The sequence below is a fragment of the Nipponia nippon genome, unplaced genomic scaffold (genome assembly GCF_047370975.1).
Source record: "Nipponia nippon isolate SJK-2023a ecotype South Korea unplaced genomic scaffold, ASM4737097v1 scaffold_27, whole genome shotgun sequence".
NCBI lineage: Eukaryota > Metazoa > Chordata > Aves > Pelecaniformes > Threskiornithidae > Nipponia > Nipponia nippon.
Genome location: NW_028262344.1, coordinates 5960878 through 6020645, shown reverse-complemented (window position 1 = coordinate 6020645; position 59768 = coordinate 5960878). Strand labels below are relative to the sequence as shown.

At 42.3% G+C, this 59768-nt stretch overlaps 1 protein-coding gene and 1 pseudogene across 1 annotated transcript; one reads left to right on the top strand and one right to left on the bottom strand.

Annotated features, from left to right (window-relative positions):
* Positions 1 to 2469: 2469 nt before the first annotated feature.
* LOC148055099 (uncharacterized) lies at positions 2470 to 12249 on the bottom strand (annotated as a pseudogene).
* A 9254-nt stretch (positions 12250 to 21503) lies between these two features.
* LOC104022815 (AP-3 complex subunit sigma-1) lies at positions 21504 to 36373 on the top strand. Its single transcript, XM_087762991.1, has 4 exons — positions 21504 to 21584; positions 22130 to 22201; positions 32946 to 33053; positions 36210 to 36373. The coding sequence occupies exons 2-4, from the start codon at positions 22136 to 22138 to the stop codon at positions 36336 to 36338; spliced, it is 303 nt and encodes a 100-aa protein (XP_087619117.1). The 5' UTR covers positions 21504 to 21584; positions 22130 to 22135; the 3' UTR covers positions 36339 to 36373.
* Positions 36374 to 59768: the final 23395 nt, after the last annotated feature.

Here is a 59768-nt window from a genome sequence, read left to right as displayed (position 1 = left end):
CATAGTAGTAAATCTTCTCACAGCAGCCCGTAAGCGATCTAAAAACTCCGTGGGCGTTTCAGTCTGCCCCTGCTTGATAGCATACAGAGCAGACCAGTTAACTGCCTTTGGGATCGCATGTTCTATTCCCAATTTGATCCGGGTTCGGTATCGTTGCAACAAACGGTACTGAGCTGGATCATTAGGGTCCCAACCCGGGTCCCTGGAGGGCACATGATCTTCGGCTGTGCCCTGTAAAACTCGTCCCTCAATCTGTGTTTCTACATGAGTTCGGGCTGCCTTTAATACAAGCTGCTTCTCAGTTTCAGTCATAGCATTTAGCATAAGATCCACATCTTTCCAATCCGGGTCCAAATTCTTAGTAATCCACTCAAACCTTTTCGCAACCCCACTTGGGTCCTCCCTGTACCCTTTGACTGCATCCTTCCACTTATCCATATCATCCATCTGGAAAGGCACCCTTATTACCGTGGGTCCCCCAGGGCCCATTGCCTGCCTTAAAGGCGCCTCTATAATAGGTCTCATTTTACTGCGGGTCCTAGTCGTAACTGGGGTATGTCTCGGGGAAGTAGAGGGTCCCGCGTCTCCTTCCGAAACCTCCTCCTCACTGTCTGGGACCATTGGAGAGGTTGAAGTTGAAGCTGGTCCCGGACCCGGGGGTGCCACATAGTCCTCTATCCTTTCTTCTGCCTTTCTGGGTTTCTCTTTCACCTTCAAACACCTCTGTCCAATACTACATGCTGAACAACATCGCTTCAACTTCCCTAACTCTTTCTGATTTTCCTTTTCCAAAGCTAACACCATGGGATCTTGGGGAGCAAAATTAAAACCACAATCTTTCTGGGACTCAGGGTGATTTCGGAGGGTGAAAAACATATCCGCATACGTAGCTTCGTCCCATTTTCCCTCCCTCCTTAAAAATAACAGGAGTTGCAACAAGGTATTATACTTCAGAGTCCCATTCAAAGGCCACTTCTCTTCATCTTCTAATTTATACAATGGCCACCACTGATTACAATACTTGATTAAAGTCTTCTCATTCACATTTCCTCCAGGAGGACCCCCTATGTCCTTCCAGTGATATAAAATGCAACCTAATGGAGTTTTCTTTGGTATCTCTTTACTTTGTTGTGACCCTCCCATTTTATTGGTCCCAGTTCTCTCCTGTATTCCCGCAGTATCTTAACAGTTAGTTCCACGGTCCACACTTCACCACTTAGAGGGTTACAGAGTTACTGTTTTACATCTATACAACATTTTTCTTTCGCTTCGTCCGTCTCTGGCTGTTTCCCTCGCGGGACAACGAAACCGCGGATCAGGACTCCGCACTCACTTCGTACTAAGAGTACGTCTCATTCACACACGCACAGGACAGTATACACACTTTTGACAACAAAACGCTCATAATACCAATACAATGAACAAAAATCCTAAAAGCAAACACAGAGCAACTACTTGTCCTTATAACATGCCAAACACAATCCCAAAATCAAATAACTGAGTTCCAAAGCCAAGATCCAATATACCCAAAAGCAAGAGTTCCAAATAACGACCAAATGAACACCAAAGTTTTCCCAAATGTATACCTTTAAGGCGCTAGTAGCCCAGTATACTCCACCCAGCGTGATCCACTCACGGCTTACAGGTGTTCCCGAAAAATGACTAGTCCCAAACCAAACTTAAGAAAGGATACCTTTTTCCGAAGATGGTCCTTGTCTGCTCCCGCAGCGATCCGATTGAGGCAAGGAGTCCCTCTGGAAATTTTCCAGGGGTACCCTAGGGAATCCCGTTCTCAACAGGTCCTGTAGCCGAACAGAGAGGGTCCCATCTGGGTCGCCAAAACTGATACAAAAATTCACGGATGCTTCTCCTCACAGTCCAAATCTCCCCAAGGGAGAAACGGAATATTCAGAGAGTCCCTGAAATGAAACTCATTAGCAACGAAGTTACTATTAAGCAGGTATCCTTTATTGCAGCGCTGGGCAGCGCTGGGCAGCACTGGGGATTCTCCACCATAAGTGCTCCAACGAGTTAATGAATTTTTAGAGAATATATACTATACAATCATACATATTCATAGGATTTCCGGGAATTTGTTTACATAAACATGAGATTTCCAGGGACATATTAACATATGTAAATATCCGATCCGCATGCGCAGTCGTCTCCCGTGGTGGTCTTCAAGTGGTCTTTGGGGGTCTTCAGATGAAGGCTCGTAGTCTTCTTCACTGTGTTCGCTGATTGACCCTTGCTTCTGCGCAAACTCAGTCCTAGGATCACGTAAACGTTGTCCTTCAAGGCTATTGTTGCCATTCTTCTGTGTCTTCCAATCTTCATGGTTCCGTGCATCTGTTCTCCCAAGGCCAAGTTGTCTGTAACGAGATTATCCTGGAGCCCCCCTTATCTTATAACTGTTCTTCTACCTAGTCCCTAAATCACATCAGACCGTCCTCTTGTCTAATAAGGTATTCACAACACCCTTAAATCACACCAGGGTGTCTTCTGATCTAATTGAGTGACTAAGGTATTTACAACATCTTTCTTGTTCTTGTTTTTTTTAACACTTTCAGTATCTCTTTTAATCTCATCCCATTTTGCAACTAGATAGGGTTTAGGAATTGCAGGGGCTCCTCTAATCAGTGGTTTTAACATTGCGAAATCTACTGTAGCAGATAGTGGGACATGATGGAGTCCTCGTTTGTGCATGGCTTGTATGCAAGCAGCTTTTGTGACAGCTGTAGAAAGCTCACTCTAGAGATTTAATTGGGATTATGGAGAGTTCACCTCGCTCCGTGGTATCTATTCCTCCAGCCCAATAAGCTACTCGGCTGGTGATAGAATGGGGTGTATTTTTCGGGTCGGGTCCTAAATTTAAGAAAACTCCCAGACCCCAATAGCCATTTGCTTCATCCTTGCTCAACATTATTCGGTCACCGCCACTTAAGCATACTCGCCACAAGTATTCAGTGTCTGTTTCACCTGGTTTTCTGCTATATCTCTCTTGCAAATTTGTCAATTGCAACGGGTCCCAGGGGATGGTTCGTGTAGTATGTTGTGGACGACCACCCCGAGGTCTCACAGTTCTTTCTGTTTTAACAATGGGTCTGGCTTCATATTCAGGAGGATCTGTGGGGAACAAAGGGTCATCTTCTGGTTTGCTATCAGTGGGATTGCCCCAGATATCTCCATCCCAGTCTTCAGGAGATACTATTAGTTTCCTGATCTGTACAATGTCAGGGGGGCAGGGAGACTGTATAAGCATCATCTCAACTTTTTCTTCCAACTTTTGTCTTTTCTCCTTTTCCTCCTGCAATTGTTTCTTCAGTTGTTCAATTTTTAAGGACAGTAACAGCTCGGTTGCCTTTTTACCTTCTATTTCTTTCTCTAGGTCCTGCACCTTTCCCTCTCTGTTCCCTCTTTCCTGATATGCAGCTTCTAAACAGGTACCTAGTATTTTACAGATAACTCCTTTCTTTTTCCCATCCTTTACGTGGCCCCTAGTTACTTTTAGGTGCTCTTCAATGGCTTCCCAATTATGCCAATTGTCATGAGCCCATTCTTCTGAGAATTTGGGACTCGGATTCACTCCATGCCTCCGTAAATAATCAGTGATACTACTTGCCATCCTGCCGACTACGCCAATTTGTCGCGGATGGAGTGAGAGTGCACTTGTAAGAGCAATATGTTTATTGATAACAAAGTTTGATGATAAATGCGACAGTGGTTTAACAAGATTCAATGGCAAGATACACTTGATTATTTACTGCATAGAGGACAGGGTCAGACAAGACTGTCAGGGAGACCCTCCCTTTGAGTCATGAGGTTCAGAGAGAACCCCCTTGCTTTCTAAACTCTTTCTCAAAGAGGAGTCTAGGTGTGGCTGGATCCAATCCTAGTCCCAGACTTGGTCAACGGTTTATGTCTAAAGGATTATATATGCACAATCAATCCTTTATATCACTTAGCTAAGATTTCAAAGTTTAGCATGCTGTTAGTCACTTACCGAGGATCTGTTGCGGCAAGGAATCTCTCAACCTCGAGGAGTAACCTTGAGAGGCGTCCCTACTCAAGGGGAGATCCTGGCGTGCAGCCCGCTGCCGTGCAGGAAAGCTCAAAGGACTCTTGGGCTGCTCGCTATTTATGGGGGTAAGATGATTCAATATGAGTCATAGTCATATTTACATGCCAACTCTGTATGTTAGTTTCTTCCAAATCTAGCTTGAGTTGGACACTGACCAGCACTGTGGTTAGGTAGACACATTGCCATTAATTAGCCCTTGGCTGTTGTGTTGTTATCTGTCTCCCCCGAATCCACTTTGAGCTGGATGCATCCATCACAACTGCCACTGGTGATTATCAATCACTTGAGCAGGGCCATGGGAAAAGGTCAGATGTGGGGGGCAGGAGGGTACAGGGGGAGCACACCACCACACAGCAGGACCAGGGAGGTGATAGTGTCCCCGTACTCGACACTAGTGAGGCTGCATCTCGAATCCTGTGTTCAGTTTTGGGCCCCTCACTACAAGAAGGACATGGAGGTGCTGGAGCGTGTCCAGAGAAGGGCAACGAAGTTGGTGAAGGGTCTAGAGCACAAGTCTTATGAGGAGTGGCTGAGGGAGCTGGGGTTGTTTAGCCTGGAGAAGAGGAGGCTGAGGGGAGACCTTATTGCTCTCTACAACTATCTGACAGGAGGCTGTAGTGAGGTGGTTGTTGGTCTCTTCTCCCAAGTACCAAGTGATAGGACAAGAGGAAATGGGCTCAAGTTGTGCCAGGGGAGGTTTAGATTGGATATTAGGAAAAAATTCTTCACGGAGAGAGTGGTTAGGCATTGGAACAGACTGCCCAGGGAAGTGGTGCAATCACAGTCCCTGGAAGTATTCAAAAAACATGTGGATGTGGTGCTTAGGGACATGGTTTAGAGGTGGAACAGGCAGTTAGGCTAACAGATTGGGCTTGATGATCTCAGAGGTCCTTTCCAACCTTAACGATTCTGTGATTCTAAGATGTGTGCACCATGGTTTTATATTTCATAATATAGACCCATGGCCATAATTTTGAAGTTCAAAATAAGTTTCTGAACAACTCTGAGAATAAAGACAGATTCTGAATACAAATTTAAGTTTTAAATACTGAAAAACATATATCTCAGTTTCTTAAGGAAAGAAGACACATTTTCTCTTTCCTGATGTCATAGAAAATGTGGGGGAAGAAGCTAAGATTATTATACTGGAGGAAGGTAGGCACAATTTAAGGAACACAAACTGTAAAAGCAGAGGAACCCGCAGTTGCTTGTTTTGTGTTTCATAGAACAATTTACTTCTGCTGGAGTTTTTTTTAATGTCTTTGTGGATTCTAGAGGTTGATTGTAAAATACATGATTTCAAGGTGAATGAATAAAACCCATGCTGATACCGTGCTTTGTTTGATTAGCAGTCATGCAGGGGACCGCGCTGTTTTTGCTGAAACTGCTTTTAAGATGCATGTACCAGTTCAGCTAAGAATGTTTGTTCATGTTTAAAATGCCTAGTTACACACTTGGGCATCTTTTATGTTTGGTGACTTCAGGGTTCTGTGTTATAAAACAAACACAAGATTTTTTAAGAATTGTATGTCAGCTTTTTGACTGTTGGAGTAGAGTATAAATTTGTTTAAAAAGAGCCCACACTTACAGAAGGGTAGCAAAAGCATGTACATGTGTGCAAGAATGATGGACAGTTGCAGCGGGGACTTAAGAGGAGTCCAGTGAATTCAAACTCAGAAGTGATGTTTCTGATAAATAATGGACTGTTAGAAGTAAAGTTAGTGACTTACTTAAGGAGAAAGTATTACTCATGATCCCACTGCATTTTGACCTGTTTCAGAGGGAGTGCTATTATGTGGGGTTTTTTTTATTCCCTTCCCCCATCCTAAGCTCCGAGACTGTTTTCCTTCTACTAATGGTTGAAAGTAGTTTCAAAGCATGTTTGTAACTGTTCAGCCTACAGTGGAGATATGAAAACTTAAGAATACTTCATATTTACTTGAAGGAATTTTTTTAAGTGTTGGTGTTTTGGTGTTTGTATAAGTTTCTTTAAAAAGCCACTTTTTTCCCCACAGTTTTTTCACAGTAATGTATTCTTCTGCTAGTTCAATTTAACTTGTAAAAATGCCTTTTTTTTTTTTAACCAGAGATGTTGAAATGAAATAAAAACAATGTGCAGTTTGTTATTTGGCAGATTAAAGGCATCAAAAATTGATAGTTTGAGAATGCTTAGATAATTGGCATTCTATTTATTAGCTGTGTGCATTGTTAATCCATTTTTATCTTGATAGTAAAATATGTTTTCTTTCATAGAGTGAAGATGCGCAGCAACAAATTATCAGAGAAACTTTCCATTTAGTATCCAAACATGATGAAAATGTCTGTAATTTCCTAGAAGGAGTCTTGTAAGTATAAAGTTTAAAATAAATGTACAATATTTATCGGCTAGCAAATATTATCACTTTTTATTGCAGCATAACTCTTATTACAGTTGTAATGTAAGCACCATGTAACTTGAAATATTTTAATACACCAATAACAATATCATGTTGACACCAGGTATATGTATTCTTTACTAACTGAAACATATGAGTTAGGCACCAAACCTAATTTTTTTTTTCTAGTGCTATAATTGAGTTAGTGGCTATGCATACAATACAGGTGTTTCAGACAATAACAATAGGCCTCTTACTATCCTGAGAAGCTAAGCTTTCCCGTTTCCTTTCCCATTTAGCTTAATAGGTGGATCTGATAACAAACTAATTTCTTCTTCTTTTGGAAGCTACTTGAGCATTCATCAGCCATTTTTTGCTGAAGCTTTGCAAGGCCTTGTTTTGGCTGTTGGTGTTGGCTGTTTGGCCATATATATGTGCATATGTATATATGTACACGTGTGTATATATATACGTATGCGTACTCTCTCTCTGTATATATATGTAATATAGTGGATTAAAACATCCAAACGATCCTTGTGGTTTAGGATATGCCTTAGAAAATGATTGCAAATACTGATTTAGGTGTGTATCATTTAAACTGCTAAATATGTCTGTACCAATTCATCAAGAAAAATCCTGTCTGGTAATACAAATGCTTATGTCAAGAGAACTCTGACTATGCTAGAGATTTTTTCAACTTAAAATTTGTACATAAACAATTTCACTAATAATGATTGTTGTTAATGTAGTCAGACATGCCCAAAAATTGTTTCATAACCCTGCACCCCAAAGTGATACATACCATTACATAAAAATGGGTCTCCAATATCTGATTCACTTATTAAGCATTTTAAAATTTGACTCAGTACTAAAATTTAATCATGTGCTTGAAATATATATACATTATATACTTGTGTTTGGAGTATTATAACCTCTAAAAGATTGTGCATCAAGAAAATTGATTTATTACATGACTAAAATCTGTGGTGTCCTGAGCAATGGGCCTGTATCTATTGATTACTTCTCTGCACTGTGAGCTTCAAAGGACTCAGAATTCCCTGCAGACCTTTCCTTGAGATGAATAGCTTCTCTTAGTCCCCTATTAGTGTTCAGAACAGATCTTTAGTGTTCAGTGCTCTTCTGGACAGTAGATCCAAACTGTCTTTCCAAGGTAGCAGGAAGGGAAAGTGTTCTCATAGATTCTTATTTCATCTTTGCTCATAGAAACATTCTGTAATATCTGAACATCACAAGTTATGGAGTGAGGTAGACAGTGGGCTCATCTGTTTTTAGCAGTTTGTCCTACAGAGTTGCCTGGTTAATGTATCTTCTTACTTGGAAGTGTTAATATTTATGAAGCAAGAAAAGAAGCATGTTCATATTTTATATGACTTAGGGATGCTTTTCAGATACAGTGGATATTTATAAAGATCTCATCTTTAATCAGAGATAATAGGATAGGAAAGATGTCATGGTTTAACCCCAGCTGGCAACTAAGCACCATACAGCCGCTCGCTCACTGCCCCCCACCCCAGTGGGATGGGGGAGAGAATTGGAAGGGTGAAAGTCAGAAAACTCGTGGGTTGAGATAAGAACAGTTTAATAATTGAAGTAAAATGAAATAGAATAGTAGTAGTAATAATAATATAATAATACAATAATAATATACAAAGCAAGTGATACACTGTACAATTGCTCGCCACCTGCCGACCAATGCCCAGCCCATCCCCGAGCAGCGATCACTGCCCCCCGGCCAACTCCCCCCAGTTTATATACTGGGCATGACGCCATACGGTATGGAATAGCCCTTTGGCCAGTCTGGGTCAGCTGTCCTGGCTGTGCCCCCTCCCAGCTTCTTGTGTACCGGGCAGAGCATGGGAAGCTGAAAAGTCCTTGACCAGTGTAAGCACTACTCAGCAACAACTAAAACATCAGTGTGTTCTCAACATTATTCTCATCCTAAATCCAAAACACAGCACTCTGCCAGCTACTAGGAAGAAGAAGAAGAAAAAAAATCAACTCTATCCCAGCTGAAACCAGGACAGTATCCACCCCTTATTCCATACCAGATACGTCATGCCCAGGTCTTACACTTTCCAATACATTCCAATTAACCATTACCACTTTTCCAGTCTTTTGAGATATATATATATACACACACACAGAGATATAATTCCCTTAGTCTATAGGCTATCCCTCTAAAATGTTTGTTGCGTTCATTTAGTCCATGACTTTGGGTTCCATCTGTCATAACAGTCCTTCAGGGCAGGAGAGATGGTGTGTGGTGTTGGATTGTTGCATGCTGGAGTGAGTTCTGGTTCCATCACTGCTGCACTTTGCTTGGTTTCCTCAAAGTTCATTCTTCATTAATCTGGGCGATTCTTACTGTAATACCATTGATATGGCACATAGTAATCATAGAAGTGATGACATCCAGTATTATATAGCCACTAACATTATACAGTTCAGTTCATTGGCTATTTTCACCCAAAATCAAATCCCCTTGAGGTACACATTGGACTTCCCCATCCTCCCACATCACCCACCAAGTGCACCCAGGTCCTTGAGCAAAAGCAATCCCACGGATGGGTTTACCTTTGCCTGAGGCAGCAGTAACCCAGACTGTCTTCCCCAGCATATTTTTTAGGTGCACTACAGGGACTTTATCCCCCTCTACAGTACGTAAAAGTTTTGACTGGGCAGGGCCAGCTCGATTGGCAGATCCCCTAGTGTTGACTAACCAGGTGGCCTTTGCTGAATGTATATCCCAATGTTTGACTGTCCCACCGCCCATTGCCCTCAGTGTAGTCTTTAACAGTCCATTGTATCGTTTGATTTTCCCGGAGGCTGGTGCGTGATAGGGGATGTGCTGTATCCACTCAATGCCATGCTCTTTGGCCCAGGTGTCTATGAGGTTGCTTTGGAAATGAGTCCCATTGTCTGACTCAGTTCTTTCTGGGGTGCCATGTCACCATAGGACTTGCTTTTCAAGGCCCAGGATAGTGTTCCGGGCGGTGGCATGGGGCACAGGATATGTTTCCAGCCATCCAGTGGTTGCTTCCACCATTGTAAGCACATGGCGCTTGCCTTGGCAGGTTTGTGGGAGTGTGATATAATCAATCTGCCAGGCCTCCCCGTATATTTCAGCCATCGTCCTCCATACCAGAGAGGCTTGAACCACTTGGCTCGCTTGATTGCAGCATATGTTTCGCATTCATGGATAACCTGTGCAATAGTGTCCATGGTCAGGTCCACCCCTTGATCACGAGCCCATCTATATGTTGCATCTCTTCCTTGATGGCCTGAGGTGTCATGGGCCCACCGAGCTAGAAATAATTCACCCTTATGGTGCCAGTCCAGGTCCACTTGAGCCAATCTTAGCAGCCTGATCCACCTGCTGGTTGGTTTGATGTTCTTCAGTGGCCCGACTCTTGGGTACGTGAGCATCTACGTGATGTACTTTTACAACCAGGTTCTCTACCCGGGCGGCAATATCTTGCCACAATGCGGCAGCCCAGATGGGTTTGCCTCTGTGCTGCCAGTTGCTCCGCTTCCATTGCCGCAACCACCCCCACAGGGCATTTGCCACCATCCATGAGTCAGTACAGAGATAGAGCACTGGCCACTTTTCTCGTTCAGCAATATCCAAAGCCAGCTGGATGGCTTTCACCTCTGCAAACTGACTTGATTCACCTTCTCCTTCAGCAGTTTCTGCGACTTGTCGTACAGGACTCCGTACAGCAGCTTTCCACCTTCGATGCTTCCCCACAAGACGACAGGACCCATCAGTGAACAGGGCATATTGCTTCTCATTTTCTGGTAGTTTATTATATGGTGGGGCCTCCTCAGCATGCGTCACCTCCTCCTCTGGCAATATTCCAAAATCTTTGCCTTCTGGCCAGTCCATGATCACTTCCAAGATTCCTGGGCAACTGGGGTTTCCTATTCGAGCCCATTGTGTGATGAGTGCGACCCACTTACTCCATGTAGCATCAGTTGCATGATGTGTACAGGGGACCTCCCTTTGAACATCCAGCCCAGCACTGGCAGTCGGGGTGCCAGGAGGAGCTGTGCTTCAGTACCAACCACTTCTGAAGCAGCTCGAACCCCTTCATATGCTGCCAATAGCTCTTTTTCAGTTGGAGTAGAGCCAGCCTCAGATCCTCTGTATCCCCGACTCCAAAACCCTAGGGGTCGACCTCGAGTCTCCCCTGGTGCTTTCTGCCAGAGGCTCCAGGTAGGGCTGTTCTCCCCGGCTGCGGTGTAGAGCACATTTTTAACATCTTGCCCCGCCCGGACTGGCCCAAGGGCTACTGCATGGACTATCTCCCGTTTAATTTGTTCAAAGGCTTGTCGTTGCTCAGGGCCCCATTTGAAATCGTTCTTCTTGCGGGTCACTTGATAGAGAGGGCTTACGATGAGACTGTAATTTGGAATATGCATTCTCCAAAAACCCATGACACCTAAGAAAGCTTGTGTTTCCTTTTTGCTGGTTGGTGGAGACATGGCTGTGATTTTGTTGATTACATCCATTGGGATCTGATGACATCCATCTTGCCATTTTATTCCTAAGAACTGGATCTCCTGTGCAGGTCCCTTGACCTTACTTTGTTTTATGGCAAAGCCAGCTTCCAGAAGGATTTGGACTATTTTCTTCCCTTTCTCAAAAACTTCTGCTGCTGTGTTGCCCCATACGATGATGTCATCAATGTACTGCAGGTGTTCCGGAGCCCCACCCTGTTCCAGTGCAGTCTGGATCAGTCCATGGCAAATGGTGGGGCTGTGTTTCCACCCCTGGGGCAGTCGATCCCAGGTGTACTGGACGCCCCTCCAAGTGAAAGCAAACTGTGGCCTGCACTCTGCTGCCAAAGGGATTGAGAAAAACGCATTAGCGATATCAGTTGTGGCACACCACTTGGCTGCCTTTGACTCCAATTTGTATTGAAGTTCTAGCATGTCCGGCACGGCAGCGCTCAGCAGCAGGGTGACTTTGTTCAGGCCCCGACAGTCTACGGTTAGTCTTCACTCTCCATTAAACTTTCGCACTGGCCATATGGGACTGTTAAAAGGTGAGCGAGTCTTGCTGATCACTCCTTGGCTCTCCAGTTGACGAATCAGCTTATGGATGGGAATCAGGGAGTCTCTGTTGATGCGATATTGCCGCTGGTGCACTGTTGTGGTAGCGATTGGTACCTGTTGTTCTTTGACCCTCAGCAACCCCACAACAGAAGGGTGCTTCGAGAGACCGGGCAGGGTAGACAGCTGTTTAATTTCCTCTGTCTCCAAGGCAGCTATACCATCCCACTTCCTCATGTCCTCTCCATGGTCATGCAGATAAAACCACAGGGTGCCCCGTGGTGTGTATCCACTATATCTTCTCTCTTGAAGAGAGGGATGCTTACTCCTGATGGCCGAGATACTGGTCCGTACAGGTGAGGAGTAGGACATGTCCTCTTTGAATTGCTGGAACTCCCGGGATAATTTCTCAGCTAGCACGTCAGGCAGTTTCTTCTCCACAGCCGAGATGCAGGCCCATAGGGAGGAAGAGAGACTTTCTTCGTATTGTCGGAGTTGGCCAGCCAATTCATCCACCGTTGGTCCCTCTTCATCTTTCCAGGTCATTACTGCCAAAGAGTTTGCATACGACGATGGTGCGCTCCGTACAAACTTCCGCCACATGGGTCGTGTGCACTGGACTTCATCTGGATCTTTGGATAACTGCTCGTTGTCCAGGTCATTATGAATCACCTCCAGCACAGCTAATTCCCTCAGGTACTGGATACCTCTCTCCATGGTGGTCCGCTTGCCTGGGTGACTTATAACATCTTCCTTGAAGAGATACCTTTCCTTCACGCCTGACAGGAGTCGTCTCCAGAGGCTGAGGGCTTTTGCCCCTTTTCCAATCGCTTTGTCAATGCCCCCTTCCTTAGAAAGGGATCCCAGCTGCTTGGCTTCCCTACCCTCTAATTCCAGGCTACTGGCCCTATTATCCCAGCATCGGAGCAGCCAAGTGATGATGTGCTCGCCTGGACAACGACTGAAATCTTTTCGCATATCTCGCAGCTCACTCAGGGACAGGGATCGGGTGGTTACCATCTCATTTGTGGGTTCTGCCTCTTCCTCCTCCTGTCCTTGTGATGGCCCTGGTTCATCATCAGCCCTTACTAAACGAGCTGATTTTCTCATGTATTTTTTCTTCTGTATAGGGACAACTGATACTGGCACGGGTTGGTTCTCTGGTGTAGCCACAGCACCTGTCACAGGGGCCGGCATAGCCACAGCACCCGTCACAGGCGCTGGCACAGCCACAGTGCCTGTTGCCGGGGCTGGCATAGTTGCAGCGCCAGTCATTTTGTCGTCAGATCCAGAGACCTTCTCTTCCCCTTGAGGGTTCTGAATAGTGTTGAATAGGGCTCGGTAGGCATGGGCCAGGCCCCAGCACATTGCGGTGATTTGTGTCTCCCTAGAATTGCCAGGGTGACAGCATACTTTTTCCAAATGTTCTACTAATTTTTCAGGATTCTGCACTTGTTCAGGGGTGAAGTTCCAAAATACTGGAGGGGCCCACCGTCCTAGGCATTTGCCCATGCTCTCCCACACACCCTGCCACTCATAACTATCCAGCCTTGGGGCAGATCTCTGGATGATATTCTTAAAATGCTTATTAACCTTAGACAAAACCGAAACAATATTCCCAAGAACTACCAATAGATATATCTTAACTACCCAAGGATGTTCAAGATACAGAAAAGTTGTTGTAATGAAGGAGGAAACATCATAGAAGGTGGCAGCCAAGGTGCCATTCTGTATTTCCTCCATGAAAAGCCTCTCAGAGGAAGAGGTATAATTGCTAAATGTCTCCAGGAGGTGGTACCCGAAGTACAGTAATGGCTTCAGTACAAAACCCAAATACCAGATAGCACTCAAGGCCAGTGTTTTAATAACAAATCTCCCAGGCAAAACATCACCAATCACGGCAGAGCACAGCAAACTGCAAAACCCAACACCAATCTTTAACACGTGCTGCAAAAACAGGAGCACGGTGCAGATCAGGTAGACTAATACCGAGAGCAGATGAATCAATATTATGACCGGCCACTGTTAACAGATACAAATTCCTTAATACACTCTGGTTAATCTGTTATTATCTCAAACCCTTCATGCCCCACGTTGGGTGCCAAAAAGGACTGTCGTGGTTTAACCCCAGCCAGCCACTAAGCACCACACAGCCACTCGCTCACTGCCCCCCACCCCAGTGGGATGGGGGAGAGAATTGGAAGGGTGAAAGTCAGAAAACTCGTGGGTTGAGATAAGAACAGTTTAATAATTGAAGTAAAATGAAATAGAATAGTAGTAGTAGTAGTAATAATAATAATATAATACAATAATAACATACAACGCAAGTGATAGACTATACAATTGCTCACCACCCGCTGACCGATGCCCAGCCCGTTCCCGAGCAGCGATCGCTCCCCCCTGGCCAACTCCCCCCAGTTTATATACTGGGCATGACGCCATATGGTATGGAATAGCCCTTGGGCCAGCCTGTGTCAGCTGTCCTGGCTGTGCCCCCTCCCAGCTTCTTGTGCACCGGGCAGAGCATGGGAAGCTGAAAAGTCCTTGCCTAGTGTAAACACTACTCAGCAACAACTAAAGCACCAGTGTGTTATCAACATTATTCTCATCCTAAATCCAAAACACAGCACTCTGCCAGCTACTAGGAAGAAGAAAAAAAAAAAAAATCAACTCTATCCCAGCTGAAACCAGGACAACAGAGTATTTGGGTCAATCAGTCTGACCTGCTACATTTTGCAGTGCTGTTATGCGAGTTCAGTTAATATTTTATTCGTTATGATCTACTGTATATATTAATAATGATGTGTCAACAGTTTCCAGTTAATTCCAGTTACATAGTGTAACCTAAATTTTACTTTCTGGTGTTGAATCAAATTGCTTGAGCTTACTACTACACCTCTCAAACTCTCTGAATTAGGCAGTTCTTAAACATTTCTATAAATTGTGTTGCTCCTTGTGACAGAAGTTTTTTGATGGATTTGAATATCTCAATCTGTATTTCACATGTTTTTCCATTAAGCCACAATGTTTAATTACATGTCAATGTAATTACTTGAAGGAAGCAGAAATAATAGAAATACTATTTCTATTTATAGAAATACTTTTAATTTTTTTCTGATCCATATGACTTTGTTCCACCATATACAGTTCCACCATGGTACCTGCAGCTGCTCAGTGTTCCCATTTCTCTAGATCATTGTAGTCCAACCATTTGACTGTAGTTGAAAGTACACAGAGATCAGTTAAATGTTTTTAATTTCCAGTCTGGCTCACAAAAGGCATCTGTTTAATCCTCTTGGCAATAGTAGTCAGAGTTAAATGCATCTTAAACCTTCTGAGCATGCTTTTCCAGTATATTATTAGATTTCACCCAGTCACTTGCTCACTCCCCCCCAGCATGATGAGAATTGGGAGGGTAAAAGCGAGGAGAGACAAGAAGAGAGAGGGGGGAGGGGGAGAAGACAAAAAACTTGTGGATTGAGATAAAGATGGATTAATAAGTGAAGGGGAAAAAAAAACCCACCAAACAAAAAAAACCAAGTGATGCAAAAGCAGTCACTCACCACCATCAGCTGATGCCCAGCCAGTCCCTGAGCAATGGCTACTTTGGAAAAACTCCACCACCAGTTTTATTGCTAAGCATGATATCATATGGTACGGAATATCTCTTTGGTTAATTCAGGTCAGCTGTTCTGCCTGTGTCCCCTCCCAACCTCTTGCCCACCCCTAGCCTACTCGCTGGGGGGACAGAGTGAGAAACCAAGAAGGCCTTGATGATGTGCAAGAACTGTTTAGCTGAAGGGAATGAGACACGGACTCCACATATGAGTTCAGGCAAAGACAAGCGAAGACCCTTTATTTTTACAATCTATCCCTTTTATAATATGATCTAGTGTTCACGAGCAAGCAAAACCCATTTCATTGGCTACTCTCTTTCGTCCACGCATCTCTTCAGCGTTACTTATTGGTTCTTCAAGCTGGTGCACGCAAATTCCTCTTTCAGGGATGTATCCAATCTCATCCTTATTTTTCTGCCTCTAAGTTTCACAAACTTGTTTGTAACAAGCCTCAAGGGCACAGCTGCATCTCGTCAAAGTAAAACACAATCTCACTTATTCCTACATTTAGCAATAACCAAAACACTGTTTTGGTCACAAATTCAAAACACAGCACCATATGGGCTGCTATGAAGAAAATTAACTCCATCCCAGCTAGACCCAGTACAACAGCCCAGACTAGCACCATGTGTAGCCCAGACTGGTATCATGTGCAAATATTTATCCACTTGACAAAGCTTCTTTACTCTATTGTGTGTCTCCCCCCAGTGTTTGGAAGCATTGCAGCATTTCCATACATCTTTTGTTTACTGTAATTCAGAGTCAACACAGCTAAGGGTAAGCCACCTGGAGTTTATGAATCATGCATATACTTAATTACTTTAAAAAGTAATTAGAGGGTTCATTTATGATTTCATGAAAATAAATTGGTAAAATCAACCTACTAAATTAGATGACATATATGACAGCCTGCAGTTCTTTTCAGCATAATTTTTTTGTTGTACATAGTAATTCTTAACATCTATGAAGGCCTCTTGCATTACTATTAGGTCAGAGGTATTTCATAGGTAAGTCTTCTTGGCTCTGGCATAATGGATGCACTGTATTAGTTAAAACTTAGAGTCTCTGTCTCAGTTTTTATACAGGATACAAACTAGGCATGTTTGAACTTGACTTAATCCTCAGGCAAATTCCTCCCATCTTCCCGGACTCAACTTCACTCCTGACTTCTCTGCCTCCTCCCCCTGAGTGATGCAGGGGGATGGGGAATGGGGGTTGCGGTCAGTTCATTATGTGTTGTCTCTGCCACTCCTTCCTCCTCATGCTCTTTCCCTGCTCCGGCATGGGATCAATCCCATGGGCTGCAGTGTGGATATCTGTTCCACCGTGGTCCTCTCCATGGGCTGTAAGGGGACAACCTGTGTCATCATGGTCTTTTCCACAGGCTGCAGGGGAATCTCTGCTCCGGTGCCTGGAGTACCTCCTTCCCCTCTTTCTTCACTGACCTTGGTGTCTACAGGGTTGTTTCTCTCACATTTTTCACACTCCTTTCTCTCACAGCTGCTGCCCTTTCTTAAATATGTTATCACAGAGTCACTGTCAACTTTGCTGATTTGACTCAGCTTTGGCCAGCAGTGGATCTGTTTTGGAGACAGCTGGAATTGACTCTGTCCAACGTGGGGGCAACTCCTGATCTCTTCTCACAGAGGCCACCCCTGCAGCCCCCCGTTCCCAAACCTTGCCACATAAACCCAATATACTGGTGTCCTGGTTTCAGCTGGGATAGAGTTAATTTTCGTCTTGGTAGCCGGTATGGGGCTGTGTTTTGGGTTTAGGATGAGAACAATGTCGATGATACACTGATGCTTTGGTTCTTGCTAAGTAGTGCTAAGCTGTTGCTAAATAGGTGCTAAGTGGCGCTCACACTGGTCAAGGACTTTCCAGCTTCCCCTGCTCTGCCGGGTGCACAAGAAGCTGGGAGGGGGCACAGCCGGGGGGGTGCTGACCCAGACTGGCCCAAGGGCTATTCCATACCATATGACGTCATGCTCAGTATATGAGCTGGGGGAGGAAGAAGGAAGGGGGGCACATTGGGTATGATGGCGTTTGTCTTCCCAAGTAACCGTTACGTGTGATGGAGCCCTGCTTTCCTGGGGATGGCTGAGCACCTGCCTGCCCATGGGAAGGAGTGAATGAATTCCTTGTTTTGCTTTGTTTGCGTGCACGGTTTTTGCTTTGCCTATTTAACTGCTCTAATTTATTTTACTTCAATTATTAAACTGTTCTTATCTCAACCCACGAGTTTTCTCCCTTTTACCCTTCTGATTCTCTCCCCCATCCCACTGGCGGGGAGTGAGCGAGCGGCTGCGTGGTGCTTAGTTGCTGGCTGGGGTTAAACCACGACAACTGGTTAAAATTATGCATTAGTGTTAAAGAATAATCCTTATATTAAATGCACAGAAAATCAGTTGGATGTAGCTTGACTTTTAAAATGGAGATTTCATTCTGCTGTTGCTTATTATTATTAATATGAATATAATACCTTTTTTTAAAAAAAAAAAAGTATTCCAGTATAGTATTCCAGAGCTCTCGATTCCCATGTGTAAGAAATCAGGCAAGGAAGGCAGGAGATCAGCATGGCTCAGTAAGGACCTCCTGGTCAAACTAAAGTGTAAGAAGGAAATGCACAGGCAATGGAAGCAGGGACGTGTATCCTGGGAAGAATATAGGGATGCTACCCAGGAGTGTAGGGATGGGATCAAGAAGCTACGACACAGTTGCAGCTGAATTTGGCAAGGTGAAGAATAATAATAAGGGCTTCTACATTTACATTGGCCAGAAAAGGAAGATTAAAGAAAATGTATCCTCCCGGTAAATAAGACAGGAGAGCTGGTAACAACTGACATGGAGAAGGCTGAGAGTTATTCAACCTTTTTTTTTTTTTCCTTAATTTTTCAATGGTAATCTCTCTTCCCACATCTCTCAAGCCCCTGAACATCAAGGCAGGGACTGGGGGAATGAAGTCCCTCCCATCGTAGGACAAGATCAGGTTCGAGACCACCTGGGGAACCTGAACATATACAAGTCCATGGGACCTGATGAGATCCACCCCAGGGTCATGAGGGAACTGGCAGATGTAGTCACTAAGTGACTGGAAAAAGGGAAACATCACATCCATTTGTAAAAAGGAAGACCCTGGGAACTACCGACCAGTCAGCCTCACCTCCGTGCCCAGTAAGATCATGGAACAGATCCTCCTGGAAGACATGTTGAAACATATAGAAGACAGGGAGGTGATTAGAGACAGCCAACATGGCTTCACCAAGGGCAAATCGTGCCTGACTAATCTGGTGGCTTTGTACGAACTAGATGATCCCTTCCAACCCAAACCATTCTGTGGAAAGGTCCCTTCCAACCCAAACTCTTCTATGATTCTATTTAAAGGTTGGCTACAAAGAGGACGGGAGGCTCTATCTTCACAAGGAGCCATGTGGAGAAGACAAGGGGCAATGGGTACCAGTTGCACCAGGAGAGGGTTCATCTCAATATAAGAAAAATTTTTCTACGGTGAGAACAATCAGTCACTGGAACAACCTCCCCAGGGGCGTTGTGGAGTCCCCATTGCTGGAGGTTTTCAAGATGTGGTTTGACAGGGTGCTAGATAATCTCATCTAGGCTCCCTTTCCCATGAAAGGTTGGATCAGATGATCTTTCAAGGTCCCTTCCAACCTGGGATGTTCTGTGAGTCTATGAAAATCTTGCTGTATCCTTGCTTGTCACCAGCTCTGTTCATCTGTAAAGTCCTGGTCCGATTTTGGACTTGGGGAAGGTTTGTAATGATCCCATGGCCAGCTTTCTAGACCAAATGGTCCTCCACACACCCAACAATTGGTAAGATTAAACGCATGGGCCATGGAATAACCTAAAGTCACAAACTCGTTTTCCCATTCTTGGTTAACACTTAGAGAGCTGAAACTTCTCCAGGGATTAAGGGCAAAGAAAATGGTCGCCCAAAGCAGTTTTTGTGATGATATGCTATACATCCTAAAAAGATTAACAAACTAACGAATATCAATATTATACAAAGAATTAGAATCCACATGAGGGTTTTTTGTCATGGTTCAGGATACTGTTTTTCACAAAGTTCACCTGCAAAAGAAAAAAGAAAACATCCTCAGTTCATTTTGGGAACCGGAGGTAAAAGGTTATTATTAAAAGGATGGGATGATCCATCGTATGTTAATTTCATGTTCCTTTCCATGAGCATAATTTGGGCACCGGTATCTACTAAAAACGTTATGCGTACTTGTCTAGATCCTACGAAACAGGTAATTAATAAATCGCCTTGATGGCCTATAGTGAGCTACCTAACATGCACCCATCCTTCGCTAGCCCGCTCACTACAAAGGGGCGAAGGGGCTAGTTTCCCATCAGCCTCTGGGAGGCGGTCGAGTTGGTCAGATCAATTAGGGGCGGGGGTGTGCTAGGAGCCGGAATCTTGGATATTTCCACTTTGGCCGCCGGCTTTTCGGGCCATCCTAAAATCAATTTCTCAAGCTTATCAGTCGGTAGCCCATCCATAAGATCTCGAGGGACACCCTTCCGCCATCCCATGGTCCACAAGCTATTACGCCTGTTTGGTATGTCCCTTCTGCCAGGAGGTTTAACGAGAGACACTCTCTTATCGCTGCCAAGGCATGGTGGAGGTTTCGGGGGAGGTTTCATTTCAGTACATCTTAAACCCTTCAGGTCTGACTTTGTGGACAGGGTGCTAACTGGGCCATATTTTCGCCCGTAATTGATTAATTCCTGAGTGACCTCTCCCCAAGTCCACACTTTCATATTTTGGGTCTTGCGATCAGGGGTTACCAGCCCTGCTAGTGCAGCCGTGGTCCTTTCGCCTTGGGGCACTGCGTTGATTGTACCCTGTAATTGTATGCCAATAGGTTTTAAAGATTCAGGGAGGCCCCTTATCAGGGGAGTCATTCGTTCAGGGTCAACCAGTATCATCATCGGGGACTCCTGTCTGGGTTTGAGCTCGCGATCGTACATCATTTGTAGGCATGCCACTTTTTGTACATTCTCTACCAATTGATCAACTGATCCCGTAATAGTGAGAGGGTCTCCCTGTTCCAAGGGATTGAGACCTCCAGCCCAGTACTCTTACATCATCATACTGGTAAACTTCCCAGTGATATGGTTCCTTGCAAACCGAAGACTGAAATTTGTCATGTCTTACCAAGCACTGCATATCATTCTTTTTGTACTGCTTTCTCCAAAACCAAAAGGCATATCTAGTTTCCAGAATTAAGTGATTTACCATTTACAATTTGTAAGGTACCTTGGACATTTTTTTAAATGTGTGTGAACAGACTGGATTGATGAAGAATAAAGGCACAGATTTGATTTCATATCTGTAGATTAATAATGAATGTAGTAACTTTCTGTAATTGGAATTAAGCCCCTTATGTTTTCTATTTGAATGAAAAATCCTAGCTTACTCTTTTCTCTTGTAGTTTAAGTAGGATATTAAACCAAGTTTTTGTAAATAAGTAATCTTTCTCAATACACAAGGTAGTCAACTGGAAATGTCTGGTGTCACATAGACCTGTTTGTCTGGGTCTGTATACATAAATACATATCTATAAAGGCAGGCCTTTTAATGACTCTTGTCAGCCGAACATGGCTCTTCTCATTCCTGTTTCTCTGGGCCTAGGCACTTTGAAATCTGATTCATCTAGAAAACTAAGATGAGATTAATTATCTGCATTGAAAAGAGAATTAAAACCAGGTGTTTAACTTGTTCCATATTGCTGCTTTAGGGTTTGAGCTTGAAATTGCCCCAAAAAATTATCTGCAGGGACAACTTAAGCAAGAATACTAGGTAGTGTGGCAAAATGTCCTTGAAACATATAAAACTGAGGTTTAAATTTCCCACAAGTTGCAATTTATTTACTAGATATTAATGAGTGATCTGTAAATTCTTACAGAAAATCTCTTTAATTTTGAAGGCCCTAAGCTAAGCTCTCAAACTCAAGCACATGTTTAATTTTGAGGTGTCTCAAGAACTCTTAAGTCAGTAGGGGTTATCCCTTGCATAAAGTGAATTGTGCTTATACCTCTGTAAGACTGGAGTCTGTCTTTGTCAGCACCCACCACAAGCACATGGTGATTGACCCTCAAGAACTATTGGAGTGCAAGTATAGTCATCTTTTATCTGGCTTAACTGAGGGCAGGGATGCTCTAGTTAATGGGCTAAAACTGGTTAATATGCGTACCAAGGAATGTGTTACAGAGACACCAGAGCAGAGTAACACAGCCCATATCCAGCAGGTATTGTTAATGGTTGGACTTTAACAGTTGCTTGGATTTTTCTGCTTTGTGAACTCTGTATCCTAGAATCAAGGAGTGGTTATTTGCCTGGGTGCAAATTTCTGCACCTTTCTGAGTCTATGTGGTTATGTGCCTGAAGTAAACCCTTGAAAGGATCAGCAGGTGTGATACTAACATAGTTACCTTTTCCTTGGTCCCTCCTGAACTGGGCAGGTCTAAACTATGTGAAAGCTGCTATCCTGTTCCTGGAAGCAATGATGATGACAAACCCTACCAGCTTGCATGGAGCCATTTCAGGCAATGTAGTAATTAATAAAAATAAGCAAAAAACTTGCTAGCTGTGTGGATGGTGTGTGTGTGGAGTTTTGTTTCTTTGTTTAACAGTTGGGTTCTAGTGCAATGGGAAGGAAAGTTCTGAATCACAGCTGTGAAAATTATACCATAAATGTTATTGTTCTTTCAAGATGCAAATATTGTCTAAAACTTTGTGACTTTTATGAGATTTATAACTGACTTGTGCATACATTTTTTTCCCCTCTATAAATAACATTGATCTAATAATGTTGACCAAATAATTTCATGGATGCTTTTAATGTTTTAAAATCTGTGGTGTTTATTTTCCATATTTGCTTTTGTTGAACCTCACACATAATGAAACTATTGAGTTTCTGTTAAAGCTTGACATTTGGCTTTTTTTTTCTCTGCAGGTATTCATGGAAACACTAGACAAATGTTTTGAAAATGTCTGTGAACTGGATTTAATTTTCCATGTAGACAAGGTACTGTGGTGAGCTTCTGTAATTTGGGGGTTTTGGGGTTGTTTTTTGTTGATGTTTGTTTTTATTTTCTTCCCCTCAAGTAAAAAGTTTTGGTTCAGCTGATATTTGGTCCTAAACTTTTTAGTGATTCTACTTTTTATTGTTAGTGAAATCTAGACAGTTTCTATCGACATTATTTTAAAAATTTGAAAACTATGCTGGAACATGTCTTTGTAAAGAAAAGTAAAATGTATTTAGTTTTGTGCGATGCTATTGCATAAATAATTGTAAAATTGGAGGCATCTGAATATTGTCTTTACTTGTCAGAGTAGGACTTTCAAGAAATAATTTGTTCTGGTTTTGTTTGTTTAGGTGTTATGTTACTCAGAATTGAAATTGTTACAGGGTTTGTCAGTTAAGCCTGGCACTTGCCTTTCACATGCTGTAATTATGTAACTTAGATGCTGTATGGAGCTTTCTGTTCTGAATCTTGAGCAGACATTGTCTTTTTTTCAAACATTTAAAAACAGTCTTATTTGAATATTCCCAGTTATCAGGAATATGCTAGTACTATTGTAATCTTTTATTTAAAAGGACCTTGCCAATTCTTGGTATAAGTAATACTTAAAATAAATAGAATTGAAAATAAAGAGATAATATATTTGTTCTTCCGGTTGCCTTTTGTGCCTACTATTGCTTTCTGTGCAGTTTTCCCCATCTGTGAACATCTTTCTGCATCAAAAGGAAAAGATGTGAAAGGAAAATAAGACAAATATCAATAGAAGTGATAAAAATAGTAACAAATTAAGTATCTGAAATTAACCCTTTGAAACTGACTAAATTTATTTCAAACTTGGGAAGTTCTTAAGGAAAAAACACTTGTGCGTTGACCAGACACTGAAATGTCAATGACCTTGAGTAAGTCTTAGAAATGATACCATGTTCATGAAAGGTCATTAGGATTCTTAGCCTGGCAAACTGCACTTGGACTGTTTTCAAAATGGTAGATTAAGGTTCAAAAGAACTTATAAAATGAGTGGCTTATGTATTACCTTCTGAGATTAGAGAACACAAGTCTTGCAATCCTTCCTGCTACACCACTTAGACACACACGCAAGTCTATGGGGCTGGATGGCATCCACTCAGGGATACTGAGGGAGCTGGCGGAAGTGCTCACCAAGACACTTTCCATCATCTACCAGCAGTCCTGGCTAACCGGGGAGGTCCCAGTCGACTGGAGGTTACCAAATGTGACGCCCATCTACAAGAAGCACCGGAAGGAGGATCCGGGGAACTACAGGCCTGTCAGCCTGACCTTGGTGCCAGGGAAGGTTATGGAGCAGATCGTCCTGAGTGCCATCACGTGGTACATACGGGACAACCAGGGGATCGGGCCCAGTCAGCATGGGTTTATGAAAGGCAGGTCCTGCTTGACTGACCTGATCTCCTTCTATGACAAGGTGACCCGCTTAGTGGATAAGGGGGAGGCTGTGGATGTTGTCTACCTGGACTTTAGTAAAGCCTTTGACACTGTTTCCCACAGCATTCTCCTGGAGAAACTGGCTGCTCATGGCTTGGACGGGCGTACGTTTCGCTAGGTAAAAAACTGGCTGGACGGCCGGGCCCAAAGAGTGGTGGTGAATGGAATTAAATCCAGTTGGCGGCCGGTCACAAGTGGTGTTCCCCGGGGCTCAGTACTGGGGCCAGTTCTGTTTAATATCTTTATCACTGATCTGGATGAGGGGATCGAGTGCACCCTCAGTAAGTTTGCAGACGACACCAAGTTGGGAGGGAGTGTCGATCTGCTGGAGGGTAGGAAGGCTCTGCAGAGGGATCTGGACAGGCTGGATCGATGGGCCGAGGCCAACTGTACAAGGTTCAACAAGGCTAAGTGCTGGGTCCTGCACTTGGGTCACAAGAACCCCATGCAATGCTACAGGCTTGGGGAAGAGTGGCTGGAGAGTTGCCTGGCAGAAAAGGTCCTGAGGGTGTTGGTCGACAGCCGGCTGAATATGAGCCAGCAGTGTGCCCAGGTGACCAAGAAGGCCAATGGCATCCTGGCCTGTATCAGGAATAGTGTGGCCAGCAGGACTAGGGAAGTGATCATCCCCCTGTACTCGGCACTGGTGAGGCCGCACCTCGAATGCTGTGTTCAGTTTTGGGCCCCTCACTACAAGAAGGACATGGAGGTGCCGGCGGACCTCCAGCCGACCCGGGCTGGGGAAGGAACAGTCAGCACACACAGTGTGGGTGTTCAGCTTCAATGTTTATTGCACAGTAGTTTACCTTTATACTCCCAGCAGTAGGCGTGTCATGTTATAAGGGGCGGAGACAAGGGAGGATCGACCCTTAACTCTTTCTGTACAGCGCGTGATCTTCCGGTCGCCAGCCCTTATCTTTACTACAAGTACCAAGTGATAGGACAAGAGGAAATGGCCTCAAGTTGTGCCAGGGGAGGTTTAGATTGGATATTAGGAAAAACTTCTTCACTGAAAGGGTAGTCAGGCACTGGAACAGGCTGCCCAGGGCAGTGGTTGAGTCCCCATCCCTGGAGGTATTTAAAAGGCGGGTAGATGTGGTGCTTAGGGACATGGTTTAGTGATGGACTTGGCGGTGCTAGGTTAATGGTTGGACTTGATGATCTTAAAGGTTCTTTCCAACCCAAACTATTCTATGATTCCATGGAAAGGCGTTTGATCTTTATCCTTAGCTGCAGAATGCATTTGTGACTGCTGTGCAGTCCAAGCTTTTGCTCTGCAGCATGTTTTATTCAATAGTATGCCTTAACAGATGTTGTCTTTTACATTTCACAGTTGATTAGAGATATGTTTCTCCTATAGAGAACTTGAGGTGCTCCAAGTTGTTAAATTTATCAAAGAATATTTCGTCTTGAGTTAGTTATTAATTGCTGAAATTACTAATAAGGAGATAATATTTTCCTGTTGGAAAACTATTTGTCAAAGGGAAGTAAAAATTGAAGTATTTCATTTGATTTAGTAAAAAGATCGCATGAGAATACCATTAAATGTTTTGGCTACAGTTTTCAAACTCTGAACAAAATGTGAACTGTATGTCCCTATTTAGATACTTTATAATAAGTATCCCATCTCCAAAATGAAAGATCAGCGTAGCCTTGAGCTCAAAAGTTTTTGAAAATGGCATCAACCAGGGCAGTGATTTTTCACTTGAATATAAGAGTACAACACAGAAAACTGAATTTCTGCAGTAATGCAAGGCTGCTACCAACAATAGTCAGAACTGCACAACTAACACTATTATAATATCTGATGTCGTTTTCCAAGTCCCTGAGATCAGAGGCAAAGTCTGGAGCAAGAAAGACTTAACCCTTGGTGGAGGAGGACCAAGTTAGGGAGCACTTAAACAAGCTGGACATACATAAGTCCATGGGGCCTGGCAGGTTGCATCCATAAGTGCTGAGGGAGCTTGCTGATGTCATTGTGAGGCCACTCTTGATTATCTTTGAAAGGTCATGGTGATTGGGAGAGGTTCTTGAAGACTGGAAGAGAGCAAATGCCACCTTTGTCTTCAAGAAGGGCAAGAAGGAGGACCCAGGGAACTGCAGGCTTGTCAGCCTCACCTTGATCACTAGGAAAGTGATGGAGAATATCTGCCTGGAAGCCATTTCCAGGACCATGAAGGGCAAGAAGGTGATCGGGAGTAGTCAGCATGGAAGGGGAAGTCATGCTTGACCAACTTGATAGCCATCTACAATGAGGTGACTAGCTTGGTGGCTGAGGGGAGAGCAGTGGATGCTGTTTACCTTGACTTCAGGAACGCTTTTGACACTGTCTCCCATAAGATCCTCATAGAGAAGTGGACAGTAAGGTAGATGATTGAAAATTGGCTGAAAAGCTGAGCCCAGGGGGTTGTGATCAGTGGCACAAAGTCTGGTTGGAGGCAAATCACTAGTGGTGTGCCCCAGGGGTCGATACTGGGGCCAATACTGTTTAATGTCTCCATTAATGATCTGGATGATGGGACAGAGTATACCCTCAGCAAGTTTCTGATGATACAAAACCGGGAGGAGCGGCTGATACACCAGAGGGTTGTGCTGCCATCCAGAGAGACCTTGACAGGCTGGAGAAATGGGCTGAGAGGAACCTCATACAGTTCAACAAGGGGAAGTGCCAAGTCCTGCACTTGGGGAGGAACAACCCCAGGCATCAGTACATGCTGGGGGCCACCCAGCTGGAAAGCAGCTTGGCAGAAAGGGACCTGAGAGTCCTGGTGGACACCAAGTTGAACATGAACCAGCCATACAGCATCACAGCCAAGAAGGTTAACAGTATCCCGGGGTGCATTAGGAGGAGTGTTGCCAGCAAGTTGAGGGAGGTGATCCTTCCCCTCTACTCTGCACTGGTGAGGCCACACCTGGAGTACTGTGTCCAGATCTGGCCTCCCCAGTACAAGAGAGACATGGACATACTGGAGAGAGTCCACACTAAGAGGGACTATTAAGGGACTGGAGCATCTCTCCTATGAGGAAAGGCTGAGAGATCTGGGGCTGTGCAGCCTGGAGAAGAGAAGGCTTGGGGGAGATCTTATCACTGTATATAAATATCTGATGGGAGGGAATGAAGAAGAGGGGGAGATGATAGACTCTCTTCAGTAGTTTCCACTGACGGGACCAGAGGCAACGGGCACAAATTGAAACACATGAAATTATGAAATTCCATCTGAACAAAAGAAAACTTTTTTTTTTTTTTTTGAAGCTGAGGTTGGCCAAACACTATAACAGGTTGCCCAGAGAAGACATTCCAACATCACTCACTCTGTGAGACTATTTTGAGTGGTGGTGAGAAAAGTGAGAACTAATTGGTTTGGATTACAGTCTGTTGATCTGTCTCTTTAGTGATTGATAGTTTTGGAAGGTGACTTTCTTCCAATCTCATTGTTAGAACTGCCTAAAAAATAAGAAATGCCTTTACTGTAAAAAATTACATAGCATGTAGAAGACTTAAAATATGCCAAGAAAGGTGCTCATTCAAGAAGAATATTGGTATAGTGCTAGAAATTCAATTGGAGAATAGAATATTGGAGGGAATGAGATAATGTTTCTTATCAATACCAGATGCAGGGGGGACAAGTAATTCATGCAGAAGAAAATTAGGCTTCTCTTTTTCAAATCAGCTTTATTTAAATAAATTTTAAAAAGACTTTATATAACGATCAAATCATAAGCATCTTTTACAACTAAAATAGTGGAATACATTCAGTTAGGGATGTAAGTAAATACTCTTCTTCAGGTTTTTGACACCTCTTGAAGTATCCCTGGGAGTATCATAATCTCTAATGAGGGTTTTTTTGTCTGCCTAGAACAGTGAACCCTCCAGAATTGGATTGCAGAGTTTGAAGACAAGAAAATGTCTCCCAAATTTTCCTGGGAGAATTCTCTCTTGGTGCATTCTCTCTCCACATTTGTTAATGTGCACATTCATGCTTTTAGACAGAGCATGGAACAGAAGTAGGAAGTACTCTTGACTTCTTAAAAACACCTCAAAATTATTATTACAAAATGGCAATTTAAAATTTTAAAGAGTTGATGTTCTTAATACCCTGATCTCTTTTAGAATATAAATGAAAAATTAATATCCTATGTGCCTTCAGTCTTTCAGTTAAACAGGCAGTATTTTACGACTCATTGCCACTTAATGCTTTTTTTTAATTCAGAGAATTTTATGTTTCTTAAGGAAAATAATTAGTGGCATTTTTAATTAGAAAAATAGAAAAATAATATAAAATGTCTTTACAATGAAACAGAAAGGAAAAAATAGTTAATATTCAAAATGTTAGTCTTGCTACTGTTCACATCATGACAAACTTTTGATACTACTGTTTTGTTTTTATGGTATATTTAAGGGAAAGGTATAAATGGATTACAGTATTTACATAATATTGTTGCTCATAATCATGATTTCCTTTCATTTCAGGTCAAAAGCTAAAAATATCTTTATTCTGCTATTTAGAAAAGTATCCCTTTAGAAGAGAAATAGGGCAAGGTGGAAAATTTTCTTTAAGCCACTGTTTCAATCCATGGTTTATACACATTTTTAAATATTGCATGCTGCAACTGTGTGCTACATGCTGCATAGTAGAAGTAGGGGGAAAATACAGAGAAAGGTAGCAAACGATCAAAGGTATGGAACAGCTTGCATGGAAGAGGAGGTTAAATATTCAAGACTTTGGAGGTAGAGAAGGAAGAAATATGATAGAAGTGTTGAAGGGCCTGAAGATGATGAACAATTGTGTTTCTCATGAAATAAGAACAGTGGGATATCAGATAAAATTTGCAAGAAATAAGTTTGAAACAAAGAAAAGGATGGTTTTTTTTCATGATTCATAATTAAATTGTGGGACTCCATTGTCCCAGTTTATCATAGATATGTTGACAGTAGCAGTTCTACTGAAACGTCTGCTCAGCAGTAATTCATGGTGACTTGATTTGATCTGTGTACTTACTAAAGTACTTTATAAGAGCAATAATGATAATAAAGCAGTCCTTTGAAATGCTAACAGCTAGAATGATGAAATAATTTGTTTATTGCTCAAAAGTTTAAGAAAGGTATTTCCTTAATGTTATGTAGTATTCTGTGATGCAACTGCTTAAGACTTCCTCTTTTCTACTTTAGAAAAAATTTATATGTCTGCTCTTTTGTCAGTCTGTAATGCTCATTCTATATGCAAATTTTCAAATATTGCAATCTCTATTAAGAACTAATTGCACCACTACTGTTCTAAGCTGATGTTATTCAACTGGGCCTCTTACTGGCATCTATTAGTCAATATCTATATCTTCTACCAGCTGTGGAAAAAAAAACAAACAACAAACAAAACCCAAAAACCCATAACAAACAAAAAAACCCTGTAACACGAGGAATTTCTCAAGTGCCTGTGACATGGTGAATTTCAGTGCCTCATCAATGATACTGTAGCTTACTTTTACAGTAAAGCAGAATGAAGTAGGTTTTTTTGTACTTTGGTACGAGTAATGCTACTGACATCTGCATTAAATTTAAATTGTCCTTAATTATCTGCATCCACCTTTTTCTGGAAATTTGCATTTCCTGACTGTAAAGGAAAAAGCAAGTTTCTGGCTCTGAAGCATTTGTTTATACCAGTGAAACTCTCTCCACACTGTAAAGTAGCATGTTTTTCATAAAGTTGTAGGATAACTCAAGTAAAGACTTCTGGGGGGGGTCTCTGGTCCAACCTGATGCTCACAGCAGGGTCAGCCATGAGGTCAGACTAGGTTGCTCCAAGGCTTTGTCCAGTTGGAGGCTTGAAACCCTCTGAGGAGGGAAGGAGCCTGCACAGCCCCCCAGGCAGCCTGAGCCACTGCTTGCCTGTCCTCTTGGGGAAAAGGTTTCCTTAAGCCAGTCTCATCCTCTCTAGTTTCAATTTATGCCTGTTGTCCTTCATCATTCCCACCATGCACCACCAAAAACAGCCCGGCTTGTCTCCCCAATAACCCCTGTTAGGTGCTCCTGGAGTTGCCCCTTTTCCAGGCTGAAGCAGTCCCAGTATATCAGCATCTCCTCACAGGGAAAGTACTCCAGTTCAAATCATTGTCAGTGGCCTTCTGTTGAACTTGCTTGAGTTTATCAACATCTCTCTTGCACTAGGGGGCCCCAAATAGGACTAGATGTCAAATTTACAATGACAGTTGTGCTTTAGAGGAAAAAAAAATCTTTGTTATGATTGGGGTTGTCAGAACTGTAATTGCTTACCTTTACCTATGGGGGAGGGGAATAGACACCAAAAGTGGCATTATTCAATTACATTTTTTTAAAATGCTCCTTAGAATCTGTTTCAGAGTGTGGTGGGTTGACCTTGGCTGGCTGCCAGATGCTCACCAAGCTGCTGTATCACTTTCCCTCCATCAACAGGACAGGGGGGAGAAAATCTGATTAAAAGCTCGTGGGTCAAGATAATGACAAGGAGATCACTTACCAAGTACCATCACTGACAAACCAAAATCAACTGGGGTCACAGGTCCTGCCAGAAAACCTGGTCTTGCGTGGGCTCCTCTACACAGGCCGCAGTTCCTGCCAGGAGCCTGCTCCAGTGTGGAATGGTCCTCCATGGGCTGCAGGGGGACAACCTGAGTCACCATGGTCTGTAGTGGAATATCTGTTGCGGCTCCTGGAGCACCTCCTCCCCCTCATTCTTTGCTGGCCTTGGTGTCTGCATAGTTGTTTCTCTCACATTTTCTCACTCCTTTCTCCCACAGCTGCTGTTGTGCAGCATTTTTTACCCTTTCTTAAATATGTTATCACAGAGGTGCTACTATCATCGCTGATTGGCTCAGCTTTGGCCAGCAGCAGGTCCGTCTTGGAGCCAGCTGGCACTGGCTCTGTCGGACATGGGGCAGCTTCTGGTGTCTTCACTCAGAAGCCTCCCTGGCAGCCCCCCTGCAACCAAAACCTTGCCACGTAAACCGAATACACGGAAAAAAGGAATCAGATGTCGTTCTCTTCAGTCATCTCAGAGGAGATTTGATCACCAGATAAATACTGTATTATGAAGACCTTTATAGTTTTTATGGCCTGTTTTCAGTGGCTATACATATTATAACAACTAGCGGTTTTATTTTCTGAAGAGAAGCCCACTTAGCTTAAAAGATGTGGAATAGGCAAGAAGACTGCATAAGCCTGTGTAGAAGCTTAAGATCTTGGAATGGAGCATGACTGAGATTGTGAGGCAGAAAATCTGTCTACTGTTAAAAACACGTCACTTGTACCATCTTTTCCCTAAGGAATTATCAGATCTAATGTTACGTTGTTTGACTTAAAATCTGAATCCATAATATATTTAGCCAGACCTCTTTAAAAATAGCCATCTTTATGACCACCACCAGTGGTAGAGATGTGGTCTTCTAAATGCCATCTCTTCTATAACAGTGCTTATCGTTAACTTTTTGGTTCAGGAGAAAAAAATTAATGCCATTTTTTATGTCTGTTCTGATATTAATTTTTTTAATGGTTTCCAACATATTTGTTGTTTTGGATTTTACATCAATAACATTTTAGGTCAACTTTTTGCATCAGCAGCTTATATTATCAAGCCTTCCATATGAGTAAAATTGAAAATTTCCTGAAAGGATCAATTTTTTTTTTTCGGTTGATTCTGTTGAATGCATTGTATCTTTCATAGGTTATCTATGAAATCATTCTCTGCAAATTTGTAGCCAAATGCCAATTTATCTAGGTTGCTGGGTTTTAATATTTCAGGTAGCCTATCATTATTGGCCACTCCTTGGTTTCTTAATTTTGTGCAACGGATATCCCAACTCTGATTTGTGTATAGCCATGAATTGTTTCCCTATGCAATGAGTAAAAATAACTTTTCAGTCAAAAGAAGTAAATATTGGTGACGTTTCCTTTCAGTGAGCTTGGGTTGTCAGTGTAGAGCATATTAATGTCAGATTGCTATGTTCATATCTTGCTTTCTGATTGTGATACTAGAAAGCATTTAAATTCATCATGAATTACAAAGCAGGAGAATTAATTCTTTGCCCCCACCTTTTTTTTATGCTATGTTATGAGGAGTACATACTTTCCAGAAGAAAGAGAATGACTTAGTAAGGATTTTTGATCTTTTTCATAAATATGCCACTCTTAAAGCTTTATTCAGCAGCAATAGGTAGAGAGGAAAGAGCTGTTTTTCAGCCTCTCTAAACAGGTTCACTATATGTTTCTACTGAAATATGCTAATGATGTATCAGGAAAGCAACTTTTCAATATTGTTTTTTAGGTATGGCACTAAAACAGGAAGTGTGGTAGATTTTTTTTTGATAGACTACTTGCAACTCAGTTTTACAGCAGTTTGATTTGGAGATTTACTTTATCCTTGATCCACAAGGATATGACAAGAATATCCAAAACAATAGCAGAATTATGTTTTGAAGTAGCACATTGTTTGTACAATATTTTAATCCCAGAAAAGTAATAAAATGTTTCTTGTCTTCAGAATTATAATGGGATTGAAATATTATACATTACATATTAACTCTGGGTTTTTACTTTAAAGTATATGGAAGCATGCTTTTATTTATTTTTTTTTTAAAGTCATTAGACAAAATGCATATACAGTCTCTGAAGCAGAGATTTGTGAACCAGGGCTCACACCCCCAAATCAGGGTTACAGAGAAGAGGGATTTTAGACATATCCATTTCAATTATATCCCCAATTGGCTTATTTAGTCCTTCAGTTTGAGTCCAGGCTGTGAATCACAGTCCTAGATGTTGAAGTCTTCCTGTTTGCAGTGTAGGCTGTCAGCTCAGGTATGTTAATTCTACTTCTGAGCCTAGTCTTGGTATCCATGGTGGTTGAGCATCACTGTGTCTCTCTTCATAGATCTAATCCTAAATTGTTTTTACACATTTATTTGTGAGCAATTTGTTTAATCTCATAGAACTTGCTCCTTAGAGGTATTATTACTATTGATGCTAATTACAACTCTTGTTGATAGTCCTTGGATAGAAAATATATAGTAAAAGAAAGATGGATGCTAATGTTTCTTCTTGCATTGATTGGTGTAGCTGATGAGATTGTAACAGGACTATGAACAAAGAAGATACTGGAGAAAAAACATTGAGTTATGAGCTTTGTACTCAAGTATTTTTAAAGAAATTGTTAACCTTAATTGATTTACACAATATATGTGTTTCTAGACTGATGAATCAGCATCTAGATGTGTATAGAACATTTTGCATTTTTTAATTTTCTTGTGATCTTTTTTTAGGTCCATAATATATTGGCCAAAATGGTCATGGGTGGAATGGCTTTGGAGACCAACATGAACAAAATTGTCACTCAAATTGATGCACAAAATAAATTGGAGAAATCTGAGGTAAGAATGAAGCAGTGTAGTATCTGAACTAAAAAAAAAATAAACAAAATCACAGAAAATGCATGCTATATAATGCTGTTTGTCCTTCAGTGGCATCCTGTATATAGCTTCTTGCTTATAATGCTAAAAAATGGCAATGTATAGTTAGGTTAGTATATTATACCTTGTATTATATGTAATAATTGCTTAGAGTAGCTACTTAGTATTGGATATTTTTATCTTATAGCAGTGCATGTCATTGTTATTCAGGTACATCTATAGTTCTATAAGTTTATCTTGCAGAAAGCATTTTATTTCTAGTGCACTTATGCTGGAACCCCACTAGTGAATATAACACAAATTAAATTAGATGAAGAACTGAAGTGTATATATTACATACTACTGTCTGCTAGTATGTTTCTAGTACCTGAAATAAATAGCAGTATATTCAGTGTCACAATAATACTGCAGCACAAAATAATAAATTGAAGTGAAATGGACTTGTGATGGAATTTAAAGCTTAGTCTTAGTCCCTTTAAAGTAGGTAAGAATTCTGCCATTTTGGCAATATGAACATTAGGTCTTCAATTGAGCAGATTCAAGTGAGAAAATGGTGTTCTGTGTATGCCCATATCAGTCCGAGCAAGGTACTTGCATAACTTGTGGGAATCCCTTTTTCACTGGACAAGATATACATGTAATTCCATGTCAAGCTTTGGATTCTGCAAATCTGGATATTAAAATGCTTGTCTTCAATATTGTTGAATTTGTGTTTAGGAAAGAAACTTGGAATAAGAAAGGATTTTAGAATTACTTTAACTATGGCACAGAATATTACTGTTTGTTTAACATGTCAGTCAGTCTTCAAAAATGGGAGTTATCCAAGAAGTACATAAGGTGTCTGTCAGCTTTTGAGCAGTAGTGCAAGTTGATGCCACAGAAGTCAAACATACTCCTCAATCTAATTATATCCTGTAATTGCGATGAATTTAAGTGTAAATCATTAATCTGAAAAGGTTATACTTTGAGCAATAGTTAACTACAAACAGTCTTTAATAATCAAATATGATATAAACTTTTCCAGTTTTTCTTCTTTTTTTTGATGTATTGCTTGCTCCGAATTTTTTTATCTGCAAAAGCACCGATTTCTTCATTCTTTAACACTTATAATGAAAGACCTTCCATTTCTACAGGTTTAGTCTTTTGTTTGTTAAACAGTTCTTAGCATGTTACTTTTGTTTCTTGTGTATTGTTAGTTTTTTACTGGATCTACAAGATGCCACACTCTAAAATTACAGTAGTTCTGAAAATTACTTTTGTGTTTTTTATATTTTGCAAATATTTCTAATCCTACTTTAAAATGTCAAAACAAAAATGTCATGGTTTTACATCTATTCATAGAATATGATGTGTGTTTCTGCAAATAATAGCTTTTACTGGCTGTCATGGTTTAACCTGGCAGGCAGCTAAACACCACACAGCCATTCACTCACTCCCCCCAGTGGGATGGGGGAGAGAATCAGAAAAAAAGGTGAAACTCGTGAGTTGAGATAAAGACAATTTAATAGGACAGAAAAGAAAGGGAAAATAATAATAATGATAAAAGAATATACAAACAAGTGATGCACAATGCAATTGCTCATCACCCTCTGACCGATGCCCAGCCAGTTCCCAAGCAGTGGCCACACCCCCCTGGCCAACCTCACCAGTTTTTTGTTCAGCATGACGTCATACGGTATGGAATAGCCCTTTGGCCAGTTCGGGTCAGCTGTCCTCATTGCGTCCCCTCCCAGCTTCTTGTGCACCTCCAGCCTCCTCGCTGGCAGGGCAGTATGAGAAGCTGAAAAGTCCTTGACTGGTGTAAGCACTGCTCAGCAACAACTAAAACATCAGTGTGTTATCAACATTATTCTCATCCTAAATCCAAAACACAGCACTATACCAGCTACTAGGAAGAAAATTAACTCTATCTAAGCTGAAACCAGGACACTAGCTTAATAGCTTTTGGTTTTAAAATTTTCCAGGCTTTAAAATAAATTTTTCAGCAAGAACAAAAAGGACTTTAAGATACTTTTTTTTGTGGCAAGCCTGAAATAAAGCCACGCAGACAATTCTAAGTAGATTTAGTGAATTGCCATATTTATAATGAATGCTAGTTTTTCTACATTGTAGCAAACACACTAATAACTTATTTCCTTTTTTTAAACAGTCCTTAAAGTAACAAGGTTTTGAAAAATTATTCTTCAGGAGCAGTAGGGAAAGATCATGTTCTATGTGTCTTCAGACTTCTGAGTTGTAAATAATTTTTTTTAGCATTTCAGTAAGAAACCTTAGTATGTTGGCTGTTGTTTTATCTAAAAGGCAGAGCTGAATGCAAGTCAGTAATAAAGACTTACCTCCATATTGTTAAATTTGTATTTCTATACAATAGAGCTATGGCTTTAAATGAAGAGAGACTACAGCATAGGAATTTAACACAAAATAGGTGCTTTAATGTTTAATTTATCATAACTAGATCATTATGTAGTGTTCCAGCATGCCTTTGAGCAGCAGTTATGTTAGTTCATAATTAGATACTGTGGAATAACAGATTATCACTTCAGTTGGTCTGTAGAAATTATATCTCTGCATGTTCTTTATCACCCACAAATGCAAGGCATTTAGCCTTTTCATTTCAGGCTAAGCCACCTTGAATTACCTCATATTTTTATGCATTTAGATAAGTAATATGATTCAACTGACATTCAGTAATGTGTTACTTTGAGGTTACTTATTCTGAACCTGTAACCAAAGTTAGTCAGCTATGAACCATGTAAACTTTTAGAATAGGTAAGAGACAAAGACAACACATTGGACTTTAAATATATCAAGATTGTCTGTTCTATAACCTACATATTACATGCTCTTGGATAAACATCCTATTCCTCCCTGCATGCTATTCCATCAAATTGACATTACATGTTTTACCATATAAAAAGAAATGTGTGAACTGTTTTCTCTTTCTTGTTTAATATTTTCAAATAACCATTTTCATTCTAAAAAAAGTTACCATCTGGTCTTTCTAATTGTGTAGCCATAGAAATACTTGAAAAGTTAGTTGTTTGTGCATACTGCTAGTGATTCTTCTTGTAACCAACTTTTCCTGACTTGCATTTTTCTTCTTCAATTTATATACAGGCTGGTTTAGCAGGAGCTCCAGCCCAGGCTGTTTCAGCTGTAAAGATTATGAATCTGCCAGAGACCCCAAGAAATATTCATATTGGTGACATCAGTATAAAAGTGCCAAACCTGCCCTCTTTTAAATAACATCGCTACTTCAGGTAAAACCAAGGAAAAATGTAATAGAGCTTTACCACATAATTGTTTATTAAATAAATGACATGTCTAACTTTTACTATTTGGATAAAACTCAAGATACTGTATAGACATTGTGAGAAATCAGTGCGTGGAATTGAATGTTGCTTTTGTTTTGCTCAGTGAAATTAAAGGAAATGGGTAGTTCCCATATGATGTCTAAATTACATTCCTATGCTCTTGTAAGGCATATCACTGTGTCTCAGCTGCTGCAGTATTTTGGGAAAATATTTATGATGTTCTTTACTTTGTATAACCTATAAAGTTGAAGTTTTTGTATATTCACTAAAGTCTATAATTAGTGCATTCCTAAACTACTTCTGCTATTCGTCATGATTAAGATTCAAGCTAAAATGTTGCATGACAACATTAAACTTTTTGTTTAAATAAAATCATAACAAACTGGACTTCTAAATACCCGTTTGTCTGAAATCTACTCTGTGCAATAAATCACTTGATTTTCTATAACCAACTGACTATATAGAAATACTGTTGTAGCAAGCATTAAGTATTTTTTTGATTAAATATTTTAATCTCTGAAAGAACTATACTGGGATATTGTGTTGAACATATTGGCTGTTCACAGTTCTCACAAAGGCTGTTCATTATTATTCTGAAGGAAAAACAGCCTTCATTGAAGGTCTGATGACCTCTGTTTACATATAGATGTTGAGAAGATACTTAGACAATCTGTAGACTTTCCCTGATGGTCTGACTTAGCTTTGGGAGAAGAGGGGGGCCCAAAAGAGTCTCTCTAGTTGCTGTGTTGTGGGAAATACAGAATGGGCTGAGAAGATTTGGCAGCTCAGAACTGTAAATATAATTTTATCAAGTAATGTGGTAAAGAAAAGCATCCTGGAAGGATAAATGCTAAACTTTAATAGAGCCTCTGTGCATGGTGGTGTTTGGGGTTCTCTACTTTGAGAATTAGATTTATGAGATATTTAGTATTGCCAAGGCCTCTGATACTCTAAGTACTATCACCCCTGTTCAAGTTGCTCACCTCTTAAACTCTTCTGTGATTTAAAAAAATGAAAGGAGGGGGGAGTGATTGATTTTTGTAATCATGCTCTTCATCATCTGTGTGATGTACAAGACATTTAAAATTAAATTTAAAATGTCATTGAGATATCTAAGAATTCCTGTAAAGTTTTCTTCTCTACTAAAGTATGCAAATATAACTATATATGAAAATACAGTAATGTTGTATCAAGGACTACACATTTCAGGACTGGCCTGACACATCCTATGTTGCTTTAGAAGTTTCGATTTGATATAAACAAAGCATTGTTTTTCCTTTCAGTTCAATGTTAAGACATACCCCATGGGATAAATTTGGAATCAGATCACATTCTCTGTTTGATCCATAGTAACTGCCATTGGTGCTTTTTGAGAGCATTTGTGTGTGTGTGAGATATTAATTTTGAAGTAGAAAATCTGATACAATCCAACGAATTTAAACGTATTTCTTAAAAAAAAATAAAAAGGAAAAAAGAGGGACTTAATGTATATTCTTTATTAATAAGCATCAAGTAACACTTCATATTTTATAAATGCTTTTGAAAATAGAATTGCTCTCTCCATCCCCCTTGAAAAGACAATATTTATTCTTCCAAGTTAACTTTCTTAGTTTGAGGCCTCGATAAATTTCAGGTGAGGTTCAAGTTAGAAAACTGACACTTTCTCATTTCCAATGAAAAAATTGAGAGATTGAAGCATGCAGCATTTTTTCCTATGAAGTAGAGTATTTATTATTCCTAAGTTAGACAGCTTAGCTAGTACAAATCTGGACTGTTAGAATCTCACCTGCCAACTTTTGTTTCTCTGCTTAATGTATAGACCATGTGACATTCAGAGTAAAGATGTTAAAAATTTTTTGGTTTTGTTTCATATGTGAGGATTTAGTCAGTTCTGCTGCCTAAGGATAAATAAAAAATTTTGAAACATTTGGTGCTCTGACCTACAGAGAGTTCTGGCTATTTGTGAAAAGAACTCATAATTTCAGAAATTCTTCCAAATCCTCTATTTTTTGTCTCACTTTCTTCCTTCCAGTTAATTTTCAGACTTGTAAGCTCATACAGTGAAATCTTTTCTCAGTTAATAGAGTTAATTTTCTTCTTAGTAGCTGGTAGAGCGCTGTGTTTTGGATTTAGGATGAGAATAATGTTGATAACACACTGATGTTTTGGTTCTTGCTGAGTAGAGTTTACACTAGTCAAGGACTTTTCAGCTTCCCATGCTCTGCCAGGTGCATAAGAAGCTGGGAGGGGGCACAGCCAGGACAGCTGACCCAGACTGGCCAAAGGGCTATTCCATACCATATGACGTCACGCTCAGTATATAAGCTGAGGGAAGAAGAAGGAAGGGGGGACGTTCGGAGTGATGGCGTTTGTCACCGTCACAAGTGGGGTCCTCCAGGGATCGATATTGGGCCCAACACTTCATATCTTCATATGTCCAATATCTTCATATATCCAATACCTTCATAAGTGATCTGGATGATGGGATCAAGTGTAGCCTGATGAAGTCTGCAGATGACACCAAACTGACTGGGGAAGTAGACACTCTGGAAGGGAGAGCCACCCTGCAGGAGGATCTGGATAGGCTGGAAGAGTGGGCTAACAGGAACCTTATGAAGTTTAACAAGGACAAGTGTAAGGTCTTGCACCTGGGAAAACATAATCCAGGAGTGCAGCTCAGACTGGGATCCACCTGGCTAGAGAGCAGCTCCGTGGAAAGGGACCTGGGGGTCCTGGTGGACAGGAAGCTCAACATGAGTGAACAGTGTGCTGCTGCGGCCAAGAGGGCCGATAGGATGCTGGGTTGCATCAAAAAGGGCATCGCCAGCAGAGATAAAGAAGTCATTATCCCTCTCTACTCGGCGCTTGTCAGGCCACACCTGGAACACTGTGTACAGTTCTGGTCCCCGCTATACAAAAAAGATGTGGACAGGCTGGAGGGGGTCCAGAGAAGGGCCACCAAGATGATCAAGGGTCTGGGAAGCCTGCTGTATGAGGATAGTCTGAGAGAGCTGGGCTTGTTCAGCCTTGAGAAAAGGAGGCTTAGAGGTGATCTCATCACCATGTACCAGTACTTAAAGGGGAGCTACAAAGAAGATGGAGACTCCCTTTTTACAAGGAGTCACATGGTGAGGACAAGGGGTAATGGGTACAAGTTACTCCCAGGGAGATTCCGATTGGACACGAGAGGTAAATTTTTCCCAATGAGAACAGTCAATCATTGGAATAATCTCCCCAGGGAAGTGGTTGACTCCGCTACACTGAACACATTTAAGACTCAGCTGGACATGGTGCTGGGCCATCTGGTCTAGATTGTGCTAGAAAGGTTGGACCAGATGATCCTTGAGGTCCCTTCCAACCTGGTATTCTATGATTCTGTGATTCTATGATTGTCTTCCCAAGTAACCATTATGCGTGATGGAGCCCTGCTTTCCTGAGGATGGCTGAACACCTGCCTGGTGATGGGAAGCAGTGAATGAATTCCTTGCTTTGCTTTGCTTGCGCACGCGGCTTTTGCTTTATCCATTAAACTGTCTTTATCTCAACCCATGAGTTTTCTCCCTTTTACTCTTCCGATTCTCTCCCCCATCCCACTGGGGTTGGGGAGTGAGCGAGCGGCTGTGTGGTGCTTAGTTGCCGGCTGGCGTTTAAACCACAACAACTAGTGTCAGAAGCTCCCTGTCATCACAGGTGGTTACTCATCTCAGCACTCTTCTGCAAGATAAATATTCCCCATATTTGTATTCTGGGGAGGCAGGGGGAAGTGCCCTTAGAAAGCAAGCTTGACACTTGGATGTAGTGGCTGTTCAGAATACTTGTCTCCATACCATGACTGATCAGTCTCTCTCATTATGAATTATACCCTTCAAATTCAGAGATATTTAATGTAAAACTTAGTAATAGGGAGAAGATTAGATCTCATGAGTCCATAAGAGCAACTGCTAGTTCTAGCAAGTAATTTTTTTTCTTTGATGAGAAAAATTCTCTTCTGGGGTATGGACTTTCCTCCCCCCTCAAGTATTTCAAGTATTGAGAGGGAAGGACATGGAAGCATTTTCCTTTAAGGAGCCAAAGACTTTCTGTTAAGGCCCATGTGGAGAAGAGAGATATTTTCTTCCTTCTTGTAAGATGGATCTCTAAACAAATGGAGAAAGGGCAGAAAGGATACAAATTCATAGGGTGAGTATAGAGGTTCCCAATTACCTCAGTAAACTGGAAACACTGCAATCAGTTTTCCCAATGAGGCAGGGGCAATGAGTACTGCTGAAAAATCTTTTGAAATCTTTCCCTGAAAGAGGAAGAATCAGCTGAATCTCATGGTAGAATCAGCTGAGAATGCTGTGTTGATAGTACAGTCAATACAGGTACTGTGTCAATGTAGTCCCCTCTCCTCCCTGAATGGTGAGTCACCATTTTGAATATATTTTTAGAGGAGAGAATATTTTACAGCATTGAAAGTGTATAAAAAATTACCCATCTTAAACAGATGTTGCTGCTCTCATTTATTCTGCTAAGAATAAATGGAAAGAATGGATGGAGCAAATGGTCGCTTGTTGCAAGGGAGAAACAGGTTCAAGCTGGGAACTTAAATTGGCCCTGCCTTCCTGTGAGAACATTTGACCTTTTCTTTCTAATAGCACATTCCAATAAATGCTAAAATAATTAGTTAGTCCTATTCTGACAGCCAACTGGGAACTTGCTAACTTTCTAAAGGTTGCATAAAGAAATTCCTTGAAACTAAATTCTAGTATGCACAAGGCATAATAATGAAGGAATTAGAAATTAAAATGTCACAAATAAAATCATAGTCTGTACATAATCATGTACTGGTTTTGGCTAGGATGGACTTCACAGTAGCTCGTATGGTGCTATTTTTTGGATTTGTGATGAAAACAGTGTTGATAATACAGGGATGTTTTAGTTATTGCTGAGCAGTGCTTACACAGTGTCAAGTGGTGGTGCCTCTGTGAAAACATATTTAAGAAAGGGCAAAATGCTGCACAGCAGAGTGAGGAGTGAGGAAAAAAAGTGTGAGAAACAATCCTGTGAACACCAAGGTCAGAGAAGAAGGAAGGGGAAGAGGTACTTCAGGTGCCAGAGCAACCCATGGAAGAGACCACAAGGGAGCAGGTATTTCCCCGGAGCCCATGGATCAGAGCACAGTGGAGCAAGTATGTCCCTGCAGCCCTTGAAGAGGACCATGCTGCAGCAGATATCCACACTGCAGCCCATGGAGGACCCCATACTGAAGCAGTTGGATATTTCCTGAAGGAATGGTGGCCTGTGGAGAGGAAACCACGCAGGAGCAAGTTTTCTGACAGGAACTGCAGCCTGTGGAGAATCCATGCTTGAGCAGATTTTTTCCTGAAGGACTGCAGCCCATGGAAAGGACCCATGCTGGAGCAGGGGAAAAGTGTGAGGAGGAAGGAGCAGCAAAGACAAACTGTTGTGGATTGACCACAAGCCCCCATTCCCCATCCCCCTTCATTGCTTGGGGTGTTGGGGGGAAGTAGAGGAGTCAGGAATGATGGAGTGAAGTTGAGCCTTTGGGAAAAAGGGGCGGGGGGGGAGTTGTTTTAATTTGTCTTTGTTTATCACCATCAAAATCTATTTTAATTAGCAATAAATTTTCCCCAAGTCTGTTTTGCCTATGATGGTAATTGGTAAGTGATCTCCCTGTCTTTATCTTAGCCCATGAGCTTTTCCATCTTATTTTTTCCCGCTGTCCTGTTGAGGAAGGGGAGGGATTGAGTAGCTGGGTGGGCATCTGGCAGCTAGGCAAGGTCAACCCACCGCAACTGTTAATTTTTTCTCCTTGTTAAGCAAACTGATGAGAACATGATATACTTTCCCACATATCCTCAGCTGCAAGACTGTTGGTTTTATCGGTCCTATTGATTGCCTGCAACAGCTTAGATGCCAGATGATAGAGTTACCAACTATGCAAAGAAATTACTGATAAAACTGTGGCCTCCTTAATTCCAGCTAGGACAGTCTGGTGTAATTTTTTTTTGTAAGGGTATGTGGAAGGAAAGTGTCTGCTCCTTTAAGGGTATCTAGTCAAAGGAGCCATAAACAAGAACATAGACACAAACCTAACTGACAAATGATAAGGGAGGTAGTGATGAGAACAAACCTGGTCAGTTGCACTAATTGCTAAGGATATGTGGAATGTGAGAATGCTTATTTTTCAGTGAGATTATCAGATCTAGGACCTTGTTAAATTGGGATGCTAAGGAAAGGGAGGGAGACAAACACACAGATTCATAAAACTTTACCAATTAGTGTTAACAAAGACAATAACCAGAAACAAACCTGGTCAGTTGCACTAATTGATGGGCTATCAAGAAACTGCAGGCAAACTAGGACTTTGCAAATTATAAGGATGCAAACCTGAGGGTCCATGATGTTGGAGGGAGGGGGCGGTGGAACTATGCCAACTGATGAGAGAACATGCAGGGGAAGGGGGAGCAAGGAGGAACAAGGAGGGGGGGTAGACAGAAAAGGGTATAAAAGGGAATGGTTGTGTGTAAAACTGGGTTGGTCAGTACACTTGTCTGGCTGAGCCCTGCATCTGATCACCGCAGTCTGTCCTATTTTTTACTAAATCTTTTCTTAACTGGGCAAGAGGCTGGGAGGGTACACAGGTGGGACAGCTGACCTGAACTGACCAAAGAGATATTCCATACCATACAACATCATGCTCAGCAATAAAATGGGGAAGGGGGGGAATTTTTCCAAAATAGACGTTGCTCAGGGACTGGCATCAGTCTGCTGGTGGTAAGCGATTGCTTTTGCATCACTTGGGATTTTTTTTTTCTTTTTTTTCCTTTCATTTATTAAACTGTCTTTATCTTGACCAATGAGTTTTCTCACTTTTGCCCTTCCCATTCTCTCCTCCATGCCACTGGCAGTGAGAGAGTGAGTGATTGGATGGGGGCTTACCTGCCAGCTGGAGATAACCCATCACATCAGCACGAATGGATATTTTTGCCAGCTACTGGAGTCATTCTGGCAGTGTAGACGCCCCTGGCCTATGGTGTCAGTTACTGGAGTGAGTGGGATTTTCAGTGTCAACTACTGGAGCTAGAGGGGGTCTCGGCCACCAGCCACTGGGGTGGGAACGGTAGGTGTCCCGAAAACTACCTGCTGGGAGGGACCAGCGTGAGTGCAGCAGGTGAGGGGCTCAGCACCAGCAGCTGGAGCAGGAAGACTGGAAGCTGGCAAATGTTGTCCCAATTTTCAAGAAGGGTAAGAAGGAAGACCCTGGTAATTACAGGCCTCTCAGTCTGACTTCAGTGCCTGGTAAAATTATGGAGAAGGTTATTCTAGGAGTTATTGAAAAACACTTGAGAGACAATGCAGTCATTGGTCACAGCCAGCACGGGTTCACGAGGGGAAAGTCCTGTTTAACCAACTTAATTTCCTTTTATGACAAGGTCACCCATCTAGCTGACCAAGGGAAGCCAGTAGATGTGGTGGGGTTTTTTGGATTTTAGCCAAGCTTTTGATACTGTCTCTCACAGTATCCTTCTGGACAAAATGTCCAGCACACAGCTAGACAAGTCCATAATATGTTGGGTGAACAATTGGCTGATTGATGAGTTGGGCTCAAAGGGTTATAGTAAATGGGGTTACATCAGGCTGGCGGCCAGTCACCAGTGGGGTTCCCCAGGGCTCAATTTTAGGGCCAGTGCTCTTTAATGTTTTTATAAATGATCTGGACGCAGGAATCAAATGTACATTAAGTAAGTTTGCCAATGATACTAAACTAGGAGGAGCTGTGGACTCCCTCGAGGGTAGAGAGGCCTTACAGAGAGATCTGGATAGACTAGAGAGCTGGGCAATCACCAACCGTAGGAAATTTAACAAGAGCAAGTGCTGGATTCTCCACCTGGGACGGGGTAATCCTGTTTATACATACATATTGGGGGACGAGAGGCTGGAGACCAGCCCCGCGGAAAGAGATCTGGGGGTTTGGGTTGATGGCAAGTTGAATAGGAGTCAACAGTGTGCCCTGGCACCCAAAAGGGCCAACTGTGTCCTGGGGTGCATCAAGCACAGCATAGCTAGTTGGTTGAGGGAGGTGATTGTCCCACTCTACACTGCACTGGTGCGGCCCCACCTCGAGTACTGTGTGCAGTTTTGGGTGCCTCAATATAAGGACATCAAACTATTAAAAGTGTGTCCAGAGGAGGGCGACCAAGGTGGCGAAAGGTCTCGAGGGCAAGACTTATGAGGAGTGGCTGAGGTCACTTGGTTTTTTTCAGCTTGGAGAAGGCTGAGGGGTGACCTCATTGCAGTTTACAACTTCCTCAAAGGGGGCAGCAGAGGGGGAGGTGCTGATCTCTCTCTGGTGACCAGCGATAGGACACGAGGAAATGGGATGAAGCTGCCTCAGGGGAAGTTCAGATGGGACATTAGGAAAAGGTTCTTCACTGAGAGGGTGGTCGATCACTGTAACAGGCTCCCCAAGGAAGTGGTCACAGCACCAAGCCTGTCAGAGTTCAAGGAGCATCTGGACGATGCACTTAGTCACATGATTTAGTTTTAGGTAGTCCTGCAAGGAGCAGGGAGTTGGACTTGGTGATCCTTATGGGTCCCTTCCAACTTGAGATATTCTGTGATTCTATGATTCTTTTGTTGTAAATTTAGCAATTTAAAAAATAAAAATCTACCTTATGTTAAAAAACAGTATGTCAGAATTCCAACAGATTTTACTTAAGAATACATTCATTTAATCGCTGCTAATTCACACTTGCCCACTACTGTTGAAATTGTTGTAACAGTCCTGACTGGAAGACCATCATACATCGAGGACTTGGGGATCCACATAACAGTTAACCTGAGTAGGCTGTTACAAAAATTTCACAACTGTTACATGCCTAGGAAGAGAAAGAGTAATTCTTTATTCTGCGCATGAGTTCTTATACCTTTCAAGTGTTCAGGTACAACATGATTTGACCAATCACTACTTAACACACACACAACTATTTTGGAAAGAAACTATAATTCTATGATGTCATCATCCATATGCTTCTTTCTTGATCTAGACATCCCTGGAGTCCATCTTGCTACAGTTTCTTATCTATGATGCCAGATAATGGGAGGGTTTCACAGAGGTGTTAGAGGGGCTGGTGTTATCTTGGTAGTCCAGGGGTATCCTTTATTCTTCAGGGTGGGGGCTGTCCTTCTCCTCCTTGCAATGAGCTGGGGCCCTTTAGTCATTCTGACTTAACTATGACTATGCAGTATACAATGTAAACTCTCTCTCTCCATCTTAAGAAAGTTTATACATATATATTTTAAGAAAGTTTATACAATTTCATACTATAAAGCCTAATTGATACAATAGTTAGGGAATGAGATTTTCCTAACAAGTCCCAGGCCTGTGCTGTGCTGCACATACAGCTTGGCCTTCAGACCTGCGTTGTGCTGCACAAATCCCTTGGCCACAGGATAAACTCATCCAGCTCATTGTAACAGAGGAGCCTGCAGGCAGCTCCCACTTGATACCGGCGATTACGCCACCTGTGTGGCCTTGCCTTTATCTAAAAGTGCAGCAAGAAGTTCTCATGCAAACAGCCTTTAGGGATAGAGTTGTTTTCTTGTAAGAAAATTATATAATAACTTGAACAACAAAAAGGAAGAACAACTCTCTCTGTGGACAGGATCTCCTCTGTGCAGTGCGCCATAGGAAAAATCCATCCAGGGTTTGTCCGATGCTGCATGAATGTGAGGTATATTTCCATTCCTCTTCTTATTCTGCCTTATTAAAACAGCTATCTTATTAACCCATTTGTTGTTGGGCCTTTCTTATCGAGATCTAGAAAGAACCCTGCACCATCTCTCTATCTCTCTGTCACAGGCACATACACATCTCCCCCCAGTGCAGAACATTTGTCATCATAGACAGGATCTCGATGAGAAATGCCACTTTGGAAGAGAGATAGCGGAGAGCAGGAGAAGCTTGAAATGGGTGCCAGGCTGGCCCTGCACACAGGCGTGGGAGCCAGTCGCACAGTGTTTAGCCTGGGTGATGCCCCTTGGTGAGTTGGGAAACTGAGAAGGAATTACCCTGGTGCCCCACCCCTGAGGTTATTAAGAAATATTTAGAGAAGCAAGGGGTAGGATGGGGCAGAGGGCAACAAGATCTAAAGTAGCATCTGGTTATTGTTAACTTGCCTTTGGCGACAGAGGGAGACCCTAGAAAGTGAAAGAAAACAAGGAATAGCAAGCACAACTGGAAAGTTTGGAGACTCAGTGGCACCTGGATAAACTGAAAGCCCAGGTTCAGGGGAACATGCCAGAAACCCAAGTATGCACAGTGAGGAAGGAGCAGAGCGCCTGCACTGGGTGATGGGGACACAGAGGTCAAGTATGTTAAGGGACATTCGGAGTGGCTGCCTTCTCCAGCAGCTCCAGCCAAGGACTTCCTCCTGCCTGGCCATGGGGGCCCAGCCAGGTACACCCAGGGACTAGGGGTCTCTGGCCTGGGCTGAGGGAAGTGGCTGCCACTTTCCCATTTGCAGGTTCGACCAGTAGCGAAGTTGAGCATGTATCCCAGACACACACACACACACACGTGCACAGAGGACATTGACACAGCCAGTTAGACACAGACTGCCACAGACAAGGCGCTGCCTTCAATAGCACCCACATACAGGACTCGCATAAAACATAAACACAGACAGTCAAGTCCCCTTCCTCCTCTTTGGCTGGCAGAGAGAGAAGTTCTCTAGTGAAGGCACACACACAACACACTCTTTAGATTTACAAGCACATGCACATTTGCCGATCCCCCAAGTCCCCCGGTCCGCCCGGTACTCCTACCCAGACCCCAAGCCCCCTTACCTGCTTCGTAGGTCCCCTATTCACCAGCTAGTCCAGTTAGATGCTTGCTAGCAAAAACACACACACTTGTCCCACAGGCACTCCACTTTTGCAAGTCCCCCGGGCATACCAGCATGGACCCTTGCCCCTGTCTGAACCCAGGGCCTCCTATTTGCCAGCTCATCCAGCTTGAAGTTTGCTAGCAAATTACACATGCACATCCCCCACACAGCAGGTTTGGGGAAGATACAGACACTTGGTCCCTCCCCAGCAGCCAGCATTGGGCACATGGGCTGTGACCTACTGTCCCCCTCCAGCCTCCAGCACTGAGACCCTCATTCACTTCACTAATGCAGTCCCTCCCAGTAGCTGGTTTTCAGGACACACACTGTTCCCGCCCCAGTGGCTGGTGGCCAAGACACTTCAGCAGCTGTCACTTAGAACCCCACTCCAGTAGCTGACAGCACAGGCCAGGGGTGCCAACACTCATGGTCTGACTCCTCCATTTGCTGGCACCAAATCCACTCATGCTTTTTCCCCCAGTAGCTGGCATTTAGTCTTTGCAGCACACAGGACAGAGAATGAGATTATGCAGAGAGGTATCTAAGAAAAGATTTAATGAAAAGATTTAATAAAAAGCTAGGACAGACTGCAGTGATCAGGCGCAGGGCTCAGTCAGACAAGCCTACTGACTGGCCCGTTTTACATATACATAGCCCCTTTTATATCCCTTTCTGTCTACCTCCCCCTCCCCGCCCTTTGTTCCTCCTCAGTTCCTTTCCCCTGCATGTTCTCTCATCAGGGTTTTTTTCCTGATTTTATCAGTTGCAAAATCCAGGGTTTGCCTGCAGTTTCTTGATAGCCCATCAATTAGTGCAACTGACCAGGTTTGTTTCTGGTTATTGTCTTTGTTAACACTAATTGGTAAAGTTTTATGAATCTGTGTGTTTGTCTCCCTCCCTTTCCTTAGCATCCCAATTTAACAAGGTCCTAGATCTGATAATAAGGGAGAGACGAAAACAATGGTTACTGTGAGAGTGGGACCAAGGAGGGGATAGTGTACAACCAAGCCCCCAAGAAGTGAGGTGTTTGAGAGCAATTTCCCAATATCCAATGGAGACGCAATGATTAAAAGGGGCCCGGGCAAATGGAAATATGATTTATTCTCTTTGGGATTGGTTGCGGGGGGGGGAGGTACTGGAGCATGTCCACCGAAGGGCAATGAAGCTGGTGAAGGGTCTGGAGCACAAGTCTTATGAGGAGCGGCTGAGGGAACTGGGGTTGTTTAGCCTGGAGAAGAGGAGGCTGAGGGGAGACCTTATTGCTCTCTACAACTACCTGAAAGGAGGCTGTAGTGAGGTGGGTGTTGATCTCTTCTCCCAAGTACCAAGTGATAGGACAAGAGGAAATGGGCTCAAGTTGTGCCAGGGGAGGTTTAGATTGGATATCAGGAAAAACTTCTTCACTGAAAGGGTAGTCAGGCACTGGAACAGGCTGCCCAGGGAAGTGGTTGAGTCCCCATCCCTGGAGGTATTTAAAAGGCGGGTAGATGTGGTGCTTAGGGACATGGTTTAGTGATGGACTTGGCGGTGCTAGGTTAATGGTTGGACTTGATGATCTTAAAGGTTCTTTCCAACCCAAACTATTCTATGATTCCATGGAAAGGCGTTTGATCTTTATCCTTAGCTGCAGAATGCATTTGTGACTGCTGTGCAGTCCAAGCTTTTGCTCTGCAGCATGTTTTATTCAATAGTATGCCTTAACAGATGTTGTCTTTTACATTTCACAGTTGATTAGAGATATGTTTCTCCTATAGAGAACTTGAGGTGCTCCAAGTTGTTAAATTTATCAAAGAATATTTCGTCTTGAGTTAGTTATTAATTGCTGAAATTACTAATAAGGAGATAATATTTTCCTGTTGGAAAACTATTTGTCAAAGGGAAGTAAAAATTGAAGTATTTCATTTGATTTAGTAAAAAGATCGCATGAGAATACCATTAAATGTTTTGGCTACAGTTTTCAAACTCTGAACAAAATGTGAACTGTATGTCCCTATTTAGATACTTTATAATAAGTATCCCATCTCCAAAATGAAAGATCAGCGTAGCCTTGAGCTCAAAAGTTTTTGAAAATGGCATCAACCAGGGCAGTGATTTTTCACTTGAATATAAGAGTACAACACAGAAAACTGAATTTCTGCAGTAATGCAAGGCTGCTACCAACAATAGTCAGAACTGCACAACTAACACTATTATAATATCTGATGTCGTTTTCCAAGTCCCTGAGATCAGAGGCAAAGTCTGGAGCAAGAAAGACTTAACCCTTGGTGGAGGAGGACCAAGTTAGGGAGCACTTAAACAAGCTGGACATACATAAGTCCATGGGGCCTGGCAGGTTGCATCCATAAGTGCTGAGGGAGCTTGCTGATGTCATTATGAGGTGCTAGGTTAACGGTTGAACTTGGTGATCTTAAGGGTCTTTTCCAACCTAAATGATTCTATGATTCTATGATTCTAAGGCTCCAATATAAACAGTGCTGTCTTATCTTGATTTTTCCTTATTATTGAACATCTGACTCCAGACTATCCAAACCCTGCTCTCAAAACAATAGTTCCCCCTCCTCTTTTATTTAATGTTTTCAATGGCATTTACCCCTGCTATAATATCTTTTAAGTTACCAGCTCTCCTTCACCTTACATGTTTCTCCTGCTCATATTCCCTGTAACCAAATGATTCCAAGTCTTAATCTCTCAAGTATTCAGTTAGTGAAGAAGTGGATTCTTCATCCAGGATTGGCTGTCTCCTAGAGGGTTACTGGTGTTGGTTTCCTTTGATTTCACATATTTGTCAGCAAGTATGAAGTCATATTACTCTTTAGCAATCCTCATCTAGCACATATGCCAGACAGTTTTCAGACTGCTGAGTTCAATACCCAAAACAACTCCTACCTGCCATATTTAATCTTTGAATTTAAGAAAGGAAAAGGCACACAGCAAAAAGTACCAGTGCATTTCAAAAGGGTGGAAACAGAAGTAGTGACATGAATTTGGTGCAGCAAGTCTGGTGCTAAGAATTAACAACTTCATAAGACTTTTCCCTACTTTAAGTTACTGGACTTTTTCATCTTTACATATATTTTAAATGACAAGCAACTAGCTTGAAAGCAAACAGAAAGGGACTACATGACAAAAATTAGAAACAGAATTCAAGTTTCCAAAACCCTAATATTTAGGTATTCACTTTGTGCAAAAGTTAAAGTATTGTGCTCTGACTCTATCTGAGAAATTTGTCAGAACAGAGCGACAGGTAAAATGGAGTGAAAATATTCACCAGTCAATGAGTATGTACATGGAAAAGAGATAGCTGATTGCCTCTTTTATCTAGCAGAAAAATATATAGCAAGATCCAATGGTGGGAAGATGAAGTTGGACAAACTTTAATTAGAAATAAGGCACAAATTTTTATTAACCACAGCTCAAAATCACAACTAGATTCCCATTTCAAAAACTATTTTACATATTAAACAAAAATTATGGTTTGTATTACACAGGAAGTTAAATGAGATAAGCATAGTACTGTTTTCTAACCGTATCTGCTATTTTCCCTGTAGTAACAAAGCAAATGTTTCAGATATTTTTAAACAGTCTCAAAACATAACTTCTTTTAACACTTTCTTGGTGGAGGATGGAAGGGGGTAAGAAGGAGAGGAAAAAAACAAAATAAGAACACTTCAGAGGTACTGAAGTAATACATAAAAATTGTAAATAAGGAAAGCACCTACTAACAAAGTTGAGTGAGTAGAAGATTAAACAAATTTGGCTGTGCTGTAACTGGCTATTAGAATAAATCTCAGTATATATAAAATTGCATCTTTATTACATTGTTCATCATTTATATTCTCTCTGCCACTGTCTGTGAGGGCATCAGATAACACAAGTTTCCTCACAATTCAATATAACAAGGCTTATAGGGATGACACTGCCTTTGTGGTCTCTATTAGTTACTGTAAGAACGATTAGGGAGCAAAAATAAACAAAAAACAGAAAGATGCTTGCTTTCTGTGTGAGCTATATTCCTTCTTATTCTGCATTTCCTCTGATATCAGAAAGAAATTTTCCAAATATTTTATACACATATACATACTACCTTTAGAATCTTTCCCATATGGGTTTTCCTGTGTGGGTTCTCCACGGACTGCAGCTTCCTTCAGGGCATATCCACCTCCTTCAGCGTGGAGTCCTCCACCAGTTGCAGTGGAGATAGCTGCTCCATGGTGGTCCTCCATGGGCTGCAGGGGGACAACCTGCATCACCATGGGCTGCAGGGGAATCTCTGCTCCGGCACCTGGAGCACCACCTCCCGCTCCTTCTCTGACCTTGGTGTCTGCAGAGTTGTTTCTCTCATAGAATCATAGAACCATTTAGGTTGGAAAAGACCTTTAAGATCATCAAGTCCAACTGTCAGCCTAGAACTGCCAAGTCCACCACTAAACCATGTCCCTAAGCACCACATCTACCCGCCTTTTAAATACCTCCAGGGATGGGGACTCAACCACTTCCCTGGGCAGCCTGTGCCAGGGCCTGACAGCCCTTTCAGTGAAGAAGTTTTTCCTAATATCTAACCTAAACCTCCCCTGGGGCAGCTTGAGGCCATTTCCTCTTGTCCTATCACTTGGTACTTGGGAGAAGAGACCAACAACCACCTCGCTACAGCCTCCTTTCAGGTAGTTGCAGAGAGCAATAAGGTCTCCCCTCAGCCTCCTCTTCTCCAGACTAAACAACCCCAGCTCCCTCAGCCGCTCCTCATAAGACTTGTGCTCTAGACCCTTCACCAGCTTCGTTGTCCTTCTTTGGACACGCTCCAGCACCTCCATGTCCTTCTTGTAGTGAGGGGCCCAAAACTGAACACAGTACTCGAGGTGTGGCCTCACCAGTGCCAAGTAAAAAGGGACGATCACTTCCCTAGTCCTGCTGGCCACACTATTCCTGATGCAAGCCAGGATGCTGTTGGCCTTCTTGGCCACCTGGGCACACTGCTGTTTCATGTTCAGGCGGCTGTTGACCAACACCCCCAGGTCCTTTTCCGCCAGGCAGCTCTCCAGCCACTCTTCCCCAAGCCTGTAGCGTTGCATGGGGGTGTTGTGACCCAAGTGCAGGACTTGGCACTTAGCCTTGTTGAATCTCATACAGTTGGCCCCGGCCCATCGGTCCAGCCTGTCCAGGTCCCTCTGCAGGGCCTTCCTATCCTCCAGCAGATCAACACTCCCTCCCAACTTGGTGTCATCTGCAAACTTACTGAGGGTGCACTCCATCCCCTCGTCCGGATTAGTGATAAAGATATTAAACAGAACTGGCTCCAGTACTGAGCCCTGGGGAACACCACTTGTGACTGGCCTTTATTACCTTGTAAACTTAAATGTTCTATACAGTTATTGTGTATGTTGGTTATAAAAATGTTAGAAGAAAAAATAGTAGGATACTTGGGTTTATTAGTGGCTGGTTTGGTTTTTTCCTGCAGACTAGCTACTTGTTAAATCATGTGAAACATATTGCTGCTTAATTGTACTTCTGCATATGTATTCTCAATCATATCAATGCTTTTAGTCTTGAATTAACTGAAAACTATCATATTCTAAAATGACTGTATGTTTTAGTGTTACGCAGAAAATTAAAATCGTGCAGAAATTATTACATATTCTATTCAGGAAAAGCTAGCTGTTCTGAAAGCAGTAAATCTTGTCAAGGGAATAGATATTGCAAGAAAGGGGCAGGGGGCCCTGGTGACACAGGACATGGAGAAGGCTGAGGTACTGAATTATTTCTTTGTCTCAGTCTTTACTAGAAAGACCGGCCTTCAGGAATCCCAGGTCCCAGAGACCAGGGAGAAAGTCTGGAACGAGGAAGACATACCCCCAATGGACTGTACCCCGTGGAAAGGACCCATGCTGGAGCAGTTCTTGAAGAATTGCAGCCTGTGGGAAAGACCCACATTGGAGAAGTTCGTGAAGGACTGTATCCTGTGGGTGGGACCCCCTGCTGTAGCAGGGGAAGAGTGTGAGGAGGAATAAGCGGCAGAGACCAGAGCAGAGATTCCCCTGCAGCCTATGGAAAGGACCACACCAGAGCAGGTGGATATTCCCTGAATGAACTGCTGCCCATGGAGAGCCCATGCAGAAGCAGGCTCTCCTGACAGGAACTGCAACCTGTGGAGAGGACCCATGCTGGAACAGTTTGTGAAGGACTGCGTGCCCTGTGGGAGGGACCCTACGATGGAGCTGAGGAAAAGTGTGAGGAGGAAGGAGCGACAGAGAGGAACTGTTATGAAAGGACTGCAACCCCCATTCCCCATCCCTCCTGTGCCACTTGGGGGTGGGGGGAGGAGGTAGAAAAGTCAGGAGTGAAAGTTGAGCCTGGGAAGAAGGGTGGGGGTAGGTGTTTTAGTTTTGTCTTTGTTTCTCACTATCATACTCTGTTTTTAATTGGCGACAAATTAATCTTCCCCAAGTCTAGTCTGTCTTGCCCGTGACAGTAATTGGCAAGTGATCTCCCTGTCTTTATCTCAACCCATGAGTTTTTCCATCTTATTTTCTCCCCCTGTCCTGTTGATGGATGAGGAGTGAGAGAGCAGCTTGGTGGGTACCTGGCAGCCAGCCAAGGTTAACCCACCACAGTAATCTTCCCCATTCTTACCTATGAATAAGTCCAGAGGTGCAGACTGAAATAGCGGAAAGTGGAGGCACCTCAATAAACAGGCTTTTCTCAACGCTGGCCTGCATTGGGGACACTTCAAATAAATCCAGCTCGGATTTGGTACATTCTTCTGAGCAGCATTGAAGAAAAGCCATCCCTTTTACAGTATATTTCCTTTTCTAGCGGCCATATGGTGGTCGCACACCTTTTAAGGTAGCATCCAAGCACTGTAACATGAAGGAAAGACCCAGCACAGAGGGGGATCAGAGGTAGGATGTGATGTTTGGTTAACAAGCCCAGATAGTGCTTTTGTGACTCAACAATAAAAGAGGACAATCAGGGAATTCAGAATTCCCCAAGTCCATTGGCTGGTCCGAGTCAACTTGTCCAGAGAAGCCATGCCCTGCTTCCTGCTGGCCTGCCTGGTAACAATAGTTATTTAAGTCTTTGTGTGCCCTGATATTAAGTTTAGCCCATTGTTAGTGAATTTCTGGATCTACTGTTGTTTTGACACAGATAATTGTACTACTGATTTGTATTTGTTACTGTACTGTTATTCTGAGATAAATTGTTTAGTCTGAAAACTATTGGTCTGCTGTCTGTTACCACATCCTGAACCTATACCTCAGTGGGGCTGCTTTAAACCCATTATAAGCATGAAATGTTTTGTTTTAAGGCTTTTTCTTTGAATATAAATAAGACCTGAACCCTCCTGATTTGCTGGCATTTCCAGCTTGTCTAATGACAACCTTGGAAACATGTCCAAACACGTTTTTTGCAATATCCTGAGCAGCACTTTTAACTTGTGGCTTTACAATTTCCAAATCCCTTTTCAAAAGCTGGACAACCTTTCTGAACAGGCTACAGAATATACCTCCAGTGCCCACCCCATACATCACAGGAATGCCTTGGAAACCAGGAAGACCATTGCTGTCCTGGGCTCTGTAATAATTCATGTATAAGGAGGGGTCCCCATAATTTTTTACCACTACCATTTTGGCAGGGTTTCTTAAAATATCAGAAGCTTCTGGGGCTGAAGATGCAGCTTCACAATCACCTTCCCAAAGCAAAATGAGACATGCTGATTCTGGTCAGTCTTTATTTCAATGCTGATTGTGTCAATGTGCTGGCAGTTTACCGGCACAGAGTGCAGCTTATCATACATCACTGTAATGATCTTGTTATTACTGCCAGTCGGAATACAGTGCAATAATGGAACCACAAAGTCCCTGACAAGCTGGTGCTCTACAAGATCCGTGTAGAGACAGAGTGAGTTAAACCCTCTGGTGATGTCTGCCATAAAGAGAAATTTCATAGCAGCAACCCCTGGAGAAGCCCCCAAAACATGTGCCAGATCCCCAGTTGTAGAGAAAGCGTAAGGCTTTTCATCCATTTTGAGCTTTGTTTTCCTTATGACAGGGTCATAGACCAGGCCCACTGCTGGAGAATCAACAGCTGAAACTTTTTTGTGGGGTTAATAAGATGGTTCATACGTTCCATCAGCATGGAGAGGAACAGATAATAGTCTTTCTGCAAAGTATACTGCCATGTCTTGCCCTGCAATGCTATTTCACTTCTAACCCTGTTCTTTTTTTTGGCTGTTGCAGCCCCAGACAGGAACACAAATAGAACATGGCACACTTCTGACTTCTCCCTCCTCAGTTAGTCAGCCAGCCGGAGCTTTTTGAAATGTTCTGTAAGGTCATTGACCTAAGGACAAGGAAACACATAGAGCACCAGCCTGCACCCCACAATGGTCTTACAGGTAGCTGCAAGATCCCCCACAACCATGGGCAAAGGGAGCTCCCCCACAACCACCTGTCTTCTCTGTGTGACACTTACCTTGAAATCCAGTTTGCGGTGCATGCACCCATTGGTGGGATCTTCTGGTTCACATGGTCTTGTTGGAGAATGCCTTTGGGTCTTTTCCTTATTGTCCCCATGCACTGGTTCTTCTGAAGTTGGCATTTTGTTCTGGTTTTCCATTTTCGCAGACAGCACTGCCTGTGTCTTGCAGCACCGTGCAAAGCCCAAAGTCTTCCCCAGTAATACTGCATGGTCATCCTGTTGGACTGGGCCCAGATGCCAGGGCCTCTCAGTCCAGCTCAGAGGATTAGTCTCTTCTTTGCACATGACAGGGTTTGTGCAGGATGTCCCTTGGTGGGCCTCCTAGGAGGGGTCCATAGCCCTCAGGCATGTTCCAACCTGTCTGTGCCACTGCCCCACCCTGCCCTCTTGAAGGTCCTCACCACTGCCACCCCAGATATATCAAGGCTTGTTCTGCAGCCTTGCAAAGTGGGAGGCCCCAAACCTGCCTTTTACTTTTGCTGAATTATGTTCTATTCACATATAAACTTTAATCATTCATGCTATTAGCTCTTATTAAAGAATGTTTTATCCATTTTATACATATGCTTTTACAGATATATATATTTAATTTCTATATCTTTATAAATGTGTATATATATAGACACATATATAAATATATCTATAAAATAGTGCATCTATGCATAAATAAAATATACATTATATTTATATCAGGTATATTTATTTATATTAGGTATATTATATTATAGTTTGGGTTGGAAGGGACCTTTGAAGATCATCTACTCCCCTGCCATGGGCAGAGACATCTTTCACTAGATCAGGTTGCTCAAAGCCCTGTCTAACCTGACTTTGAACACTTCCAATGATGGGGCATCCATAACTTCTCTGGGCAACCTGTTCCAGTGTCTCGCCACCCTCATCATAAAAAAATTTCTTCCTTATGTCCAATCTAAATCTACCTTCTTTCAGTATAAAGTATTAATTATTGTCAGGCTAAGCCTGGAAGCAGGGGTTTGCTGGGACCATGTTTTTTTCACAGTGGTATTCTGCCAGTGTAAGGTACTGCTCAGTACTGCATCCTAACCTGCAGTGTTCACTGGTGATAGAAGTATATTGTGGTTATTATAGAACATAGCAGGAGTAGTAACACTGTTGCTTTCCTCATTTAATCTAAAAAATTATCATTTATTTAAAAAAAAAAAAGAAGCATTGGAATTTCCTACCATTTGCTTCCAATGTGCTTTTTCCCCTTCCAGGGGTCTTGTCTATTTTGATGTTTCACTTCTTAATTTAGACTTCTGGAAGGTTTTGGAAATGCAGAATATTAACCTTTCCTTTATTGTAATGAAGTATAGTCTTTGCAGTGAAGTAGGAATGCAGACTTTTTTTTTTTCTCTATCAATGCTCTGAAAGACAAGATGGATCTTTTAGGATGCTTAGCATAGAACTAACAAGGGAATTTATTCTTTTATATTTTTAGCTATGCGCATAGCAGTGCCCCAGCCAATGCATGGAGGACCCCGATACAGAGGAAAGCACTATCATACATAGCTATGCAAAACGTTATGGGATCTAAATTGTTACCTTGTAACCTTGTTAACAAACTAGAAAGCTTGTCTGATTGGTAAACATTCCTTCAATGCTGTCCTTGCTCATATTTCCCAGGACCTCACTAAAATATCAGGAGCAGAAGAAAAAAAAATTTAAAAAAAAAAATCTTTCTCAGTAGAAAATAAAGACTGGTGTTTTAAATCCCCGAAGGACTCTAACACATACGTTCACAGTCTCCCTCGGTTATGCTGTCCAGATTCAAGAAACTGTAACCTGACTTTAACTGTTCTCCCTTATTATGTTTTTGAGATGGAGGAAAGTAATCAATCTTCAGAACAGCAGTAGGAAAAGTTAAGGCCTTTCATAGTTTCATGGCCCAGATGTAATATAATAGACTGTTTCAAATACACCCCCAAAAGTCACACTCACCAAATCTCTTAAAGGAAGACAGCAGTGACATCCAGACTTTGCTGTAAGAGACAAGTATCCATATTCCTCAGGGGGAGTCGTAAGGAACTTTCCAACCTTGAAAACACACTGAAGGCCCTTCTTCCCATCTCAGTACAACTGTATTTGCCTAAGGACATGTGCTGAGGCATGGCATGTAAGTTGGTTTGCAGACTCCTTTGCATAATAGCCAAATGTAACAGTTGATCTTTGGGCATCTCCCCACCCATTCCTCCCTTCCCCCCCAAAAAAAACCTGTAATGAAAGCAAACACAGGGATATGACAGATTATTCTAATAAGAGAAGAATTCTGTCTAACACAAACATTGTTGGATGCAATTATCAGATGTATTTACTCAACTAGATGCTTCTGTCCATCCTGTTTGACCCAGGAACCCAGAAATCCAAGGTAACTGTTGTTTTTAAACCTGTACCTGAATATCTCCGTATGTCCAAACACCCTTCCAGTTTCAGGTCTAGATCAGACTTCAAACCGAAAGAAACTTTTATCTACAGATGGCCAAGGGTTTCCGGAATACAAATCGTTCCAGAAATTCCCTCTGTTTGGGAGTTAAAATCTAGTGTTATGAAATCAGGATCAGCTGGGGAAGCTTTGATAGATTCTGGTCCCCTTCAGTCCAATCCAATCTCTGCCATTACCCCAGCAACTTCCCCTGGTTCTTTCTCTCGATCCTTCAAAAGACGTGGACATTCTCTCTTCCAGTGACCTTCCTGTTTACAGTAGGCACACTGATTCGTTCTTAGGGGGGTTTCACAGCGGCCTCCACTACCTTACCTCTACCTCTAAATCCTCCTTGTACACTTCCTCTTCCTTCTGTCAGAGTGGCCAGCAGAGAAGCCTGCAATTTCGCTCATCCTCGCTTCTCTTTTTCCTCTACCTCTTCTCTATTATTATATACTTTGTATGCAATTGACATTAATTGAGAAATTGTCATTCTGTCTGCACCCTCCACTTTCTGCAACTTCCTCCTAATATCCGATGCCGATTGACCAATAAACAACATATTAAACAATTTCATATTGCTAGCATCATCTGGATCCAAGTCTGTCCATTTTTGAGCCACTTCACAGAGTCTTTCATAAAAAGCAGACAGAGTTTCTTTGTTTCCTTGTCTTATCTCATACAACTTAGACAAATTTTTGGGCTTTTCTACCCCATTTTGGATTCCATATAGAATTAGTTTTTGATACTCTTTCACACTCTCAAATCCTTTGCTTGTATTAGTGTCCCACCCTGGATCTTCCCTCGGGAGATATGTGTCAGCATTGAGTGCTCCTCTTGCTGTTGGGCCAGTCCTTCTTGAGCCTTTTCTAGGACTGCCCTCCTTTCTTTAACAAATATTCCGAAAGGGCTTGTATATCTCCCCAACTAGGACTGTGAGTCATCATTATGGTCTTAACAGTACTATACATCCCCTCAGGATTATTCTGGTAAGACCTGACTGCCTGTTTACAATTTAATAAATCAGAAGTAGTAAATGGTACATGTACATGCACCGGCATTCCTTCAGGTTCTACAGCCTACCTAAGAGGAGCTTGGATTATAGGTCTCCATCCCCTAGTTCAAACCCTCTTTTTCTTTTTTTTCCTTCTTTTCAGTTAAAGAGTATATTCCATTCTGGTGTTTCGAATCCACCAGAACACATTTCTTTCTAACATCCCAGTCATTTCTTAAAGCAAAGAACAAATCAACATATGGTACCTCATCCCATTTCTCCGACAAAACAACATTAATTGTTATATAGCATTGTATTTCAAAGACCCATTTTCAGGCCATATTTCACCATCATCCAATTGGTATTGTGGCCACCATTGATTACAATACTGTTTTAATTTATTCCTGGTCATGGGGTCCGCTCCAAATTTACTCCAATTATTTAGGATGCATCCTAAGGGAGAACAAGGAGGAGCCTCATTGGAAGCAGTGGAACCCATTTCGGTACCGAAAAACCTAAATCAATGTTTCATACACACAAAATTCCAAATAAAAAATT

Excerpts from the sequence above, each read along its gene's own strand:
- LOC104022815 (XM_087762991.1), top strand. The coding sequence starts at position 22,136 with ATGGAAACACTAGACAAATGTTTTGAAAATGTCTGTGAACTGGATTTA. Across the intron at positions 22,202-32,945 it reads TAATTTTCCATGTAGACAAG|GTCCATAATATATTGGCCAA; the intron begins GTACTGTGGTGA and ends ATCTTTTTTTAG. Across the intron at positions 33,054-36,209 it reads ATAAATTGGAGAAATCTGAG|GCTGGTTTAGCAGGAGCTCC; the intron begins GTAAGAATGAAG and ends ATTTATATACAG.